General features: G+C 31.2%; 2 protein-coding genes and 1 long non-coding RNA gene across 8 annotated transcripts; all 3 read right to left on the reverse strand.

Moving 5' to 3' along the window:
- Positions 1-4,053: 4,053 nt before the first annotated feature.
- On the reverse strand, positions 4,054-7,062 carry LOC143062197 (uncharacterized). Its single transcript, XM_076233980.1, has 3 exons — positions 6,674-7,062; positions 6,234-6,296; positions 4,054-5,166 (listed from the first exon to the last, which is right to left on the reverse strand). The coding sequence occupies exons 1-3, from the start codon at positions 6,888-6,890 to the stop codon at positions 4,160-4,162; spliced, it is 1,287 nt and encodes a 428-aa protein (XP_076090095.1). The 5' UTR covers positions 6,891-7,062; the 3' UTR covers positions 4,054-4,159.
- An 11,653-nt stretch (positions 7,063-18,715) lies between these two features.
- On the reverse strand, positions 18,716-41,643 carry LOC143063327 (uncharacterized). 6 transcript variants are annotated; one of them, XM_076235409.1, is made up of 17 exons: positions 41,595-41,643; positions 34,370-34,696; positions 30,591-30,641; positions 29,821-29,879; positions 29,251-29,348; positions 26,852-26,920; positions 24,735-24,795; positions 24,165-24,265; positions 23,653-23,692; positions 22,983-23,170; positions 22,347-22,581; positions 21,778-21,948; positions 21,189-21,332; positions 20,682-20,789; positions 20,206-20,344; positions 19,369-19,684; positions 18,716-18,936 (listed from the first exon to the last, which is right to left on the reverse strand). In XM_076235409.1, exons 1-16 carry the CDS (start codon positions 41,623-41,625, stop codon positions 19,497-19,499), a joined length of 2,010 nt encoding a protein of 669 aa, XP_076091524.1. In that variant the 5' UTR covers positions 41,626-41,643; the 3' UTR covers positions 18,716-18,936; positions 19,369-19,496. The 6 variants fall into 6 exon arrangements, with proteins under 6 accessions (XP_076091524.1, XP_076091527.1, XP_076091525.1 ...); XM_076235412.1 differs by lacking the exon at positions 41,595-41,643 and adding an exon at positions 40,123-40,253; XM_076235410.1 differs by lacking the exon at positions 41,595-41,643 and adding an exon at positions 39,414-39,698.
- A 12,578-nt stretch (positions 41,644-54,221) lies between these two features.
- On the reverse strand, positions 54,222-59,920 carry LOC143062198 (uncharacterized). Its single transcript, XR_012974601.1, has 4 exons — positions 59,804-59,920; positions 56,712-56,855; positions 55,299-55,566; positions 54,222-54,912 (listed from the first exon to the last, which is right to left on the reverse strand). It is a non-coding gene; the product is annotated as an uncharacterized LOC143062198 (long non-coding RNA).
- Between the last annotated feature and the right edge of the window lie 1,028 nt (positions 59,921-60,948).

A 60,948-nucleotide genomic window follows, 5' to 3' on the forward strand; every position in this document is an offset into this window, starting at 1 on the left:
ATTTTTACGGTTATTGTGAGCTGCAAGGATTTAAAATCATGCTTTATGAATTGAAAACACACAAGTATTTTTATTCGCGACCGTTTAAAAATTTAAATATTTAATAAATTTATCTTACTTTCCGTTTTATGGATATATTACAATACACAAAATAAATAATACTTACTCATAAAACTTAAATACTAAAATGGTATGAAATAATTAACGTAGAAAAATAATGATTATTGTTTATAAACGTTTTTTTTTTTGTAGGATGCAAGAATTTATTTAGATTTAATGTTTATGTTTCCTTTACAAATGAATATTTAAAAATACCAAAGCAGACGATCTTGTCATATAAAATACTTATTTCTTAATTGCAACTCTGAAAATATTCTGATTTCAATCATTGTTAGTTTCTTCAGAAACATAGATACATTATTTATTTTATATATATATTTCTTTGATTCCGATTGAATTAAATACTTTTGATAATATTATCTTTCTGTTTTCCGATCTACTATTAATATTTTATCCAGAATGTTCTCTCCCGTAAGTCTATGATGAAATTCACAGTATCCCGTGGTTAAATCTTCAAAAATAATTAGTTTACATGTTATCTAAACAACAGAAAATACCACGTTATAATTGACCCAGATACACACAGTGTACAGTGGTCGTTTTAAGATAAATATAATTGCGTCGTCAAGGGCCACCAAGGGACTATATCCAAGACGTAGATAACAACCTGTTAAGACCTGTATAAATGACCGAAAACTTTCGAGACGTTCCGAGAATTTTATTCTGACTTCCGGCCGAGAGATATCGAGTGGCCCATAGACACATCCAAAACTCGCCAATATATAAGCATGAACCCCTCAGGGGGTTCATGCAAAAAAGTGGGGGAAGATATTTGTAGACCTAGAGATAAAAAGATCGTTTAGCCAGTCAAGGTCGTTAAAAACTTCCATCGTTCGGTTAGAGAAGATCTTCTTTGGCCAAATTGGTTAGAGCGCTGCCTTTAGATCCCGAGATTGAGGGTTAGAATCCCGCCGGTATCATCCATGGATTTTCACGACAATACCTTGGTATATAGATCTGCCTGTCTGAATTCGAGCGGTGCATGATGAAATCCTGGGCGTTAGTCAGTTTCATCTCTATTCGAAATTGCCCATGGAGAGATATTTCTATATCTCATACAAGGATCTGAATGTTACAGAAGTTACCACCTTAACACATTTGTTAATTTATGAGGTATTATTTTATATAATCATTAATGGAACTATCGGATGCAAATTTTCGACGAAAGGGACAGATATATAGGGTGTAAAATGACGTCTGACCCTATATGTAAGTTATGAGTGTATTATACAAAATTATATAGAAAGGTTATCAGGAATAACCCCATAATTTTTGACATTATACTGCATACCGCAACAAACATTTAGTTTATTTCCCTAGAAATGTGACTTGAACATTTAAAGGAATTACAGCTTTCCGTTTCCAATATGCTGCGTCATGAAGGTATATCAGCACTCTAAAGAATTGTTGTAACCTGATTCTCTAATTATAAAGTCTTGAAATTCATAGAGCCTAAAATAGACGCTTATTTTGCAGCACACCTTTTTGATTTATGGGTATCCACATATTAATTTAATAAAATTCTGAATTACAATTAAAAGAAGAATATTTTGATTGACGCAGATGGCCATCATGGTTAGATGCCATAAACTTTCATCTGATAAAGTTTATGTTTTAATGGATATTTAAATTATAACACAATAAATATATGACTTTACTATTGAATTCTGTCAAACATGATCATTTAATAAAATTCATTGTCCGAAATATTAATTAAAGTGTGTCCATCAGAGGATAATGATCGGTCACCCAACATCTGTACCATGACGGATAGATTAATGAAATGTCGTAAAACTGTTCCTCCTTTGTTACACAGTATTAATTGGCTGTTGCAATGTCTTTGTATAGATATTTTATCATTTTAATTTTGGTCATAAACCAAGGAACCATACTTCAAACATATTTTTTATACATTATGATGGGCTCTTCAATAGATAATTGTTCCTGACTTTTAACATGTTGAGCGATTTCACAGAGATAGAAGTGATATACCAAAAATGATCCAACTCCAAGGAAAATTCTAAACAGAAAGTCCCTTATCAAATCGCCCAATCAAAAGCTCAAACACATCAAACGAATGGAAAACATCTGTCATATTCCGGACTTGGTACTGGCATTTATTATGTAGAAAATGATGGATTAAACCTGGTTTTAATGTATTATGAACTAATGGATTAACTTTTGGGATAAATGAGGTATGAATACATGACTCAAAATCAGTACATACAGAACAACATAAACACAAAAAGAAAAGGAACAGCGCTTTTATTACAGTTCTGCATCTTTATAACAAAGATAATAAAAAGATGTGGTTTGAGTGCCAATGAGACCACTCTCCATCCAAGTCATTATTTATAAAGGTAAACCATTATAGTTCAAAGTACGGTCTTCAAACACAACAAGCTATTAAGGGACCCACAAGTTACTAGTGTGATACCATTCAAACGGGAAACCAACGGTCTAATCTATATAAAAAACGAGAAACACTTATGAACACATCAACAAACGACAACTATACTGAACATCAGATTCCTGCAATTAACATATCTATTTGATGGATATTTAAACCAAAGCCATCCAATGTTGTTTTTTTTTTCAACAGACAGACAGTCATATAAACCCTGTTGAATTTATTGTTTAAGGACTATATATATATATATATATATGGATATCAGAAGTACTGAGAATGGAATTGGTATCTACCGATACGTATATTTTTAAAATGCCAATATGATCTGAAGCTTTAAAGGTGTAAGGATGAACTACATCGTTGGGATGTTTATATTGTTTTTACGTTTGTGCAATTTTCTCTCTTCTTTATAATGTTTGGCTATTTTTCTATTCTTTGTTCATTTTTCTGTAAATTTGACTTTGTGTGACCCCATCCAGACTCACCTATGTGTCACTGTAAGACAATCTCGCGATCGAGCAACACCATCACAGAAGAAAGTTTAAAAAGGTCCCAAAATAACAAAATGTAGAAGTCAATCTAGAAAAATTGCGGTCAAATTGATGATAAAACAATAACCAAAATACAAATATGACAATCATTTAGACCACTTATACCATATGAAGAAAAAACCTTTATTAGTGTATACTTCTTGTTAGGTTATCATGAAATGTTGACAGTTTCTGTTACTGGAAAGACATTGCTTAGAAAATAAGTTATTTTCATATTTGACATAATTGGTTAGAGAAAGACAATAGATGTATAAACACAAGAGCTTCAATGATTCAAATGATAATAAGCAATGCATAATTCAAATGTGAGCGATAGGTTTAACCGGGATCCAATTTAGGAATTGATCCTTTCTGAGAGTAAGACAATTTCAACACAGAGCTGCACAACGCATCCTAAGCTGCAAGATACAAATGTTCTAACAACAACGTCAAGAGAAGACTGTTAGACCAGGCGAAAAGACAATTGAAACAAAATTGAGCACAAAGAAATATTAGAGATTGGTATATATTTTGATAAAGTGCTAAAGGCTTAACTCATTGGAACATTCGTATTTCATTTTATTTCATTAAACATTTTGAATAACATTATTCAATATTACAACAATACAACTGTACACGTTTTTTGTGATTGTTCAATTTACCTGGTCTTAATCTCTTTTCATTCTTTTCTGTGATGCTGGCGATCCTCGATTCTCCTGTTTTTTTCTCTATGTAATTGCATACGTTTGCAAATGCGTTTAATCTAATATTCATCCAACATTTGATCAATCTATTTAGGAGATATACTTCAATGGCATCACTCTCATCATCCTCATCATCCTTGTTCTTCATCAATTCCATATAAGGATAGTTAACGGACTGACTATCCTCAATCTTCTTGTGGAGCTGGTCCATTGTCACAAGCAAACTCGAAGATTCATCTAAATTGGACGGTATATATTTTGATAAAGTGCTAAAGGCTTAACTCATTGGAACATTCGTATTTCATTTTATTTCATTAAACATTTTGAATAACATTATTCAATATTACAACAATACAACTGTTCACGTTTTTTGTGATTGTTCAATTTACCTGGTCTTAATCTCTTTTCATTCTTTTCTGTGATGCTGGCGATCCTCGATTCTCCTGTTTTTTCTCTATGTAATTGCATACGTTTGCAAATGCGTTTAATCTAATATTCATCCAACATTTGATCAATCTATTTAGGAGATATACTTCAATGGCATCACTCTCATCATCCTCATCATCCTTGTTCTTCATCAATTCCATATAAGGATAGTTAACGGACTGACTATCCTCAATCTTCTTGTGGAGCTGGTCCATTGTCACAAGCAAACTCGAAGATTCATCTAAATTGGACCGAACAATAGTTTCCATTTCTCTAAACAATATATAGAAAGGATCACTAACAGAGAAATAACCACCCCTACGTATAATGTTAAGCCAGTCTTTTGTATAGGAGAGTACATTCTGAGTGTCGACTTCAGATTCAGAAACCCTGAAGTTTTTAAGAATGTTCAAACACAGTTTATTCATAGGATTTGTATGATGTTTTGCGAAACTTTGCGATAACTTGCTACATATATATCCTGCTGTAAATCGTAAGGCTTGTCTTTCAGTTGAAGTAAGGGTATACACCGGAGTTGTCGTTTCTCCTAACGTTGTAGAGACGTCGTACCGTCTCTTTAAAAGTTCTTGAAACAATTTTTGAATAAGAAATTGCAACAGAAAATTGCAAATCTGTGTTGGACAATTTTTAATTTCCAAGTTGGCCATAAGACTTTTAAATGTCAATTGTATATCGTCAGACAATCTGAGTTGATGGAATGATCCAGTCTTCCTTTCAAGTTTTGTTGACATCAACAGGTTGCTATCGTCTGCTTGAATAATAGAGGGCCAAAGAAGCTGAATTAACTTTTCACAGTTTCCATTTGCTGCATTACTGTGCCTCAATTTTCTTATTGTTAATGTCATCATATCGTCAAGTTTGACGTTAAGTTTATACAACCCCTCTGATTTCAGCTTTCGAAAAGTATCAAAAACTAGTTTCTTGGCATTTTCTGTAGCTATCTCTAATGTGAATGCTGGAAAAATGAAATTGTGATTAAAAATTATGTAATGTATTTCATTTTTTTTTTTGCAGATATAAGATGAGATAAAGACCTGTCTATTGTTCAATACTATGCTGCCACATATTTTTCAATTATTTTTTCTCTTTAGTACAGACTAATTGACATAAAATATCTCATTAATTATATAAATATAATTATATACATATATATATATTATATATCGGGTTATTTTAAAATTTGATGAGGTCCAGTGGCATGTTTTATATGCATGTACAGGACGAGAACAAATTAACAAGAATACATTCTAATCAATGTAATAATAGAAAACGAGCGGCGATAAATCTGATTTTTAATCAGATTGACAAAGAATATATACAATTGTATGATCTTCGTCATGAGTCAGTCGACTGGGATCGAGGGTTTGAAATTTAGACTGTCACCGAAAAATGAAGGTATGTTATAAAGCAACAGAAATTTTACCTTGTAACAGACTTAAGTTGAGAATGAAAATGAGGAAAATGTCATAGGGACAATACCCCGACCAAAGAGCAGAAAACAGCCGAAGGCCGCCAATGGGTCTACAACACAGCGAGAAAATCCCACAACCGGAGCCGTGCCTCAGCTGGACCCTAAACAAAAATCTGTACTAGTTCAATTTACGTCATACTCAACTCCGAAGCATATAACTAAACTAAAATTGAAAAACATACAAGACTTACAAAGGCCAGAGTCTCCTGACTTGGGACAGGCGCAAAATGTGAAGGGGTTAAACATGTACATATGGACACCTAAAAGAGTTGTTGAATGGATGCTTGAGCGTGCGATGAGCACGGGATTTTTTTCTACACAAGGCATCGTATTGAACGTCCCCATTCAGACACAACATTTCTGGGTATAAATACATCAAGGACAGCCACAACTGCAAGGGTTTTGGTGTCGGGATGACAGAAACCAAAAATCAAAGATAAAATCGAAATGAAGTAAAATTAAGAATTCGTTTCGAAAACTTCTCTTTCCCAGAACAAAAATACTACATACAGTATTTGAGATTCGTTTAACACTATAGTATAGGAGCTTACCATATTCTCTAGCAGTATTACGGGACATTGTTTTCATTGGTTTGGAAGATTTCTCTTCTTGTTCTGAAAATAAAAAAAACAAAATCAAAACTTTAGAATGAGTAACAAATGATTATTAAAATAAAATCTCCAGTACACTATTTTTCATTTTGTTGAATTAATGTATAAAAGAACAGAATGAGTTATTATTAATTTTGTTGTTGAAGGTTAAATTTATCATAAAATGATTTGGTTACGAGAATTTTCTATAAATATATATATAACCACTATCTATATGGCAGACCAATCAGTTTACAATACATTTTGTCTTTGATTTATTTCTTGTAGAGTTTTAATCAAATATATATATATATAAAAGGGAACGTATGACCTGATTGATATGTGCAGAATTACACAACAAATTTCAAAACTTTAAACTTAAATTATAAAAATAGACATACCCGATATCAAAATTGGTGTTTCTTGTCCAAGGCACTCATAACACACCCAATCCGAAGGTTTGTCGTCTACTGAAACATCCAATCCAACGCAGCGTATATGGTAAAACTTAATGTTACAGTTTGGACCCTCACATTCTATTAAATCAGCTACCAAATCTGATTTGCAATGGCAATACGTTTCAGAAACATCCATTATTTCAACGGCAACGCCCTCCATCTTAACAAACTATTGTGTTCTATCGTGTTTCAACTAAGAAGTTCAGATCACATGTGCATGCAAATTGTCAATTCCTTAGTATTTATTACAACATCCAGTTCGTATATTCGAGGGAACACTATTATGACCGGAAAGTGTCAGTGGTTTTCTAGATATCATGCCGAGAGTGAATTACCATGCCATATCAATAAGCAATTAAGAAGTTATTGGTAGATATGTGGTTAAATTCATATGCTCAATTTGCCTTTTTATCAAGTGAGTAATCAAAAACTTTGAAAATGGAAAAGTTTTATAAATTTTTTGAACAATATAAGGACAGACACAAAAAGTTGTTAATCAGATGCTTGCTTGTTTTTCTAAATAAACTGAAATTTATCGATTAATAAATAAGTTTAAAAGGTGGCTAATAAAGTGCCTTCTGTAAATTGAAAATAAGTACCCGTGCTCTCAAAAATTAAATCTAAATAAATTCTTGCATCCTACAAAAGAAATGTGTATAAACAATAATCATTATACGTCTACGTTAAATATTTCATACCATTTTAGTATTTAGGTTTTATGAGTAATTATTATTTATTTTTGTGTATTGTAATATATCCACAACGAATGTAGGACAGAAAGTCACAGGACAAAAAGTCACAGACAAAAAGTCACGGACAAAAAGTCACAGGACAAAAAGTCACAATTTATTTTTTCTGATTATTTTCTTTGAATAAAAATGCTTATTTTTACAAAAACATATTTTAAATTTTCTTGAAGTATTGTATATTAACCAACTTTGTAAGCAAAATTTATCAATAAAATATCAAAGATGATCAAATAATTGTTAAGAAAACAAAATGTCAATGTAGATTGGCACTTAAATGGCTTAATGGTGCCAAGAAATATGTCCTTTGCATGATTAAAATTAAATAAATTTTCATTTTTCAAGTAAAATGATAAATTTTATTAACTTTTATATGAATAAACATATTAAAAAGTATAAATTTCAAGATATTTCTCTTATATATTCAAACAGTTGTCGAAAAAATATTTGTGACTTTTTGTCCTGTGACTTTTTGTCCTATCAAATTTGTGACTTTATGTCCTGTGACTTTTTGTCCTGTGACTTTCTGTCCGTTTACCATCCACAACAACCGTTAAAATAATTTACTATAATCACAACTAAATTTAATTTCAACCATTATGTTGATTATTTTATACTGTTAGTATGGATTTAGAAGTCTTTGCTTATATTTTGTCTAGTAATATATTCACATAATAGTGGAATGTTAGAATTTAAAAATAGTCATTCGATAAATAAAATGTCAATCCGTAAACACTTGACGTTCGTGTTTATTGATATTATATATAATATTCAAAAGAATTTGAAAAAATATACTAACAGGAACGTTAATTTATTATAAAATTTTAATTCAATTTGTGTTTGTTTGTTTTAATAGTTTAACCTTATAGCATCAGGGGCGGATCCAGCCATTTTAAAAAGGGGGGTTCATAACCCAGGACAAAAGGGGGGATTCCAACTACATGTCCCCATTCAAATGCATTGATCGTCCAAAAAACAGGGGGTTCCAACCCCCGGACCCCCCCCCCCTTTTTCTGGATCCGCGCCTGAGCATCTACATATTTGTAATATCATGGTACAGTTTTGAAAATTGTATTCATTGTGTGTCCAACTATCCTACACGTCTTGATTCATTCACATTATAGATCACATTTCAAAAGCACACTATCGGTTTGCGTTCTCAAAAAATCCGGATAAATGTAAATGAATCCAGAATCAAAGCATTGAATGTAGGCCGTTTGACATTCGAATTCAGTATTAGATAAAGATATGTGATAACGCAAATGCGTATTCTTTTCTACTTGCATTTTCTTCGGCAAAACTTAGTTTCCCTGTAGAATGTTTGAATTGATTTAAGTAAAATCAGGAAATCCTTAAAATTTGAGATGATTTATGAATCCAAAATAAGTCTCTTCATAAGAGGTCCCAATCAATTGCATGCCAAGCCAGCTTCAAATACGAGTTGAGAATATAAAGGCATTCATGTATGAAACAAAATATAAAGATATTATAGATAAAATAAATGCATCCAGAATTCCAGATTATAAAGCAAACTGAGTGCATAAATTTATATTGCTATAGGTTTGTGCAATTTGCATAAGTCATCCGGTTAGTAGAAATTAGGATTTGCCAAAGGGTTATCATCGGAAAAATTATGTATATTCCCAAGTAATAAATAAAATAGTCGAGCTTTAAAATAATTATTCAAATAGAAGCTGTAAATATATACTTTCAACTGGCTTCTTCTATTCACAGTCAATTATTTCAATTCAAAAGCAAACACAAATCAGCAACAATCTTTTGGTGACCCGGAAGTCAGCGGTCTTAGGTTCATGTATTGCTTTTCTTTTTTTTTTTTAAAGAAAGCAACTTGTTTTCATATCAATCTAAATAACATATTCAATTTGATCTCTGATTGTTTTCCTATAAAAAGATCACATAAAAATGTTTAATGCATGGAAGTACGAATATTATATACGTAATTTGTTAGTTACTATAGTATACGTCCTTGATGCATGTAATGTCTATGGATGTGTATATTTTTGTCTTTCTTCTTCTCTTGTTTGTGCTCGATAAGGACGTGCTCTTTAATATGGAAATATAAACAGTTTTAAATCATAGAACTCCTAGTATTTTCTATATACATGATGAATTTAAGTTATGCAATAAACTTTGGTAAATAGTAAATTTCTAAAAAATCTGTAAAATTTTATAATAAATTTTATTTTGGGTTTCTAAGACCCCGTTTACACTGACAAAAACGATCGATCTTTACTAAGATCGATAAAGATCGATCTTTGGTCCAGTGTAAACGGGTTAGATCGATCTTCAATCGGACTTAAAAAGTCTACCTATAGAGTTGGTTTTCAAAAGATAGATCTTATTTGAATCGATCTTTTTTTTGGTGTAAACGCTTAGATCGATCGCGATCGATCTTTTTTTATGTGAATATTATATTTAAATAAGAAAATAAAGGTCACACTGGTTCTTTTTATGTTGTAGTGTAAACGCACTGGATTAAATAAGATCGATCTCGATCGATCTTGCTAGTGCAATGTAAACGCGGACTGGTCTTTTTAAGATCGATTCAAATAAAGATCGATTCAATTTCGTTGCCAGTGTAAACGAGGTCTAAGTATTTGTAAATTGTAAAACTACATGCTGAGCAGAAGTGATGACTGATCTGCATGCCATTAGCATATTTCTGACATTTTTTACAGACAAATCACATTCTATACAATCCAAGACTACATATGTGGTTACCAATTAAATTCAACTAAAATGTTGAGAACCGAGTTCAAATTTAAGAGGGTATGTTGATGATCATAAGTAGATAAGCATATGTGGGTTAGCGTCAATTAGACAACAACCAAACGACACTCACACAAAAAACACAATAAAACCAACAAAGTATATATATAAAGATGTCAAGCATGGCTGGTAATAAACGGTTGATACTGGAGACTGATCCTATACCACACAATCTTTAAGCTTTGAAACTTTGTATTTACATTGTATCATAGATCAAATTTATTCGTTCAGTTTATGGTATCTTGTGTTAATATGTCTTTTGATTGAGTTAAGCCATTTCAATTGATATTCTATAGTATGTCTTTCTATTTTGTGATGTTGCACTATTGTTTCAGATAAGGGTTAAGGTTTGCTACCATTAAAACGTTTAAACCCGCTACAATTGTTCGCACATGTCCAAAGTCAAGAATCTGATGTTTAGTATAGTTGTCGTTTGCTGATCGGGTTAATAAGTGTTTCTCGTTTCTCGTTATTTATATAGATTAGACCGTTTGAATGGTTTGACACTAGTTATTTTTGTGACCTTTTATTGTTTGCTGTTCGATGAGAGCCAATGCTCCGTGTTGAAGACAGTAATTTGTCCTTTAAGGGTTTTCGTTTATAACTTGTGACTTGGATGGAGAGTTGTCTCATTGGCACTCATACCATATCTTCTTATATCTACTAACGGTATTTCAAAAAGAAAAGAAAAACAACATGCTGAAAATACCATTCTCTTCAGCTAGAGTAACACAATCACGATTTTTACTGTCGTCTTTGACAGGACCATTCCCGATTAAAAAAAAGTCTTATCAAGATCCTATGAATCGTGGCTGGAAATTCAAACTTTAATGAAAATTTGTAAAAACATTTATTGAATCACGACAACAACCAGATATTGTTAAGTTCAGCCGTTTCCAACCGATTTTGTCCCGATTATCCCGTTCTTAATCCGATTCTAATCCGGTTTGTAACTGTCAATTTGTCAGCGTCCCGGTTCTATCGAATGTGATCCGACAGAGATCAGACAGTGAACCGACGCTGACGGAAGATATATCCGTTACAAAACTGTCGCCATTTTCGGGAAGTCAGGTACTGTCCGAACGTAACCCTATCACAGTTTGCTATACCGCATTGCACACTGCTTTGTCTGGAGTCGGTCGTATTGTGTTCTGTAATTGTCGAATTTCGTAATAAAAACGGGACTATCAAGGAACGGTTTCGGCAAATACGGTTCGCATTCGGCCAAATCTGGATGCAATCGGGAATCAATCGACCAAAAACAGCAATGACAAATTTCTCCATAGATAATGCACGTTCCAGAGGACAAAGTTCAGAAAACACAGAACATCATTACTATGTTAATATTATCAGAATCTGTCACGATATAGTCACGATTGTAATTTGACTAGAGAAAATCGGCTGAGTTTCCCGAATGTTTACAATTGTTGCTTCTCCGCTAAGCACGCTGCATTTAGAAATTAAAGAATCTTAGTGAGCACGCTCACATACCCCACGTCCCCACATTGTCATTGGAGAAATTAAATAAGTATAAGAAAAAATATTGAATAATAATTTCCTGTCAATATACATAGTATGTCCTTATTATCTACAAAATTTCATGAAATTCTGTTGTGTGTTTTCAGAGGAGTTGAGATGACAAACTGTTGCAGAAGTACATTGAAGCAAATAAGTTAAAAGGGGCATAACTCCTAGAAAAAAATTGAACCGTAATTTCCTGTCGATATGCACATCTACATAGTATGTCCTTATTATCTACAAAGTTTCATGAAATTCTGTTGTGTGGTTTGAGAGGAGTTGCGATGACAAACTGTTGCAGTAGTACATTAAAGTAAATAAGTTCAAAGGGGCGTAACTCCTAGAAAAAAATTGAATCGCAATTTCCCGTCGATATGCACAACAACATAGTATGTCCTTATTACCTGAAAAGGTTTCGTGAAATTCTGCTGTGTGGTTTGAGAGGAGTTGTGATGACAAACTGTTGCAGTAATACATTAAAGTAAATAAGTTCAAAGGGGCGTAACTCCTAGAAAAAAAATTGAATCGCAATTTCCCGTCGATATGCACAACTACATAGTATGTCCTTATTATCTGAAAAGGTTTCGTGAAATTCAGTTGTGTGGTTTGAGAGGAGTTGCGATGACAAACTGTTGCAGTAGTACATTAAAGTAAATAAGTTCAAAGGGGCGTAACTCCTAGAAAAAAAAATGAATCGCAATTTCCCGTCGATATGCACAACTACATAGTATGTCCTTATTATCTGAAAAGGTTTCGTGAAATTCTGTTGTGTGGTTTGAGAGGAGTTGCGATGACAAACTGTTGCAGTAATACATTAAAGTAAATAAGTTCAAAAGGGCGTAACTCCTAGAAAAAAAATTGAATCGCAATTTCCCGTCGATATGCACAACTACATAGTATGTCCTTATTATCTGAAAAGGTTTCGTGAAATTCTGCATGTTGTGTGGTTTGAGAGGAGTTGCGATGACAAGAAACAGGACTTACGGACTGACGGACGGACGGACGGGTCAAAAACATTATACCCTCCGCAACTTCGTTGCGTGGGGTATAATAAGAAAAAAAGTTACTGCTTACCTCAGTTTAGATCTTCTTTAAAACCTTTGTTTCGCACTTGGGTTTATAAATGCGTGAAAAAACGGACACTTAAAAACTGATGTATAGACTAGCATACTATATTATTATTGTCTACAATCTGTCGAAAGATCATATTTATGTTTTGTCATTGCACAATGTCATTTTTTCGCTGACTGTTAATGGCGTCTTTAAACTAAATCTATTGCAAGTTGGGTGTGTACTTATTGGTATTTAGTCTTTTCCTATTTAATTAAATGGTCGTTTGGTAAAGCTGAAGGCAAATATATTTGCTGCAACTCATTTAAAGCCTTCTTCTCTAATGAGAAAGGTAAATATGCTATAGATATACTTACTGGAGGTGTGATGAGATGATTGAAGCTGTTAATTTTCTCCTTGATAATATTTATGTACGTTTCGGCAACAAAGTTTATCGACAGGTTGTAGGTATCCCTATGGGCACTAATTGTGCCCCTTTAATAGCAGACTTGTTTTTGTACTGTTACGAATCACAGTTTATGACTAAACTCAGTATAGACCCGTCTAAATTGCATTTAATTGATAAATTCAACAACACTTATCGTTATATTGATGATGTTTTTTCGTTAAATAATCAAGAATTTTTTCAATATACTGCTGAAATTTACCCCCAAGGAACTTAATTCCAATAAATCCAATTTAAACGATAATAACTGTCCTTTCCTGGATTTAGATATTTCGGTTTTATACGGGAAACTCCACACTAAAATTTAGAACAAAAGGGACGATTTTTCGTTCCCTATTGTTAATTACAAAAAAATGTTTGTTATGAGGTTTTTGATTTTAACGAACGCAATCTATGTATTGCTGGTAAATTATTAAACCAGGGATATCGTTTCCATGAATTACTTAAAACCTTTACTAAATTTTTCCATAGATATACATATTTGGTTTTGAAGTTTGGTTGTACCTGTAGAAACTTATTTCAAACGGGATAGCACATTCACATTTTTACGGAAATGTTGTTAACCGTGCCCGGAAATTTAGAAATGATCCTTGTGAACTTGTCGCTCCTTTAAATAAACTTATTCTAAAAGGTTACCTATTTAAAACTGCATTAAGATCATTGAATATTTTTTTTATTGGTATAAATATTGATTTTGTTTTCAGTAGATTAAAAGCAAACTAAATATAACTAGTATGTTATATATACATATACACATTCATGGATCTACAATCTGTCGATACCTGTATCTTGGCATTGCGCAAGGTCATGTTTTTCTCTGACTGTTTATGACGTCTTTACACTAAATCCATTTGATATTGGATGTGTACGGATTGATAATTTAGTCTTAGATGCATGATTTTTTTATTAGTTGTCAGTGGCTTGGACTAGCTGTCAGATAACTGCTAGTACTCTCAATTCTGTTCCTAGTGTCTTTTTGTTGTCGGGATATACAAGTACCCGGCCACGTCCATTTGTATTTTTGTCCGTCTGATGAGTTAAGCCTTTTTCAACTGATTTTTATAGTTCGTTCTTATGTTGTACTGTTATACCACTGTCCCAGGTTAGGGGAGGGTTGGGATCCCACTAACATGTTTAACCCCGCCACATTATGTATGTATGTGCCTGTCCCAAGTCAGGCGCCTGTTATTCAGTGGTTGTCGTTTGTTTATGTGTTACATATTTGCTTTACGTTCATTTTTTTAAATTTAAATAAGGCCGTTCGTTTTCTCGTTTGAATTGTTTTACATTGTCATTTCGGGGCCTTTTAAAGCTGACTATGTGGTATGGGCTTTGCTCATTGTTGAAGGCCGTACGGTGACCTATAGTTGTTTTAAAAGTCTGTGTCATTTTGGTCTCTTGTGGACAGTTGTCTCATTGGCAATCATACCACATCTCCTTTTTTATATTAGATATATATGATGGTTTAAAAAGTTGTTATTAGCTTAAAACTAGGAGTTAGGAGTTCTAGCAGATATGTTATCTTATGATTTTATGAGTTGGTGGTTGTCGCTTGCTGCTGTGTGGCATGTATGAATTTCGTTTGTTGTGTTGTAAATACATGTAGGTAACTTTTTTTTATTTTCTCGTTTGAATTGTTTTACGTTCGCCATTTCGGAGACTTTTGTAGCTGACAATGTGGTAAGGGATTTGCTCATTGTTAAGGATCGTGCGGTGACCTATGGTTGTTAACTTCTTTGTCATTTATCTCTATGATGGAGATTGGTCTCATTGGCAATCATAACACATATTCTTCTTTTTTATAGAATATAATGCATGACTAAAATATCCCTATTATTGATTTTGTATTGCAGATCATTTTTTTTCTGTTTCCAGTTTCTCTCTTTCAAATGTATATTTACCTTTTAACATAGCCATAGGAAAATTATCATTGAATTCAATTTATTTTCATTTTTCTCTTTATAGTTTGTATATTATAATAGTTTCTAAAGAGACATTAATTGTCGAAATCCGGATATGGTGTAACACATTTAACACCTCATGTTGTGGTTTACCATCTTTGACGCAAGTTTATTGTTTTCTACTTGGTATTAAATTATGATAACTATCATTTTGTTACACCTTGTGTTTATGTTTTTTTTTGCAATCGGCGTTAATGGCAGTCAGTAGGTTTAAGAACATCAGGTGTTCAAATGCGTTTTGTTAAAATATATTTTTGGAAAAATGTAGTTCGTGCTGTATTTAGACCCCTCTACAACGAAATTTGTTACATGCACACGTATAAAATTTGCGGTTTTTATCAAAATTAATCATAGATTTGAACGTTGTTTTCAATTTAGACTTGTTTATATCATAATAGTTTCTATATATATATAGTTATTGCCAAAAACATAAAAAAGAGAGGCAATAACTCATGTAATGAGTCAACTAACAACTTCTACTATGTTGACTCTTTTATAGACCTTTTTTTAAATTACTCACCATGTTTTTTTTTCTCAGTTGCCCTGAGTTTTCTAGTTTCGCAAAAATTACGTAAAATAGTTAAGAACTTTATTAAAGGGCAATAACTCGTATAACAGTAAAAGCTTAGACAGCTTTTTATTGATCTTATCTTGTTCATCATTCTGACCTTTTTTTATGTTTCAAGATAATACGCAAAATAGAAATAAAAAATGGTAAATGAAGTGCTTAAATGGAAATAACTCATAATATAGGATTCGATGTTCAATAGCAAAACAATAGACTGTGATTTTGTAAAAAAATTTACATGGAAATGAAATGTTTAATGTTCATATAGTTATCAACCTACTCACTTTTGTCCGTACATATTGAATTTCGAGTACAAAACCACAAGAGTCCCATTCGGCGTCCCGTATTATCTGCTTAAGTTTTTGCAACTAAAAAAAACAAAAAAACCCACATAAATGTGTAAAAATCCAGAGGTAGTGTACCCTATAAAAGAAGATGGCTATTTTGGCTTTGTTGACCTGTTCGTTGATAGTTTCTTTCTGATCATTTTTATTGTTGACAGTTTCCATCGGTATTCTGTATATTGCTAAAAAATAAAGCGTAAAATGTAACTCCCTATATAGAACTTCGGCTATTGTTGACCCAGAGACATATATATATATGCCTCTGGTTGACCTATGTGTATAGATGTTACCTTCCTGGTTATATTTCACATTTAGAGGTTCTGTCTATCTGCCTTACTTTTCATGATAAAAGACAAAAGAGCAAACAATTGGTTAACAAGAGTGCACTCGCTGAAGAGTCTCGCCTGTTTTACAGACCATTGATGTCATGTTGAAAGTATCAAAGATAAAGGTTTTACTTCAAGTATCACACGAGCTAAGCAATCGGTAAGCTCATGACAATTAAATGGGATCTGTCACACATATACATGTTCACCTTACACTTATTCCAAACACAATTAATAGTGGACCCATTACTTATGGTAATTGAAAAACAACAAAGGCGAAAAAACGTAATGATAAAATGATAATCATGGACGTGAGGTCAAGGTCAGATGCTACTGGCTAGTCGGACATGTAATCGTACAATCATTCCATACGCCAATTACAGTTGACCTATTGCGTATAGTACTTGTAAACAGATCTAAACACAAAATTAACATGAACCATGGAAATGAGGTCATGTTCAGATGAAACCTGCCTGTCTAACACGTACCCTTACTATCATTCCAGACACCAAATATAGTTGACCTTCTGCTTGTATAGTATCAGATAAAACAGACATAAACACGTAATGTTAACTGTGATCACTGATCCATGAGTTGAGGTCAAGGTCAGCTTAACCCTGTCTGACTGACATGTAGATGTTGCAAGGAACCAATATACGAAATATAGTTTATCACATGAAAAATAAAAAACTGAACTATATAAAATGAGGTCAAGGACAATGGGCACATGACAGACGAAAACTTCGAAACACCAATGCGTACAAGGTACATGAGGTATCCAGTTTAGTCTGGTTACATTAGAATGTTTATTAGCAAAGTCAGGAGACTGTCAGTACTTGTGATATTTTTTGTAACTTGGAGAATTCGTTGTGAATCGCAAATCTTTGATTGAATCTGTTGTCTTTATTTACAACTTTTTTAAACATAAGGATGATTCTGTTGTTGACATATTCTATGAACATATGTCTGTAGCAAAATACATGTAAACTTCTAGATGTCTTTATATTCTTGTCGTCTTTGGATTGCTGGCTTATTGATGTATTCCCAACTTCTCCTTGATCATATATATTCAACACAAATTGCAAAATATACCCCTTAAAAATGATTGTAGCCGTATACCATACAGGAATTTTCCAGGTAGAAGACATTTCGATAAGTTTAAGACTTATGCCAGATGCTATTGTAAGTTGCTAAGTGATGCAATTAGCTTTAAGCATAGCTCAGATAAGACTTTGATTTTAGAGCTAGTTTTATTCTTTCCTGACCTCCTCAAATATCGTCGTGTATTTGTGCTTCAATAATTTTGTGTTGCTGAAGATCTTTGGTAGTCTCTATTAATTCAAGAAATTTAAAATAGTGCAGATTTTGAGTTTGACATATGGTAAAGACAAGTATCTGAGGACGGTACATTGTCCACAGTATGTATTTTAAAAATGTCAGCTTTTTCTAGGCGTGCTGTTGCTGTCTTCTTTATATATGTCATCAATTGCATATACTAAGGTTTTATTTAATTTTCGTGGGTACTTTTAATGGAGTGATGATAACTTGTATTTTCGTTTACATGTTTATTTGATAACATGTCTTGCTGTTCAGTGTGAGCCAAAGCTCTGTGTAGAAGACCGTACTTTGACCTATAGTGGTTTACTTTTACAAATTGTGACTTAGATGGAGAATTGACTCATTGGTACCCATACCACATCTCATTATAGCTATTTTTAAAACAATGTCTACATTACCACCAATAGGTAGTTTGTATATTTTGAACTTGAATAAGTGGCTAACCTTTATAAACAAAAATGCTATACCACAATATTAATCCACAGAAAACATCATTTCACCATGCACAAATGGAAGTAAAATGAGAAGAATACATAAATCCAGATTGAAACAACATACCCAGTGTCACTGAGCTTTTAAAATTTTGACCAAATAAAACATATATATTGTAACCAGGAAAACTTAATTTCAGACGAGACAAAAAGGATGCAATCACTTGATTCCAGAGATACAGGTATTTGCAAGTTTTAACAATTTCTTCAGGGTAAGATCAATGCATTACCTTGCATTTATGTTTCATGTCTGTCTAGTGTCTACCCTAATTTGTTAACAGACTTTCATTATTTAAAACAAATAATGTATGGATTTGTTCATAAGTTAATCGTGGAACTAGCTACCTGCTCAAAAGTACATTTGATAGAAAAAATAAACAAAAGTAAATCATTTCATATTTTCAATTTAATAACATAAAATTGATAACAATAAAAATAAAACAATATGTACAAATAAATTAGCACTTGTTGGCACTATTGTGGGATACAGAACTATTATATAGGTCCTATTAATACACACTATAAACAAATTAAAAGTTCATATACATCAATCTTCATTGTCATTGGATTCTTGTGAACTCTGAGAACCTGTAATTCTCTGCTTTGTCCTAGAATAGAAATAAGAAAAACTTTAAGTATGCTTTAAAAAAATGCCTTTTTTATCATTCCAATTCTTTATATACATTATCAATAGGTTTTATTCTACTAAGAAAATGGTTTGAAACTATAAAAATACAATATCAGCAATAGTTGTTTTTTTTTATTTTCCGAAACACCTCAATAACAAAGAGACTAGTACTGTAACAGAAATACTAAAGTATGGTTCAAAAGTAAAAGTAACAGTAATATAAGTATTTGCTCATTATTGTCAAATATTGCCAATTCAAGACTGTTGCCTATATATGCAAATAGGTATATTTTGTTTTTGCTTTTTTATATTTTTTATATTTCTATATCACAAGCATTCTTCTCATGAAGCTTAAGTCCAATCCTTATTAGTTCTAAGCAAAATATAAACCATAATATAAAACAATACATACCAGCAGCAGGTTTCTGCTAAGATGGCCGACATCTCTAGATGAAGTTTCCTCGGAACTTGGTGCTGAATCTCTGTTGTAACTCTCCAACAAAATAGTCAGTATCACAGTAATAAAAGGCTAAAAACAAGTCAATACTCCTGAAACGTTGGCAGAGATAGCTGACCATCACAGTGCCCCCTACTTCCTGTGCTAGTTGATGACCTTGACTTCTGACTGTCTGCTGCTGGTGTTGAGGAGATAGGTGAAAGTGAGGCTAGACAGAGGATCTGTGAAACACTAGGATAGCTGATCATGTTGTCAATACAGGATCTAAAGGCTGTAAAAGAGAAGTCACTTTTAGTAAATTGTTTTTTATGTATAAAAATCCTGTGAGGATTCAAATGGATATGTAAAGATATAACAGCCATTACGGTCATGCATTTGATATCATTTAGACTCAGTTTTTACTGGTTGTTCTAAATACATATAAACAGTGATCTGTTAGTTCAATTGTAATGATTCGCTATTTTCTTTTGTCAACATTACCTTTCATTTTCATGTTAAAAATGAACATAATTTTTGTTGTTGATTATGACGAGTGATTCAAGAATATGGTGATTTGGAGATTGGAAGTAACAAATATTCATCAATTGTTGAAAAACCTTATGTTGCACGCATTGTTTTAATTGACATTTATGGGTTGCTTACCTCCAAATATTCTTTTGACATATTCCCGATTTTCTTTATCAAATTATTTTAATCTTATAGACAACATTTGAGGACCATAGATAGTAAGAAGTAACTTTAAAAAGAGTTGATTTATTGAGTTGACCCTGATATAACCTATCAAATACTTACTGTGCATAGTAGATGAGAGACTGGCATCATCAATGAAGACTAGTATCTGTTGTAGAATGTTGTACACTCGGACTATGTGCTGTACTGGGAGGTAGATGTAGCTACTGATGGATGGCTCACCAGACTCTAACGTGGAATTCTGTAAAACAAAACAACAATAAGTATTGAAATACAAAATTTATAGTTAGTCACAATAAAAATAATGGTTGATTCTTTGTATTCTTTGGTTACAAATTAAACAAAATCATGTGTTGCTGTCTTGCTGCCTCATTGATGTTTCTACTGACATGGCAAAAGTACAAACTTATTTATAAGTTTACTTGTTTTATCATTTTCATTTATTCATGTACAGTAAAAGCACATTTTTTACACATGTTCTCAATAATGAGACCCATAAATAAACTTAGAGTATTCAGTGATACACCATTGATTTCCATTATCTCATTTCTTATTATTACAAATGAATGGACACTTACCCTTACAAACTTGATGAAGTCTTCTGAAGTACTGAGATCTGACAGAACTTTGTTGGCTGAGGTGATACCCTTGGCATACAAGTCATATGCTTGGCAGAACATAGCAATCTGAAATAAGAAAAAATACTTGTAAGTACATTTTTTGTACATTTATTTTACTATTTAAGTGCACTCAAGTAATTACACACTCAGGAAGCAGTTGATATGAACTACCATTGCTTACCACAAAAACGGTTTTTAGAATATATTACTATTGGAAATTCTTACTTCTTATTATAAAAGTTATTTTAAGTTATAAAAGCAACGTTAAAAGACTTTAATACTTTGGTGATTACTCTTTCCAAGAGATTTATTTGTACCATTGCTCTTCAAATTTATTGTAGAAAGAGCTGCAGGTAGATATTCTAGAACATATGGTTATTTTTTAGTACTTCAGAGTGATGGAATGTCATAAAAAATTGTTTGCCCCCTTTTTTTCAAGCATCATAAATATGGTATTATAATTACCTTAGACTGATAGATCTTGCCGATGTGTTGAGCTGTCTCTGTAGCAGATGATGATGTAGTGCTGGAGTCTGAGTCTGATGAGGACTCGGAGGCTGGGATGTTGTTCTGAATCTGTTTTACTTGGAACTGAGAGATCATAACCAACTGGAATGCAAAAAAAACATTCTTCATTAGATATTTGAAACTTAAACTAACATCGAAACATATTTCATTTCATTTCTGAAATGCAAAGATTGGAAATATTTTAAGTTAAAAGTCATTTAAAAATTTTGTGATCATATATGTAACTTCTAGTTTTTAAGTTAAATCTAAACACAATATATATATTATTCACAAATCATTTTAGTGGTTGTAATTAGTTGCTGTATACCATTATTTATTTATCATTGTACAATTCAGGTCTTCATATCATTTGTCATTTCTGGGCTTTTTATAGCTCAGTATGTGAAATAGATTTTACTTTATATTGTTAAAGGCCTATATTTTTATAATTTCTATATCATTTGGTCTCTGATGGAGAGGTTTCTCATAGGCAATCATACCACTACCACTACTATTATGTACAATATCAATTAAAAGGAAGGTTTACCTTTTCAATATTCTGGAAGAGGGATGAGTGTTGTTGTGGCGTCAGGATACTGTGTCGTAGTGGTAGTGAGTACAGCTGCATACCAGCATGCATGACATCAATGAAGTTGGACTCTGCAGTCAGGAGTTGGTGAATCAGTGTTGAGATTGTCTTCTCTGAGGCTGCTGAGGACTGTAATACAAACAAAAATACATTACTCAAAATTCATTACATATCTAAAGCATTGACATAGTCATTTATATCGTTTTCCAGTACTTCAAACCCTTTAAATTTCTTTATCAATTTCTTTTTTGAATTCCACTAAAAGTTTATTTTTCATAGGATATGTATTAGGATGTATATATACTAAGTTTGTTATTGCAATATATAGTTCAGGACACATCTTTCAGCTTTCTTAAATTTGTGTAACATAAAGATTCTATTCTTTTTTAAGCAATGACATATACTTGGATTTTTTAAGTTACATATTAGTTCACATGAATATATTCCATATATTTCCCTTGTATATAAATTAAACTGAATTACTTCTCCTTCAAATAACCTATAAATTTACAATATAAATGTCATACCTCTGATTTCTTGTCTTTCTTAACCGGTGTACTGGTGTTGTTGCTTGGCCAGGAGTAGATACCCTCATCTGTGTCGGACAGGTCGGACTCGGAGGTGTAACCCTTGTCGTGGCTGCAGCGTCTCATGTCTGTAGGGTCTATCAGCATGGTGGGTTCTGGTTGCCATAGGGACTGGTTCAGGAAGGATAACTGACTAGCACGTTGAATCTCGATGACAAGTGACTGACCACCATTCCTACAAAAATAAAAATCATGATTAAACATTGTCAGAATTCTTTTTTTTTTAAATGTACAATGGAAGTCTTATTACCATTCCTGGCTTTACAACACAAAATACTCTTTTTATGAAAATAGATATTGAAACAGATAAGTAATGGAACATTTGATCTGTAATCAAAATTTATACAACATATTGTCTTGTAATAAATGATGAGATATTTTAAGTTTAGTATTTCTGAAAATGATGACCCAACCTAGTAATACTATATCATTGTTCATTGTTTCAAACCTGATACATACACCTATAGTTGTTAATTTCAGTTTGACTGCGTTATTTGGTCTCTTGTGAAGCCTTGTCTCATTGGCAATCATACCACATCTTATTTTGATAGTATTCCTTATTTATTTTGTACTTACTTGACAATCTTTGCTACTCTGGATGACTGTGACCTTGACACGTTGTGACCGTTGACAGAGATGACATAGTCCCCTGGACATAGACCTGCTGATGCTGCTGGAGAACTATGGTCTACTTTACCAATCTTTACAGGGCAGGAGTCAACAACTGTGAAGCCATAACCACTGGAACTACGTGAGAGGCTGACCTAAAATAAACATAAATATATTATATTACAGTAAAACAAATATTACTGCAGCTACCTTAAATAGATCTAGATTATAAATATGTATCTGTTTCATTGGACCTAAGGAGTTCAGTGTTATACCAGATTTTTGGAAGGTTCCTGTAGAATTGATTTACAACTTGGTTGACCATTAAGACATTTAGTATGGACACCTTGCTATTGTATGTTGATCAAAATACATTTAAGTTTATCATATGTTGATTGGTGTCCCATACCCATACTTAATATCATTGAATATAAAATGACTATAAGCTTGAAATCTTTATATTATAATATAAACAAAAGTTATATCTGTTTTTATTGTTATAATATTAAAAGCCTAAAATTTGGAAATATGCATAATATTGAAACAAATATCAATCATCTGTGTACTATATCTATAGACTGTAAAAGGGAAGACAAATAAATCTTGAGTTGATGTTTTACAAAGGGAAGTAACTTACTGTAAGGATGTCATTGTCTGCTGTTTTCTTGTCTGATAGACTACCTACAAAATCAAAAACATTTTGTTAAACTTCTATATAATAAACATTTATAACTTTTCTGCATATTTTTTTTTAATTTATGTCACTTTCACAATGTTGATTTTTGTTATTCTGAATTCCACGATCTATTTGCCTATTAATATGGTTTACATTTCTATTTTTAACTGTTTAATATAATTCAACTTGTACCAAAAAGACATTTTCTGTGTTTTCTAATTATTAACATTTGAAATATTTGAAACAAAAATGTACCCATTTCTTATATAATTTTTTACACAATTAAAATCTTAATCTACTTAGAGTTATCTCCCATTTTCAAATACAGTCTACATCTTAAAAAATAGACTGAGACCAATAACTAATGACTAATTTCCAAGATTAACACAAGACATAATATTTAATAAAAGTTAATGTCATATTTTGTTTTAAATTATCCTTGAAATACTGAGTTGTATAATGGTTTGTTAAACCTACCTTTCTTGTATGGTGTCATTCTGGTCACTGTAGATACTTTTAGGTGCTTGTGATGACTGATTTCCTCTGTTAGTAGATGATACCAACCCATAACCTCCTATAAAACAATTATACATTATAACATAATAAACAAATCAATCCTTACACATCTCATTCAAAATTACAAGTTTATATATAAATACAAGTATAATATATGTTTAATCTCCCGAAGGCACAGGTATTATTTGGTTTAGGTTGTTTTTTCGCACTTTTGATTTTAGTTTTCTTGTTTGAAATTAAATACCTGAAACTAGTGACAAAGTCTAAACAATGACATATATGTGATGTTAGCATATGTATATTCATTTCTTAAAAGCAAGAAAGTCTTTATTTTTGTAATACTTTTACTTTATCAAATGGTCCAAAGGTTAATTTGGCAAAGGTTTACAATTTTCACATATCATACTTCAAGTTAAAACTTTTCTTCCAAATCTTTATATCTATGGTCTCATTTCTACAAAATTCTCTATTAAATATTTATTACCAATTAATGTAAAAAATAAAAACATATAAAACTAGAGGCTTACCTTCTGTGGATTAAGCAGATGTTGAATACCAAAAGACATGCCGCCAAGGAACTCACATGAACTACAAAGAACAATAATTAAAGTTAAATTTTCATTAATGACTACAAATTTCTCTTTTGAACTTAACCTTTAAAATTTCATAATCACAGGTGCTAAATGTGAATAAAATTATATTTTAATGATGTGGTAATAATTGTTCTTATTATTCTATGTCATCACATTTGTCATGGTCCAAACTTTTACTTTCTGTATGAAGTGACGAACCCCTTGAGTTGATTGAGTGGTTTATATTTAACAAATAGAAATGTTACACATCTTAAAGGGTTATCCCATCGTAAAATAGATTGATTTGTTCAAATGACTGTCAAGGTCAAATAAATCAAGTGGTCAACCAAATTGAAGTTCAATTTGTCATCTGGACAACTTCTTCTTATATACTTCTGTATAAGGTAACCTATTTATTTACACAAGGGATAATCAGTAAAAGAAGAAACAGCCCTTGTCTCCTTATATGACTACATTTGTTATTATTTCTACACAGAATTATATACCATTATTAAAATATGTTGTATTCAAAACAAGTGCTTTATCTCAAATAAGTTTAAATAAGTACAAACAATGATATTAACCTGGTCAACCAGGAATATTTTACTTTATTTTGAAAAGTGCAATTAAAATGTCAAATGAACAAATTCCTAGTTTTGTTTGAATACTTTAAAAATATAAAAATGTCAATTTCAAAATGACAGTAAGTTAAAATAACAAATGTTTAAACAGAATCGTGCAAAGTAACAGTAAATCTTATCAGATGAAACATAAAACTTTTAACTCCCTACCTTGTAAACTATCTTAATCCGATAACATGAAATATAATCCGAACTTGAAACTTACACCAATTTTATAACAAATGACCATGTTTGAAATTTACAAAGTTTATAAGAAATAACCATGTTGTTACAAATTTCTCACTCCAAATTTATTTTCTCAAATCAAGAGCATAGCTTGAACTCAGCTTGGGAAAAGGGCTACCATCTAACAAGATTTTAAAGAAGATGATACACAAACTAAACAAACTAAACAAACCTAATTTAAGAATTACATTGTGTACCCCAAGCTCTTGAATTAAACTCAGAATTATCCAATTACAACTTCAAAGGTTTTTACACCTTGATCTTCAAAGGTAAAAATTAACTGATTTGTTTTTCTAATAAAATTAGAAACTTTAAGGTGACAATTCATTTTAAAATAAAAAAGTTTCTTTTAGATATAAATCTTTTTCTGAAATATATAAAACTGATTTAAATGTTTCATTAAAATTTGAAATCTTTCAGCATAACAATCATTGTAAAAAAAATTTAAATTTCGAATAAATAACAAACTACTAAGCATTAACTTTTTCAAATGTGTCAAATTGTAAAAATATTTACAGTTAAACAGAACAAAGAAATCAAATATAAAAATGTAAATCACCAACCTTTTCATGAAAATTTAACAGCATTTTTACAACATAATTTGAAAATTTGTGTCCTATATGTAATCATTATATTTTCAACCATTCAGAGACAAAACAAGAGAGGCAGCTGGCTAACATAAATAAATTACAGCGGGGCCAGGTGATCGATACAAGAATTCCTATACACTCGGTACGCTACACCAATATTTGTAATCATATTTTTTGTTTCTTTGTCTGTTCAGTCGTATTATTGTTAAATTTTCAAATGTTAAAATTCCTATACACGCTCTTTATGTCAAACTTTTAAATTTATCAATCCATTAAGCATGGCAATTAACAGACTTGTATTTAGTCATCTGCCAGGGGAAGAAAAGATTTTTATGGACATTCATCCATCCTAGACCTTTCTCAGTGTTTTTGTTTACCTGACCCTTAGTTAGATAGGTCACTATTCTTTTGTCCCATCGCATTAAAGTTACAGATGAAAACATATGCTTTCAGGGGTTTTCATCTGAGTCGGATTAAAAAGAAAAGAAGATTAATGTTTCTTGAACTTTTCTTAAATATTAACATAATTTTTTTCCTCATAAGAAATAAAAATTAAACAAAGTGACATCACTTTGTCATATTTGTAAAATAAATTAATTTATATTCAAATACATACCTAGGTGCTTTACCACTGTCTAAAACAGAGATGTGCAGCCTCTTCTTTAAATCTTCTTCAGCAATCACACTAAAAAGTAGAAAGAAAATTATCAACAAGAAGTCACATTCATCAAATATTTATTTCTAATCTTTTTACTATATAAATCCTTGATTCTATGACCATATAATTCTTATTGTAAGTTGAGCATATTTTTGGAATAGCACTTTTAAATTTTTATTTTACCCTTTTTTTTTCTTTCAGACGTTTTTATGAAATGAAAGAGTGTAATTCAAGAAAACATAAAAGATAAGAAATAAGATTACACAGAATTTATAGGTTTCTGACATATTCCTACTTGTTTTATTTACTTCAATTGAAATTTGACTATCACAGATCAAGTCCTTCTATCTTTGAGAAACAAACTAACTATAACAAAATTTCAAAGTTACAACATGAGATATGCCAAAATGTAGGTTGTTAAGGAATTGACATATATTACTAAGTGCATTTACTGAGCACATGTCATTCTACAGTATATACTCGCTTGTGATCAATAATTAGGGATTAATGATTATAATTAGATAAGTTTGTATGATAACTGCATGTCCTATATCATTTGAGATATGTACAACTCAGATATGTGTCAATTTCTTATCAGAGAACCTGATACAACACTATCTATCTATATATCAATCCCATTCATATATATCTGTAAGCAATGAACTTGTTTGGGAGATTTGTTCATAATTAGATCATATTATTAATTGACAACCAAACATTACATTACACTTTCACCTGTACAATGATTATTTTTATGAAACAAAATAGTTACATAACTTTAAAAAAAAAATCAAAAGGTCAAACTAAAAAATTGAATTGACAACATTGATCCAGCTATAAGACAGTTTTTTTTTTTATTAAAAGTTTGTCATTTTATATCTAACTAAAAAGAGGGAAACAACAAATATAAATGAATGCAAATTTGTGTTATTATTTTAATTGACTCTACTCTTTAATCTAAAGCATATAAAAATGCAAAAATATCACCTGGACTACATTTACCCTACATTTCAGTATAAATTAAAATTACAATTATAAAATACTAACAATTCTTAAAAGCAGGATAAATTTGGTCAGAACACTATGGTCAGTTGTTCATTTGATTTGAAACAGGTGAGAACATAAATTTCAGGTGTATGTTTCTTGTCTATCAAACCTTCACCTGCCTAATTAAATGTCAAATTTCTGTACAATTAACACCAGGGATCCCCACTTAGCAGCCAATACAACCATATTGTACTCATTATAACAAAATATCTTATTTCTCAACTGATACTTATAACATGATAAAATTTTAATCTGTAAATGTTCAATTTTAAATATATAATCTATATCAATTATGACGCTTTTTAATTGTTATAATTTTAAATGTTGTTCAAAATTTTGTCATAATTTTGTCTTAATTTTGCAAAAGCACCTGCTCTTAATATTGTGGCAGATAAAGGGATCAGAATATGAAAAGACCAATATGCTAATATTACCAATTAAGAGTTTTCATATTCAATGAATAATTGATAATTTTTAAGAATTTTGCTTTCGCCTGATTATGCAAATGAATGTAACAGCTTTGATTTAATAATTTTTATGATCCTCTTTCAATAGATGCTTTGGAAAAACAATTTTCAAAAATTTCTTTTAAAATGTAACAGCTCTTAATATTCTAATTTCTTTGTAAATTTTTATAAAAAAATTCTTATAATTAAGGATGAAAGATAACAATAACAATTACTAATCTTCTTTAATTTCATTCATTTCCTTAAATTTTCAAAATTCATAATCTTTTAATTTTCCCATGAAATTTGTTATTATTAAAATAAACAAACAAGATTATGTTTATATGAAATAACTATAAATATTTTAGTACCCTGGGATAGGTATCTTATCCTAAGATAATAAACAAATCTATTATCAGATTAGCTGATAATTGAAAGGATTTATTGCTCATTATTATTATATATTAATTTTATTTTCATTTAGTTTATAATTAAAATGGGATAAAGTGTGGGAGAAAAATTAAACAACTGAGCCCCTTACTTCCCATCCCAAATGGTTTCAAATCTGGACCTTTCCACATATTGACATCTTTATCAGTTAAATGACCAAAACCACTTACCAATTCAATGTAATAATGTTATTACTGTGTTTCATTTAGAGATTTTTTTTAAATAATTTAACAGAAATAACAAAGATGAAATGGTATGTAGTCACTGGTTTAAAACGCAAAATCAGCAGAAGTTGCATATTGCTGTTACCATGATGAGGAGTTGCACAACCAATGATATTGCAAAGATTTCCATAAATTATTTGATGAATGTACATTATTGTTATTCTAAGTTGAATGAGTAATGTATACTTACAATGAGAACTGCTGGTCATAGAGAGGGTTGTTGGAGTCTGTTACAATGGATGTCTTACTGCTACACCTCCTGCTATCTCCGTCAGGAATTAGGGACACCTAAAAATATAAAAATAAAGTTAGATATATGTACAAATGACTTTTTATTATCATTTGGGAAAATATCTAATAAAACATATGAACAAAAATCAAGTTTTTTTCCAGTTTTAATTATATGTACTAAAAGTTGACACTCTTCATTGAACCATTATAAATTTTAAAGCAATATACTTGCCACTGAACATGAGGTTAGAAAACAATTAATTAATTAAAAGAATAAATTCTTCTATACATTCTATAATCTATTCTTAGGAAAAATGAAAATGATCAGAAGAAAGAATCCAAACAGATTAAGAACATAGTCTGGGGATGGATTATGTTGGCAAATAAAAACATATTAACTGAAATCAAATTGCACATGGTCTCATATTGTCTTTGGAAGAATTTTTATGATGAGTTGTCTAACATGGATTTACATTTAAGGAGAAAGACTTTTGAGATTATAAAGTTTTTGAAAAAATTGATACCATACCTTTACATAGGTAATAGAAGTTGTCTTCTGTCTGGTAGACAATTGGCGACCTTGTATAACTACAAATAAATACAATTATGATAAGTTTGAACAGTGGAAAACTATGTATCATTTAAATAGGATGCTGGCTTGCTGTTATAAAAGTCAGAGATTATACAGAAAAAGCAACATAGAAAGTATGAAAATCTGTTAAGCAGTTTAAAAAAAAATAAGAAACATGTTTAAAACAGTTGATTATCACTTTTTAGATATTTACATTTTTTTCTAAAGTTTGAATGAGTGAGTGTTTCAATTCCCATGGAAATAAAGATAATAAACATTCTACAAATTTATACTGGTGAAATTTTAATATATCACATTCTTAGTATTTTGTTTATGAAATGCAGCACATTCAAATTATCAATTATCCTCCAAAGTTTCACTTTGATATAGGTTGATTTAAAGATTCAGAAGAACTTTTATTAAAGATAAGAAATTAAAAGTCCAAACCATACTTATATATTCTAAAACAGCTAGCCTTACTGGCCCATGCTCTCTTAACAAGTAATAGTTGTCATTTCTTTGAACATTACTTATATACATGACTTCTTGACATATAGATCTCAACTTATCAAGGTGGCAAATTATAATTAATATTTACAAATCATAATTATTAATAATTAAATCTCCTAACAGTTGGGGGTATTCTGAGTTTTATTTATGTAAGATGTTTGACAAAATTGTGACAAGATGAAATCTAGAAATTCAAAGTACATATTATATAAACTTACCATTAACTTGTAGAACGCCTTGGTTGATGGAAGCTGACAACTTTAGTTGACCTGAAATACATAATAATAAATACATAAATATTTTAGTATGGAATATAAATGATCTATGTGACCCAGCTTGTAAAAATAAACTCAGCTTCATAATCTATTTAATTTTTTTAGGGATTTCTTTGAAATATTTTCCAACAATTTAAGGTTGATACCACTTAAAATTGCAACAGAAACAATAGAGAAAAAAGTGTTAAATAAGATCAAGCAATATAAAATATGATTTTATCCCCCCCTTAAATACTATAAAATAAAATAAGAAAAGTTTAGAAACTGCTTTTTTGAAATACAATAATAGAATTGTATTACTAATATGATTTATTTTAAAATTTTGTTATACATGTATCACTTATATCTTTTCTCAGAAAATAATAAAGTGAATAACTAAAATTAAAGTTTTGTTCTAATTATATTTTAAAAATCTATATTAAAATAAATTTAAAATTAAAACAATTATGTTTTGTCTCACCTCTTACAAAAGTTGGAACAGATGTACTAATAACCATGATGAAAATCCAAATAACATAACACAGAAAATAAACAATAAGTAGTGATGTTGATGCAGCAAACAAATTTTTAGTAATAAGTCAATAAATTAATTCAACATCATATTATTTTTATCAATTAGGTGCTACCTGATTAATCCAGACTTCTGATTGGTCAATGACAGAGATAATCTACCTGACACATTATTACCTGATTAAGGTGAAGTGGGTGTAGGGATTTGAATATACAAACATGTCTTAAGAAATATACAACAGGTAGCTATAGGTGTTAAATTTACCAAGTACTTTACAGTTAGCATAATACTGACACTTTGTTTTGACAATAATTTCCTCCCAAATAAACAGCTAATAATAGAATCCTATTCTTCATTAATAAATAATTGACAGGTATTTTATAGAAAAGGTGAGAAATCTTGAAGTATGTTTATTTAAAGACACATTTATGGTGTTATATTTAATTTTAGGTAGCACTTGTATATTGGAAACTGTAGACATTTGTCTGAGCTTTAGTTTTTGGAAATAATTTCCCCAATAAATGTCAACCTTGGCATTAATATGAAATTCCCTATTTCATTGAGTAGGGATAAAACATATTTTAAATAATTCATACATTTATAATTAATACTCTTATTTAAAAATTGATATAATTATCCTATTATGTATACTTTAAAATAAAACCTACAAAAGTTTATGTTTGTACATTCTTTTTAAAAAAAGTTAATTGGGTTTTGAAATTCAGAATAAAATATGTTACTGAGTTGAAATAGGAACAGTAATGTTGACATTGGTAAAATATGATACCACATATTTCAAGAACCGCTAAACAATTATACTTTCTTTTCAATATTTTTTAAAAACAATTTGCTATTTTGTTACCCTTATATCAGTAATGAGTTAAAAAAAATGCACTCAGCACTGATAGTATTAATATAAATTTTCAATGTAGTTTTGAAGGTTTTTTTTCTTGTTTTATACTTATTGGCTAATGTTTTTTGGTTTATGGGATAGATCAATGGACTTAAACTGGTCATCAAAATTAATTGTAATAATTTGTATAATTTATTATGACATTTGTCTTTAAACAATTAAATATACATATAAAAGAATTGAAGGCTAGTCTAAAGTAATTTTTCTATTATAAACCATCCCAGTGCCAATATAGGAGTCCAGATAGCAAGTCTGTGGTGCGATCTGGTAAAAGCATTACCATTGCTAGAAACATGAAGACCTGCCAATCACTAAATTAACAAGATAGAAATCATGATGCCAAGTGTTTCATGTTCAAACAATTTAGTAACCACAGGGGATCCATTGAAATCTCAAACCAGGAAGTTAAATACAGACCAATTAGACCAACAACTGATCCCTTACTTCAGTGATACATCACACAACCTTCATGGCTGCCACTCAAAACACTCATAAATAAGTTAGAACCTTGTTTAGTTACATAATAATTGGGGATTTCTATAGCTATCTCAACATTTTAACCAGATTCCCATCCCAAATTTGTCTTAATTTGTAAGAGAATAAAAGTAACAGCAGGATGTTGATTTCACAGTTGCATTTCAGTTTAATTTAATTGGCAACCATATAGTCTTTAATTGTATAGAAAAAGATTTGTCTGGTGCTGGTAAAAAAGGCCAGGAATATGGTAATGGGAGGTCAGCTCTCTCTTACTTCTCAGCTGGTCATATTAAATAGTGGTTAATATACTGCTGTGCTATATTTGGATTAACAAATAGCCCCCAATAAAATTATTATCCATTTATTATCATATATGATTAAGACTTTATGGATTTTTAATAAATTGACTATTTACTGAAGTTTATTACATAATGTAATTTCCTCATATATGGAAATTCACAGCAGTTCTATGATTTAAATATTTTCTAGATTTATGGTTAAGTGGATTTTAACAACAGGATCTAGAATTATGTAATCAAACTTTTATGTAATCTTTTATATTCAAAGTAATTTTTTTTTTTATTATTTCCCAATAAATCCTCTAAAATCATAAATGTTATAAAACTTAAAATATCATCTGGTAGAATAATAAAAAAAAACTTTTAAGGAGTATAATAAAATATGAAGATGACTTTGGCCTGTCCATGTTCCCCTTTTATTAAGTGATACTATCCTCTATAAAATTTGAGAGCCTAAAACCTGGGATTTGTATAGTGCTATACAAATCCTTGCTAAGACTGACATTACTATTATTTCAATTATTAATGATTTTGTATTATTATAAAGTGATGTATGATAGATTGATTGCTGTATTTTATCAAATTTCAGGAATATGAAAAAAAAATCTCACTCTTTTTAATGAACCTGTTATATAGAAAAAAAAACACATATACATGTCTGATGTACAAAAGGTTTCAATGTTTTTTGAATTGTAAACCTTTCTCAATTACTTTTCACTTAAAGATTTCAACAGTTCTCTTAAAATGCTAAAGGCAAATTTTGAATTGAAAACTCTTCCTCCAAATTCTCTCATGAAATATTATTTATTTCGACATGCTAATGAAATATTTACTTTCCAAAAATGATGGATAGTTAACAAATACCAAAATTATGGGAACTTAAATTTAACAAATGAACGTAAAATTATCCCACTATATTAAATATCAATAGATTTTCTCACAGAATGTCTAAATTTATAACATAAATAAATTGGTGACTCTATAATGCTGATTTAGGGGTTGATTTACTGCCTTGTACATGTATTGCTTTGGTTACACATTTATCCTTGTCAAATTAAATGTTTGCATGTTTTGGTTGTAATAATAATTTTGTGTACAAATGACAAATTTAATATTGGGACATAAATTAAATTTAACAAAGATCCATCAAACTTGACATATAGGTAGAAAATTGATATTGACTCTACTTCATACCTGTGTCAGGTGCACAGGTGAGATTTTCATGAATGAGGCCTATCATTTCCTATAGCCATGTCCATCATAACATATATCTAAACTGCAGGGGATTGTCTAGATGGTGTAATTCTCTATTTAGGCTTGTCACCATATGCCCAGAAGTTTAGACAATTTATTGGTTTTAGTCTAGACCTTTTACTTATTTTTCAATGATATATATTTTTTCATTGAAAATTTTACATGATAACCTGACATATTGCCAGAGTTTATAATAAATTTCCCTGAAAATACTGAACTCTTCCACAAAATATTAACTAAGCCATAAAATATATTATATTTTTCATACCCTGAGCTTTTAAATGTTTCACTGTAGTACTAGGAGCTGGACAGAGGTATGTGTCGTCATTCATCAAGCTGATTCTGTGATTGAGTACAGAGGTTGATGTAAAGGGCATCTTTTGTGTTGGGGTTCCAGAAACAGCATGACTATTAGAAGCACCCTTACATGGAGTATAAACCATGTTCTTGTTGCGTTTGCATGGAGTAGGCTTGCTTTCATCATTGTCTTTGGCGTGGCGAACAAATTTCATCTTTTTGCAGGACCCTGCAATAATCTCTTCATAAACATGATCCATTTTCTTTCGTATGCTGGTTCGATATATGTGACCCACATCTAAAAATAGATAATCATTAATTATCAAAAATGTGTGGAATAAAAAAGTCAATTGTTTAAAAATCAATTCATGAGATAAATACAATACTTTTTATCCAAAACCTAAAAGGACATGTACATGCAGTCTAGCTAATTAAGCCATTGTAGCGACATTTGTCCTTGTCCTTGTCTGAAATCATACTTGTACGTGCTTTAGTAATAATCTCTTTATGGATTCTGTGCAAGGATTGATCTTTTGATTTGGCTGCTCTCAGAATGGCTGCGATAAATTTGTTAGGGCATTTTATGGGGTTCTGTGGGCAGCCAAACAAATTTATCGCAGTTTAGAGTTAACAAGGATATTGACAATATCAAGACAGAAATGCTACTACTTATGACCACACAATATTTTTTTGTAGATATCCAGTGGTCAAAATAAGTTTTGTGGCTAATATTTTTCCTCATTTTGTTGGTATTCAAATTATTGATGGATTTGTCATTTTTAAAAATGAAACATTACTTGAAAACATTTTGTTTGTTTGCCTTAAGCACATTTACTTTAATAATTAGTTTGATTTCTAAAATTGATTAATGAACTTTCAACTTCAAGGAACATTCACTTAGGCGGGGTCATTTTTCAAGAAGTATGGTATTTACTAATGAAAGGATTGGGTTGAAATGTCAGAAATAAAATTAATGGCCCAACTGGTTAAACTTCAATTGAAATTGATATTGGTATTTAATAAAGTACAAAGTGTAATCATTTGCCTGCAAATCAGAAATAAATTTAGAATTATTGAGCATGAAATCTGGCAAATTTGTGATAAGTGTCTGAAGTATATAATTAAAGAATATGAATGGTGACTGTGAGGTCTAGGAGTTTAAGGAGTGAACAGAAGTGTATGGTCAAGGGTGTTAATTTTAATACTTTCATAATAACATATATACATTTCAAGGGTATTCATTCCAATGGCCAAAAATCATTTTGGAACAAGTTGGTATAATTGATCTAGACAAATATGTATGCCTTTGTGTAGAAATACAGAAGAGCCTTGAGGTCAAGCACTGTTAGACGAAGACATTAATACACATTCACAGAAATAGTGGTCCATTTTTATATTATCAAAATACAACTTTTATAGATGCAATACATTTTTGTCTTTTATTACACAATTTGACCATCCTGGTAGAATATATATTCAAAAGTTCATCTCAAGAAGGATACAATAATACATAAGTAACCCCAGTTATAAATGAGGATAGACTAATATATATATATATATACAGAGCTCCAGATAAGAATTCACAAATTGGGTTTTTTACCCACCATTTTCTTATATAAATTGGGTGATAAAGTTTTTTAATTGCATTATCAATTCCAATTCACCCCTCATGTTAATATCAAATTGGGTTTTTCACCACCAAGCTCCTGAATGTATTGGGTTTTTTCATCAACACAATATTGAATATTTAGGCAATATCAACCCCAGATTTTTTTCCATCTTAAATATGTTTCTTTCTTTGTTTAGCTGTTTTATTTGGTTTAGGGTTAGGGTAAGGGTTATTTGCTAGCTGTTTTATTTGGTTTATTCACTGAGGAGCAATTGTAGGTTTAATTTGTGTCCCGTTCCAAACCTTCTGCCAGTTTTGTATTTTCTCACAAAAACGGATATGTGTATTCACAGGCACTCGTCTTACACCTTTATATAATAAATTCTGAGACCAGTGCCTGTGTGTGTATTCATTAAAAATTTTAACCGTAAAATGAAAAAAAAAAAAAAAATAACATAAACTCTAATTATACTTGAATGATTTTTGTTTATTCAATTTATATAAATCTGGGTTTAGTTGTCTTTTATTAGAACTTTTGGTTTCTCATGCTTTATCATGTCATAATTGATTTGGCCTTTCACTTTATCCAACTGATTTCGTTTTTGACGAAACCCCGTGTTTATTAGGCAGCAACCATTTGATTTTCTGGGGGGGGGGGGGGGAGTGGGGGGGGTTTATGGTTTTTTTTTTTCTGGACAAATTTTTTTCGCGACAAGTTGAAAATAATTTTTTTCTTTCAATTTTAGCATTATTTTTACCGGACATTCACTTTCGTTTTTAATTCAATGTATGTTATGATAAATCTCGAGCAATGCAAAAAAAATATGACTAAATGACACACGCTAATTGGATAAACGCGGAGAAGACCGAAATGTTTTCAAAAACACGTGTACCTATTGAGCAACGGAAAACTCCAACAAGGACCTATTTCAGCTACTTGATGCTGGGATCTATTTTTAGAACGAAAGGAAATTTCCAATTATAAATATTATAAACATAGATTTACGCGACGACTGTAAACAGATAAGGGTAAATAACGCAAACAGTAGCCAATTAAAGGGTTGAGAACTCATGGTTTGGGCATATAATTGGGTTTTCCTTTGAAATAATTGGGTTATTGAACCCTGCAATGGGTAATTGCATTGGGTTTTTTATTATTTGTATTGCGTGATCACGCAAATACGCAGCTTATCTGGAGCTCTGTATATATTATTACTCATTATTACTAATATATATATATATATATATATATATATATATTATTACTCATTTAGAATGCATTATCCAAAATGTGATATAAATGAAACACCAGAAGTGCAGTCAGCAACATAATATATAACTACTGTATGAATATTTTATATTTTAGACTAAAATTTTATTTAGATGCAAAGTTTTACATGGTATTTTACAGGTTCAACCATGGTTTTGAGATCACTGTAAAATTGAAGAGGGTAAATGCCATCACTGACCATAAGAATATGAAGAAACACGGGATTACGTTCAGGAATGAAAAGAAACACTTCACAGGCCAGAATCTTATTGATATGTTTGTTATAACTCCACCTCTAGTGTGCAATAGTGTGCAAGATTACATTATTTTGACTTCTCTACATACAGTTACTCATGGGTATAACTTCCTTTTTTTCAATAAAAACAAGACTACATGTTCTACTTCTGTTTGATTTTAAAAGATCAAAGGATTTTTAAAAGTGTAAATGTTCACACTTATCAATCAAGTGCACCCCTCTGGCGGAAATGAATATATGATAAAATCGATGTCGGAACGCTAATTACATTCCGAAAAAAATAAACAATTCTTAGATATGAGTGCAGTGTATACACACGATTTGATGCAGCAATCTAAACTGATCTATACTAGGGACTTTTTGAGTTTTTCGTTGCTATTCAAATATCTTTGAAGATTAATAAATATTTATGCGAAGCATTTTTGGTCGTGTTCGCCTTTTGCTTAATTTGACCAGAATAAATGTAAATTATTCTGAAATATCAAATCAATAATCTGGTTTGGATACATTCATCTGCTATTTGTAATAAAAATGCAGAACAACGCTTAAACAACTCTTTGATCCATACGAAATCTTAACATAGGGGGTAAAACAGGACAAGCTTTTTATCACCAAATTCCTTTACGATAACAAAGATGGAAAGAAGAAACAAATATCCTTTTCTATAACTTATGGCGATAATGTGATTCTAAATGAGGTCAGGAGTGGCACACTTTTTGCAAAACTAAAGATTACAATTAAAAGTTTGAAGTTTATTTTTACCTACAGATTTGAATTTTGATCTTAGCCAAGTTTCTATTTATGTTTTCTGAAATAAATACTGACTTTGGATCGGCTGACATTTAAAAAAAAGTCTTTAGAAAAAGTACGGATTCAAAAGAAAATGAAAATAATAAAAAATATAGTGCATGACAACATTAATTAATATTTCATAAGAGTTTAGTAGTATATTCAGGCAAGAGTCAGGTGTAAATGTAGTTATCAATGGACACACAATATCTATTGTCCGTAGCCATATAACGTTTCTTCTGGTCATTTTATTACCATTCATAGTGTTCAGGTAATAAAATCAATGTTATCGGCAAACGTACAAACGATATTCTCAGCTAGAAGTGTCTGGACTCTGTCTACACCCTGAGACTACTATAGTTAGCCTCAGCTACACCGAACACGATATAAAACCTCCCTTGGGGAACGTGTGTGTAATTTTTTAGTTTATTAGAAAAAATATAATGATCCTTAATAATTTACGCTGATGTCATTGAATATTTTAATTTATTGGTCTTTCCAATATTAAATTTTACCCTGCAAGTTCCACAACAGCTGTGACCAAAAGTTTGTGTTTTTATCTTGCACTCAAATGATGTAAATTTTTCATCAGCTTTTAGATGAAGTCAACCATACACCACATGTTACGGTGTGTTCATGTAACCGAATATAACCGAGCAAGTGTAATTAAAACCCCTTTATACCAAATTGTTGGCAAAATTGTGTAGCGAACTTTTAATTTTGTAACGAACTTTTAACCTTTATAATTTTACCTTGCAGTTTGATTAGTTTCACTTTTTTCTAACCGTTTTCTGCAGATGTTTTGAAGTCGTTCACTCCGCCTGATGTTTACATCTCTCTATTAAATTTAACTGTTGTTTACTTGACAGGGGCGAACCTTTTGGTGATTTTACATATTATAATATATTGAAAAAAGATTGTAAAATTTAAAAGGTATAGTTAAAGAAAAAAAAGAGACACATATATTATACCAAATATATAGTTATATATATCTCTCTAAAAACTAAAGTTCATTCTTACAGAAAAAAAAAATCATGTTTGTAAATAAAATAAAAAAACCAAGCACACACACAAACACAGATATTACTTACCTATCTCCGCTGATAACATTTTCTAAGAAAATGTCATTACCACAAACTTATAAGTCAATTTATGAATAAATCAGTATGTTCACACAGTACTTTTAGAATAAATCACCCAACTATTAGTTTATCCAGATAATGATTCGGAAGGAGACACAGAAATGTTTCCATTATTTTCTGTATATCTTATTTTAGTTATTTTAGGATTTAATCCGCTTAAATATAAATCACTTAATGCAAAACAAAAACACGTGAGAATATTGTCACTAAATAGTTCTGGTTTATCCCTGTACGACTCCGATTTTACAACTGACGGTGGGCGTTATTTTGCCCGTTATCGGATTGACAGCGATTGATGTTTCTTTGGAGCACGTGAATACTCGCGTCCCTTTAATCTGCTATCATAGAGGCTATCGATACAACAGTGACCTCTTCAATATTCAGAATAAATAATAAAGAAACTTAGAATGTGACAAATTTTATGGGGGAAATAGAAAAGAAATTTGAATTAAATACTTTCAAAAGTCCATGGCTTTTTCGATATGGTTTTAATGTTCATTGATTGATACAGTTAATTTGAATTCATTTTATAATAAATTACTGAAAATGCAAAGAAAAACAAGGTCGAAAAAAAATTAATAATAATTAAAGTGAAGAATAAATTGCGCTTTCAATAAATAATATATATTTTATAAAATACAAATTTAATTTTGCTTACCTAAATGGTAGTTATGATGTTAATATTATTTTCCAGCAGACTCCGTATTCCCTCTTCGAAGCTGAACTTAATTAAATTTGTTGATAACTGTTTTAAATTTGAGCAGTAAATATGTCCTTCCACTTGAACAAAAGTTTCACAAATGAACTTCCCAGTAATTTTTTGTTAATTTTGATTTGCAAAACTGATAATAAAATTATCCCATAAAGCTATTAATGATAAAAATCAGGTTTTAATGGTTTTAACAATGCTATTGGAAATTATCATGTATCGATCGAAAGTCAATTGCGAACAGGTGAAATCGAGTGTACCCCGCGGGCAAACGAGCGAAAGCGAGTGGCTCTGGCACGCTTACAAACTATACTGGACATAGTCATTTGTAGGACTTACGGCATTTTGTGTCATTTTATTATCTAAATGAATTGACACAGAATGGATTATTAAATACAAACGTATCTAAACAAATCTAAATTAAATATTATGCATTTTAATTGAAATAGAGGTCGTTGGTGTCAGAATTAGAACCAGTAGTTTATTCAGATTATCGTTTTATCTGATAAGGAGAAAATAGAAGACAAAATACTAATAACTTATTTCACTTTAATCTGTTTGAGTAAAATATTCAATTTTATGAAACCTGGGTTGAGTCAATATATTATGCCCAATGTGAAACGGAAATTACAATAACATTATGTACCAATATTAATGTAGGGTACATGACAATTAATTCGGATTGGTTAGCGAAAGCGCAATCTTTAGAATCTTACCAAGCAGATGGAGGCTTTTGATGTTTTGATGAAAAAATATATATATATTTATAGTTCGATTTTATATTATATTGCACGCTGCACCCTTGAATCCAACGGAAAAAAATACCCACAAAAATATCATGTTTTGGAGAGTTCTTACGGCTAAGTTTTGAAAAAAAAGACATCATACATCGTCAGTGCTATAGATATACTTGAATAGAACCATACGAGCCATTTTTTGTTATTCTGCTATACTCTATCCTGATCGTTCCTTCATGCAAATGACGAAATGATGGTTTGGAGAAATGACATGAAAACGGTTAAGGATGAGAGAAGCTGTTTTGGATTCTCGTACTATTAGAAGATACCATTCTCACACCAGAGACTTAATATCATTTTTCAAGAAACAACATTTCTTGTTCTGACTCTTTCTCGATTGAGACCCATTAATTTACTCTGAAAATTCAGCATAAACTGAATGAAAAACAAATGATAAATGATTAAAAGATTTTTTTCAAAGCAGATTTTTTTCCCCTCTCTTATTTTGTTTCTTCGTTGCTTATCACAGTTTCTTCGTTGCTTTTCAGAGTTTTTTCGTTGCTTGTTAGATTTTCTACAACTTCGTAATACAGATAAAGCTAGGGACTTAAACAGGATGCACAGATTGAAACAATTCTGAGGATACCTATAGTATTTGGTAGAATTAGTTTTAAGCTATCTTACCGTTAAACACCAGGTAGCCATTACAAATCATCTACCTTAAGCTCAAAATATCACTAATAGAAATACAAAAACAATCGCCTTAGATTTTACTTAGAATTATTATCAGCCAAAAACAAACAACAGGGAACAGAGATAATGGAAATGGAAAGTGGAAGGTAAATAAGTATTGTTATCTATTGTTTTCATAGACTGAACCCAAAACCGGAAATTTTACTCCCGAAACTAAAATATGGAAATATTAACATTTCTTGACACATACGGATGCTGTCAAACTGTTGTTTTTTTCCCGTCTTTTGTCGTATTTTTAGAAAAGTTGACACCTAAGTGGTTTAAGCAGTCTGCTGATCTTCTTATGGAAATTATAAAACAAATATGATGAGAAGAAAATTCTTTGAACCTCGACATGTCATCCTAAAAAGTTTTTCAGTCTTGATTAAATTATATATATATATATATATATATATATATATAAAATTGAGAATATTTGCTTTCATTCTCTTAATTATTTCCAAAATCATTCTTCTAGGGGTAGTTTTGATAACAATCAATGTACTTGTATTACTAGCAAAATAGCAGTCTTTAAGTCTACTCTATATATATCAGCTAGTTGTTGTTCTTGTATTCCTGCCTCCAAATAGCCTTCCCAGTATTCATAATAATCGACGAAACGGTTGATTTGTATTGGCTTTAAATTATTGCAATTCTTTAGAGAGTGCAAGGATTTGTATAGTAAGATAGAAACTTAGGTCATTTCCTTTCCCTTTCTGTAAAGTCTTGTGTCACATTAATCTTACAGTGAGAAAAAGATACTGTTTTTTTGTAAGATTTTTCTAGTTGTTCGTGTATTTGCCTATCTTCAAATAGGCTTTGCACCATGCAAAAATAGCGATTTGCAATATTATGATTTGTATATTTTTTATAGTCGTAGTCCTATGATTAGAAATATAGAGAACAACCCTTATAATTTCGCACAGCGTAGCGAGACGAAATATATATATATATATACCAAAAAAAGATATCCGCTATTGTATTATAAAACAGTTATATGTACACATTCCTGTGCAAGATACAACTATTTGACTGGCATTAGTCTTTTTGTGACCCTGAAGACTTGACCGACCACTAAGTGTGTATTGAGCAAGAACAATGCAAGTTTAGAGGCCATGTTGTGTCAAAATTGAAATTTGACACGCGTAACAAGATCAAGATGAACTGATAAATAATTTCTGGATTTGTATTTTCTTCATGATCAATTCATAATTTAACCCAGTCAACAGGTTTGACAACTACATTGACCCTCTGATATTGTGTGAAGATGGGATCTCAATTGACCAGTCTTGCTTACTGACAAATATTTTTGAAAATACCGTATGTTTAACATTGAAAGTTTGAATATATTGAATATATTATAACATAAACAATGTCTTTCCACGACAGTCTTATATTTTTTAGAATAAGCATGTACAAAACGAAAGGTTACATGACCTTTTACCCTTTTTGTGAGATGCGTATTTAATTGATTGTTCAATGTCACAATTCAAAAGACTCGAAACTGATATATCATTGAAAATTTAAAGCAGACAATTGGTCTATAAAATATATCGCGTATAGATGAAAATACTATAAAAAAAAACCATTTACTTTCGACCATCATTTTAACATGCAAATCAGTTAATGTAACAAGTTAGTCACTTTTTGACATTGGCAAAAAACATATACCCTTTATAACTCCTAATTCAAATGATAATGTCATGGAATTTGCTTTCGGCTACTCGCTTGTTTATGCAAACGATGAACTTTTACATGTTTGAGTGTGGAATAAAACAGAAGCCAAATTTTTGCAGAATTCAGACAATACAAATTGCAAGAATTCATCATTGTTGATTCTGCTTTCAGGAATTTTGTTGACACACAAAGAGAATTCAAAACAAAGGATTTTATGTTATATAGTGTTAATCCTTTCTTTATTGGTTATTTCAAAGATAACGGAAAAGAAAAGTCCACATATCTTAGTTGACAAACATTACTTTCTCTGCCATGTTTACAAGTAATATCCTCTCATTTATAAACAATCGTGGCAACCTAAGAAAAATAACAAACAAATAAACACAATTACTTACATTCAAATATTTACACAGTCAACAAATCAAAATGTTCCAAAATTACAAAAAGCTTTTATTATGTAAGTTTCCATACCAATGTTTGCATATACGTCTTCAAATTACTACCGATTTTCTAATGTATAATTGAAGCCATATAATTTTGCCTTCTAAGAACCTTCTACCTTATTTTTTTTCTTCGATATTTTTTTTTATCTGCATGCTTTCTGTGCCAGGGAACATGGTAGCCTATGGCAGTAATCAAATTTTAATTTTATTGCTTGTTTAAAACCTAAATGGACATTAGAAAGCTATAAAATCGTTAACATTACACCATTAAAAGCATATTTGTAATTATAATCTTTAGGGGAAAAGTATGGCTTATCGTATCAAGATAATTTATCTCGAAATAAGTGTAAAACATACATTTTTATTATTATTATAAACTACATAATCGATATGGATGTTTATGGGAAGGGATTCGGATGACCGCATTAAATATACTATCTCTAAATAAAATGATCGCACCTAGAATTATATTCAGATTTAAAAAGAAAGCTTGTATAGAATCTAAATCAATATTTGTAAAACTGTGTATCTGACCCTTTATTACCAGAAAGAATGCCAGTATATTAAACTTGAAATACATTTTAGTCCTATATAGAGCTCTAGCAAATCATTCTGGTGTAAATTGTTTATACATATATACATATATATATATATATATATATATATATATATATATATATATATATATATATATATAGCTTAATTGGCTTTACTGCACCTCCACTAATGACGCGGCATACATTTAAGGAGTTAGGGCGCAGACTGGTCAAAGCAGGTGATTTTTGTCCTTTCTGCATTTAATTTCCAACTGCATGAACATTTAACACACATAAAAAGTTAAAACAGTAAATGAAAAATATGGAAGTTGATGTACTGACAAAAAGAGCTTATAATAAAGACCTTTAACATTTCGACCCATATAAACATGCGCCATAAGGCCTGCTCTCTATATAATTTTATATGCATGTAGTGTATGCACTTTAAATATATTTTTACAGTAAGGGTATTTTACTTGTGAGAGAGCGGTCTTTATGATATTCCATTATTTTAATGTTCTATATCTTGGTCTCTCGTGGAGAGTTGTCTCATTGGCAATTATGCCACATCTTTAATATACATACTGTATAATTCCATAAAGGTTGTATAATGAATATGCATATGAAACAGGTCTTGAGTTTTCTATATTACATTGCCAGTAGAGGAGAGTTGTAGCTATCAGTATCATATACGCTTTGCTTGAGCTCTTTCGTAAATTCAAATTTTGTAAATGGACCCAATATCAGGGAAGAAGGGACTTATAGGATGTCTACACATTACTAACAGAACAATCAGCATGCGTGAGATTTGACAGAAATGAAATATCCAAACCTAAACATTTGAACACTCGGTTTAATAATACGTACAAACGTTCAGAGCTATATCACAAAAAGGGGTATAAAAACCTTAGATTTAAGAAAAAAAAAAGATTCAGGAAAATGGATATCAATTTAAAAAATATAAGCTTTACAGGTTTATGCATTTTATGAAAATATAGCAACTGCTTTCTATATTCTTAAAATGACCAGTATGGAAAATGTTTTAAGTTAATGATGGACACCTAATTAAAGCTAATGAGGCGTCAGTAATAATAGGTTCGCATAGCATGACGCGTGTAAAACATATTTTCATCATCATTAAAATGTGATAAATATTTGTGATAAGAATAATAAGACATATATTTGACTGCCATTGACAAAAGAAAATGTAGCTTTACATTCAAACCTAGGGGTAGGATCAACAGATAGTAACAAGTAAAAGGACATTACCAAACCATGCTGTGTGATTCGCTCATTTAATTATAGTATATGTTTTATGAATAATAGTTCTTGAGTTATCAAATATTTGGGTGTGCTTGTGATTATGAAAGATACTAGTAGACATTCATTATATCCGGGTTTACATACTTTCGGACAAATAAAATGACTAAATATTATAACTGCTATTCACAAGTTGATACTATCAGTTTTATAAATCTCCCCCTTTATTCTATTCTTTAAACAGAATAATAAGCAACACTCATATTTTTTTTTATTTCTCGGATAAATCCTGCTCTCTTTCTCCTGCCTCCCGCTGGTTTCACACTTGTTTTATCGCGCCACATATGCATTGGTCAGTAGAAAAGCTTGTCTGTGGTTGTCGATATAATTATGAGGTCATTTGTCAATTTGAAATTGGTTTTGATGGCGTATTTTAAAAAAGTAAATTCGGATTTATTCTTAAATGGTTTAGACTGGGGACGATTTAGACGGCGTGCATAAATCTGAGTCCACAAACGTAACGTCTTCAAATAACTAAAAATCATTTACGACGTCGGCATTTTCCCCCCGAATACGTAAGCGTAACAAAAACACTGGACATTTAGTTTATAACATTACTTTAAACATAAATGTTCATTATACTCCTCTTTTTTTTAACACAAAGTGCAGCAAATGCACATTCTGGAAATATAAATAAATATACGATAAGAGCAGTGTAATCATGACTGTAAATGATTAGCGACTATGTCGGGGCACTATTTGGAAAGTAGCGTTATCAAAACGTCATTTCTTTTTATTGTAACGCGATAGTTGGACATTAAAAAGGTTCAGGTGTTTAGTCTTGACTATCGAATCATTCATATTTTGCAGATTTTTTTAAACCTCTTGATATGCACATTTGGAATATCAAGTTATTTTGTAATAAAAAAAATAGCAATTACATATTTTTTCTTGCCGATTCTTCCATTTTCGAATATTAATCCTCCCAAATTACTACTTCTTACACATAGCGAACTACGTTCCAAACTCATTCACTATGGCCGTTTTTGATTTTATGGGGGGTATCGTATAACGTCATTGTCCGAATTCGAAAAATTCTATTATACGAATATGCGGGTAAATATGTTGAATTTGTATAAATTTTAGGTAAAAAAATCTTTTTTTATACTTATTTAATGTTACAAGTTACACATATTTTTGCCGTTTTCTCTTAGTTCGTTTAATACTTTATATATTGAATTTTTATAACCTTGCTAATAATGTGGATTTTAATGGCTAGCATTTATTATTTTATCATTCAAAAACCCCTCCCTGTTTAAAAGATTTTTAAACAAGGTTGAATAAAACATCTTTTAAAAGTGCATTTTACAGTTGCCGTCAACTTTGTGCACGCCGTCTTAGTGCTCGACATATTTTGAGCTGTCTGTTTGTAATTTTTCAAGCTGATCTCTAGATTATTTTGTCAATAGATGTCTGGTATGCTGTACGATCATTACAAAATCGCCCGAACGAGAGCTTTCAGTGGTTCACTTTGTTGTTACAAAGGAGTAAAATATCTTATATAACCTTAAAATGTTGTTCTTGAATTAATCCTGGAATTAACTCTTGTTCATCTTTATCTTATAAGAATTTACTAAAAAAAAATTAAATGCGTGCGCTCAAAAAAGATGTTGGTTCTCATTAAATTTGATTTTTAAGATTATCGTTGTTTCTTGTTGTCAATTGTAGGTATTTATTAGATTTAAAGAAATCTTCAAACATCAAAAAATGTTGTGACAATATATGTTCGGTGACCAATTTTTGTGGAATGAATGTTGTTATGCGCATGGTATTCAAGACACTTCTAATATTCTATTTACACACTACTCGACTATATATATATATGAAATGCATAGATTGAAATGATGAATTTAAACGTCTGGAAGCATTCCCTTTTTCTATTCTCATTTTTACACTAACTGATTCCAGGCCAGAAGAGTAGAGGGATGACATAGTTAATTGATAAAGATACTTAAACAGTTGAAGAAAAAATATCTGTAATTGAATAGATAAAAGATACCAAAGCAAGGCCAAAGCGTCTAATGCAACTACATCAATCAGACTGAATCTCGGATATAACGTCCTTCTGATGAGACATTCATTTTTGTTTGAATATCTTCAGAACGCATCGAAAGTATCGCCCAGAGCGTATCAGATATTAATATTCATTGAAAAAAAACGCGTTTAACCATTTTTGTTCGTGCAAATTGTAAACAAAGGGAGATAAGTCTATGTTTTTTTAAATTGAATTTATTTGAGTGGAGTTGTCTTCCTTAATAAGTCCATTTTATACTTTTTTTGCTTAAATATATAAAATCGATTAAATAGATATTTGTTATAAATCAAAGTTTACATTCTTTTATATTTAATAAATCAAAGATAATAATACTTAATTTTAAAAGCGATTGAAAATAGATTTGTGAATATGAAATTATTTAGTAACCATGTCTGGAGTTTTTTAAAAATTGAACCCGTACCATTTCAACCCATTTATACGCTGGTACTCCGGTTTCCTCCGAAACCAACCGATCTTAATTGACTAATATTTGAAGTTCACTAGTTAAAATTAACTAGGTTCAATCTATCACCAACAACAAACGCTCCAATCAACAACAATAAGCGAAAGCCCATACCGCATAGTCAGCTATAAAGGCCCCGATAAGACAATGTAAAACAATTCAAACGAGAAAACTAACGGCCTTATTTATATATATAAAAAAAAAATGAACGAAAAACAAATATGTAACACATAAACAAACGGCAATCACTGAATTACAGGCTCCTGACTTAGGACAGGCACATACATAAATAATGTGGCGGGGTTAAACATGTAAGCGGGATCCCAACCCTCCCCTTAACCTGGGACAGTGGTATAACAGTACAACATAAGAACGAACTATAACTATAGGCTCTCAAGAGCCTGCATCGCTCACCTGACTCTACTTGGGTTTTTGAAATCATATAAAAACAAATAAAACAACACTTGGCCAGCACCTCATAAAGAAAGGACTATTCATGCTATGTTTGATTTCATTCAATTCCGTGGTTCTCTAGAAGAAGACTTTTGTATGCATTTCCCGTAGGGTCCTATGTTAAACTAAGTCCCCCGTTGGCAGCCATCTTGGATGATGGATCGGCTACAAAGTAACAACACTTGGTCAGTACCTCATAAGGAACATTCATGCCATGTTTGGTTTCATTCCATTCAGTGGTTCTCTAGAAGAAGTCATTTGTATGCATTTCCCATAGGTCCTATGTTAAACTAAGTCCCCCGCTGGCGGCCATCTTGGATTTTTGATGAAAATCAGTTGAAAAAGGCTTAACTCATCAGATGGACAAAAATACAAGTGGACGTGGCCGGGTACTTGTACATCCCGACACAAAAAGACACAATGAACAGATCTGAGAGTACTCGCAGTTATCTGACAGCTAGTTCAAAGCCACTAACAACTAATAAAAAAAAATCTTGCATCTAAGACTAAACTATCAATCCGTACACATCCAACATCCAATGGATTTAGTGTAAGTACGTCATAAACAACCAGAAAAAAACATGACCTTGTGCAATGCCAAGTTACAGGTATCGACAGATTGTAGATCCACGAATGTGTATCTGTATATAACATACTACATAAAATGTAGTACTATTTAGTTAGCTTTTAATTTACAACCAAACTTCAAAACTAAATCTTTATATCTATGGAAAAATTTAGTAAAGGTTTTCAAGTAATTTATGGTAACGATATCCCTGGTCTAATAATTTACCAGTAATACATAGATTGCGTTCGTTAAAAAACGTCACAACAGACACGGGCATAGCGAACGAGCTGTGAAATATAAACACCGTAAGATGGTGCCAAAGGAACATCACCATCTAAAAATGGAAAATTAACAAAAGGGAATGAAAAAGCGTCTCTTTTGTCGTAAATTTTAGTGTGGAGTTTTCCGTTTAAAACCGAAATATCTAAATCCAGGAAAGGACAGTTATTACCGAATAAATTTGATTTATTTAAAGTAAGTTCCTTGGGGTAAATTTCAGCAGTATATTGAGAAAATTCTTAATTATTTAACGAAAAAATATCATCAAGATAACGGTAATATAAAAAAGAAGCTGTGGTATGATTTTCAATGAGACAACTATCCACAAAAGACCAAAACGACACAGACATTAACAACTATAGGTCACCGTACGGCCTTCAACAATGAGTAAAGCCCATACCGCATATTCAGTTATAAAAGACCCCGAGAAGACAATGTAAAACAATTCAAACGAGAAAACTAACGGCCTTATTTATGTAAAAAAATGAACGAAAAACAAATATATAACACATAAACAAACGACAACCACTGAATTACAGGCTCCTGACTTGGGACAGGCGTAAGTATTGTTGAATTTATCAATTAAATACAATTTCGACGGGTCTTTACTGAGTTTAGTCATAAACTGTGATTCGTAACAATACAAAAAACAAGTCTGCTACTATACCTTTTCAACATCTCTCGACACCGACTAATGACACCTACAGTTTACCGGTAAAATGGAAGGGTCGTCTCAAAATATAAAAAAAAAATCCATAATGATTATCATAACGTATGCATATTCGATTTGGCAGTTTTATACTGTATTGACTATATAGCTTCAGAAGATATATTTATAGATTATTACATGGCATTTTTCATATTGCCCTGGTATCAGCCCTAGACTCCCATATCAAGCCAGAGGGCTTTAGCCCGAGGGCTTGATATGGGTCGTGGGCTGATACCAGGGACCATATGAAAAATGACATGTAATAATCTATTTATCACATATTTTTAAGCAAGAGAAAACAAATAGCTGACACCAAATTATGTTTGATATTTCATCAAAAAGATATTTAACGAAAATAAAATAAAAAATGTATCACTGTGAGTTTAAAAAAGTTCGTATCACAGTAGGTAAACAACGTTTTGTGAAAAGTTTCAGAAATGATTAACAATAAATATATTAATTCTAAGAATTGCAAATATTAAATGACTTTAAAATGTTACATTACAAATGTTAAAAATGCTTAAGAAGAATCCTATATCGCTACTCATTCCAGTGTGGCGTCATATATTTTATAAATTCTTTATGACGTCAAAATTTTACGGGAACTTTTGTGATTTTCACTGTTGATTTCTACTTTTTTCTTCTACAGCAGATTCGTAACTTTCTAAATTTCTTTTCATTGTGTTCAACTTGTATAGTCTTTGATTGACAGTTTAACGGAAGTTAAACTCGGGGGCTTGATATGGATTTCGAGGGCTGATATCGATATCGGCCCCGAGGGCTGATAACCAACCTTGACTTCCGGCTATTATTGGCCATGCAAAAACGTACATATCAGTACAAAATATGTGATAATACATATTACATAAATATATTTCACTATCATATAAAAGAGGGCCGAAATAATATGCTTATTACATGTATTTACACGACATTTCACGTTTAATTGATTAAAAAAATCTTTGTAATCATTCCGCATTCTGATCAGCGTTGATAAACTAAACAAATTTCGAAGAAATTTTCGAGAGAAAAAAATCTGACTGAGAGACCCCCACCCCTTATTTTTTTTTTTGAAGTGAAAGTTAAATGGTTGCTCCCTTATATTTTTTTTAAATTATGAAAGATAATTACTTGACAGTCTGCTATACACTTGTCAACACGACCAAATAGTGTTTTCAACCAATTTTTACCTAACTGATGAACGCATTCAATTCTAGGAGGGGGAAACTTGTTCCTGGACAGAGCTTTGTTTTTGAAAAAAAAATCTATTTTTCTTTCGAACTTGTGATTCTTTTTAAATTTTATCTCTGACAATACAAAAAAAATCTATTTTTCTTTCGAACTTATGATTCTTTTTAAATTTTATCTCTGACAATACATAAGAAAGTTTTTTTATCCAATAAGACTAGTAAATCTCTGCCGCATGTTTTGTGCGCCTGAAACAAGTCCTGAATATGTTGGTAGTTTGTTCGTCTTTAACACAGTAGAAGTTCTAGTTAATGATGTGATATTTAGACATTATGCTCAACGTATAAAAAGATGAAATGTGATTCAAAGCCTATCCTTTTCTACATACTAAATTTAAAATAAAAACTACGTGTTGTTTAGAATCTTTTAGAAAGTTGAATTATTGCCAATAAAATAAATTTCAAGCAATAAAATCAGTATAATTATTTTCAGTTTTTACTTTTGAGACGACCCTGTACATTTTACCTGTCGTTGTCGTTCTTAACTGTAGGTGTAGACAATTGTTGAAAAGGTCTATTAAAGGGACACACTTAGTGCCCATGGGGATACCTACAACCTGTGATAAACTTTGTTTCCGAAACGTACATAAATATTATCAAGGATAAAATTAACAGCTTCAATCATCTCATCACACCTCCAGTAAGTATATCTATAGCATATTTACCTTTCCCATTAGAGAAGAAGGCTTTAAATGAGTTGCAGCAAATATATTTGCATTCAGCTTTACCAAACGACCATTTAATTAAATAGGAAAACTTTTGTTTAATAAGATAGTGTAGAAGAGTAGTGTAAAGAGTAGAAAAATCAAAACTGTCAACAGAACCAAAAGGACCATCAAAAGAACATAATTTATATAAAACATCCAAAGAATTTACACTCCAAAAATGGTTTATACCACTATGTTCATATATTTTATTACAACAGTTTATGATAAGCTCTTTAATAGTAGTTAATGAACTAGTTAAGAGCACTGAAATATTAGTTGTAAAACACGTACTAGAGTCCGAGATGAAACGATATTTAAATGTTTTTTTGTGTAGTTTAGGTAGCCAATACATAGTAGGGACCTTCAAATGTTCAGAAGAAGCCTTAAGCTTTGATGTGGTTGTGATATGTTTGTTCACTATATGACTCTCTGTGGAGCGGATGGACTTGAATGTAGATGAATTTAAAATTTCATTCTGAAGAACGTCCGTGTAGTATTTACGGCATACCAACACCACATTGCTCAAGTTGGCTGCTTTGTCGGCCGGTACAAACACAAACCGCTTTGAAAGTTCTTGAAGTTTATTTCTTATTCTGGAAATAGGTGTATTATGTACTCTATTATTAACTTCTAAATTATTTTCAAAATGTGATATTCTCTTATCTACCACATTCATACATTCAAAATAAATTTCAAGCAATAAAATCATGGGCTTTGCTCATTGTTGAAGGCCGTACGGTGAACTATAGTTGTTAATGTCTGTGTCATTTTGGTCTTTTGTGGATAGTTGTCTCATTGGCAATCATACCACATCTTCTTTTTTATATTTATTTAAATAAGAATCAAGAGATTTTTTATCAGATTTTTCCCGTTTACACCACGTTTTACAAAACGAGGAAACATGAAAATAAAAACTGCAACATCTGAAGAATGCATTTTATTTTTCAATTCAAAAATACATACACAAGGGATTTAAACATTTTGGAAACAATATTTCTGACAATTATTTAGTCCTGATAGTATTTTGTAGCATATTGTAGAAGAGGCTGGTACCCATAGTTAGCGTTATATATGGTATTGCCGTCTTGACTTTAGGAAATGTATTATGTTAGACACAAGAAGAATACACGATCCAAGTAAAACAGCAATTCCACCAAAATAAAATGCGTAATCGTACTTGCCATTCAAATCTTTTAAAAGCCCTGGAAAAAATTTAGAATGAAAAAAGATATATAGATTGTGTACACTGTGTATATGCATTGTTCGATTAAAAGTCATTGCAGTATTGTGTACGAAAAAAAAAGAAACATATATTTACAGATTCGCAACACATACCCCGAATAACAACTGCAGCAGGAATCGAAATAATGTTTCGCTTTTTATAGATTGTGTACACTGTGTATATGCATTGTTCGATTAAAAGTCATTGCAGTATTGTGTACGAAAAAAAAAACGAAACATATATTAACAGATTCGCAACACATACCCCGAATAACAACTGCAACAGGAATCGAAATAATGTTTCGCTTTTCATAGACCTGGAAATACAGCAACAACAGGACAAACGGTCACCAATTAAGATAACTGGCGAATGTGATAGTCCTGATACGTCCAATAGTTGTTAATTTCTGTGTTATTTGGTCTCTTGTGAAGAGTTATTTCATTTTTTTATATATATATCTAATGGTATTTTACATCTAAACGCACAACAGTAATAAAAAAAACCTTGAGAACAAAACGTTAATATCCGTTAAATCCCCTATTTGTTGTCAGGCATAAACAAGTAGTTCTAGCAAACTATTCGTGTGGTTTATATGTATTGGGTTATTTGTGTTGTTGGGTTAGTGTCTTAATGACTCATACCAAATATATCATCTTGATCGTATTTAGTCTAAAAAGTTGGAAACTGCGGTTCAATAAACTTTCATCTAAGTGATGCGACCATGTACACATTATAGCGTTATAGAATTGTATTTAACTAAAAATATGATAACTAAGTCTTAATAGATTATTCGTTTTAGACTTATAAAATATGAGTAAAGGAAAGAGTAATTATGAAATGTTTGGATACATACCTGAAAGTGGAGGACCAATAAAATCACCAATGCCCTGAAAGAACAGAACTAAACCAAAAGATTTGGACAAATTCTCAATACCAAGAAGATCCACGATGATGACAGACTTCTGGGAGACGTACATCCCTATGATAAATCCATATATAGCACAAGCTACAGCTAGCTGTGGGAAAGTTGTTACTGACGGAATAGTCAATGATACAACGCCCATGAAAACTATTAGAACATTGTATATGTAAATGCGATATGGCTTCATAAACTTTCGGTCAAAGAGGAAACCTGCGAGTAGTCTACCAATTCCATCCGATACACCCGTTATTACTACTGTGTAAGCGGCTTCAAATTCACTTGTCCCAATTTGTAGAGCAAAAGCAGGCAGAAACACCATACCAGAAGAGAAGGCTAATGTAAATAGTAAAATTGCGACACAAAATGCGCTATATCTCAGATCTTTCAAAAGAGATAAGTCAAAGAACTTAGTTTTGGTCTTAGTTTTACTTAAATCATGCTGAAATAAGAATACAGATGATGCACGGCGAATCAGAGAAACGACGGATTTTCTTCTTGTCATTATACGCTTGTTTTCCGAAACTGAAATAACAATGTCGACGTCATTAAGAAGTTGTGGTTTTCTTGCAATTTGATGTTGTCGGCTATAATCTGTAGTAGGCTCTGTCTTTGTTGACTGATCTTTATCCGGCATGATTTGATTTTGATTTCCAGAGACACCATTGACAAAAACTCTACCTTGTCTTTTCCTGAAATAATAAAAAAAAATCTTATAACACTACGAGCTCGTTTTGACACAAAACATATACACTGGTCTAAATTACAGAAGACAATAATAAACAAAAAATACATGGACTTTGCATAAAGTTGCATATGCCAATCTTAGGCCGCCATGGTGACCCGGTATACAGACGGGCGAATACAGATATTGGGGAAGGTCTAATCAACCTAAGTCATATTTAACTACAACATACAACTGTATAAAAGTCAAAGTAAATTAATAAACTTATAAAGAATGTTGTCTTCTCAATTCATGATTATGCAGAGCAAATGTAACACACGGGACGTTCGACTTTAACATCTAAACACACCTTAATCGCGTGAAGTCAAGACTAAATTATAAAACATCTAATACCTATTGTTAAACTCTGTAATGCGTCGGTGGAGAGATATTGGTCTCATCAGAGCTCCACAAACAATGATTTCAACCGATGCTGCTGCTGCCATAATTAAAGCTCCTAAATATCCGTAGTACGTAAATGATGCCTCTAGTAAAAGTGGTATGGCAAAAGTTCCAAGACCAACACCTGATGTAGCTAGTCCAATAGCTGTACCAAGCTTTTTGTGGAAATATGCGCTTACAATAACAACAGCAGGAGAATATGCCATTGCCTGTCCTAATCCTATAGTAATAAGTAAGCCATTTATTACTACATGTACTATTAGTTACACAGTGTGTAATTGTCCTAATACGAGAATTTATCGGGTCAATAAAATTCATATCGGGTGAGGCGAAGCCAAACCCGATATGAATTTTATTGACCCGATAAATTCCGTATTAGGACAATTGAACACTGTGTAACGAATTTATCCTGATTTTGTTATATTGCATATTATTATATTTAAATTCAATGTAAGGACAATATCAACCAATTATATTTTAGATTTTTAATCTAAAACTGTGAAAAAATAAAATATTAGGACTATGAAGCAACTCATTTTTTATTAGGTCAATGGTATAAGGGAGATAATCCCAATTGACGTAATAAATAAGGGAGATAATTCCTATTGACGTAATAAAAAATTGTACTGAAATTTATTAGGACAATATCAGCCAATCAAATTGCGAGAAATTACTCTAAATCAGGATAAATGTATTTATAGATATATCATTGGCATGTTCATTTTCAGTAAATACACTGTTTATTTAGTATAACATTTTGAATTACTACTTATAAATGAAATCGTATGTTTTTCTGCCCCATGCATATATATATATATATATATATATATATATATATATATATATATATATATATATATATATATATATATATAATGCCTCAGCCGCACTTGGCACTGCATTTCGGATCTTAATGCTCTTCGACTTCGTATTTGATTTGGCTGTCTAACTGTTTTGTTTCGAGCGCCACTGTTGAGTCTTGTGTAGACAAACGCGCGTCTGGCGAATCAAATTATAAGCTTGGTCTCTTTTATGAATATTTACAACTGTTTTCTCAACATGTAAGTTATAGAATTGAGAATCGAAATGGGGCCGAATATGTCAAAGAGACAACAACCCGACCAAAGGGTAAACACAGCCGGAGGCCACCAATGGGTGCACATTCCAGCGTGAAAATCTTGCACCCGTAAGAATAGTTCTGATAAAGACTTATCATAATACAGACCAAGTCTAAAAAGATTTGAAAATCTAAAAAATGGTTACATAGGGCTAAATGCCGTATTCCATTTCAATTACAATGAAGTGGTGCAATTTTCATTTTTTTGGTCATCAATCAAGTCCAGTTTTATAAATATTAAATATTACCTCCAATCACTCCATAACTCAGAAATAGAACGTATATGTTTGGCGCAAATCCGGAAATTATTAAGGCAAAAGCCAGAATTAGTCCACTCCAAATAACCACGGATCGGAATGAGAATCTATGACACATAACACTTACGACAGGACCTACAACAGATATTGAGTGATTAGTATATATAGTTGATGAAAGAAGTAATACGTTTTAAAACAAGCATTGACAAGTAAATTATTGGTTTATGGGTCATAACAAGCATGAACAATAAACTCATAATAGATACAAGGATTGAAATTTTATAGTTACGCCAGACGCGCGTTTCGTGTACAAAAGACTCATCAGTGACGCTCGAATCAAATAATATTAAAGTCCAAATAAAGTATGAAGTTGAAGAGCATTGAGGATAAAAAATTCCTAAAAGTTTTGCCAAATACAGCTAAGGTAACCTATTCTTGAGGTAGAACAGTTTACAGTTATTTTATGAACAGTTACTTATATAATCCAAAACAAGCATTGACTTGTAAGTTATATGGACCAAAACATGCATTTACAAGTAAGTTATACCAGTCAAAACATGCATTGGCAAGTTAGTTATATGGTTCAAAACAAGCATTGACTAGTAAGTTATATGGGTCAAAACAAGCATTGACAATGTAGATATATGGATCAAAACAAGCGTTGACTTGTTTTATGGGCCAAAGTATATTTTGACTTGTTCGTTAAGTATCAAAACAAGCACTTCAAAATTAGTTATGTGGATCAAAACAAGTATTGACTTTTTAATTATATGCGTAAAACAAGCATTAATAAGTTAGTTATATGGGTCAAAACAAGCATTGTCACGTTAGTTACATGGAACAAAACAAACCTTAATTTGTTAGTTATATGTATAAAAAAAACTTTGACAATTAATTTATATGGGTCAAAACACGCATTAACAATTTAGATATATGGATCAAAACAAGCATTGACAAGTTAGTTATATGGTCAAAACAAACATCGACTGGTTAGTTATATGGGTGAAAAACATTGACAATAAGGTATATGAGTCAAAGCAAGCAGTGACTAGTAAGAGTCTAAGAAAAAAATGTCTTACTCTAGATATTCATATGAGTGAAAACCAGCATTGATAATTAGTCATGATATGGGTCAAATCATCATTAATAAGTTAGTAATGTTTGTCAAAACTAGGAGCGATTAGTTAGTCATATGGATCAAGACAAATTTGACTAGTTAGTTGTATGGTTCAAAACAAGTAGTGATTATGAAGTATTTAAGATCAAATTCAAAGCTAGCATTGACTAGTTAGAAATATTGGTTAACCAAAGCATTGAATATTTTCATATATAGTTAAAACAAGCATTTACTAGCTAGTTTTATAAGCCAAAACAAGTATTGAATGGTAACAAATAAGGAAAAAAACACACATTGACTAGTAAGTGTCATGGGTCAAACAAGCATTGACTACTTTGTAATATGTATCAAAACAAGCATTGAGAAGTTAAATATTCAGGTCAAAACAATCAAGCATTTGTTATTCATATTTATCAAAAAGTAAAACCAAACAATGACTATATAGTATGAGAAAATACAAGAACTGATTAGCAAGAAATAAGCGTCAAAACAAGCATTGACTAGAACGCAATTCGTGTAAAACAGGCTGTAACAAACTTCAGTTAATTATTTATATGATTTATTTTACACCTAGGACTATATTTTATGTTATCTCTTGTTTTCACTAACACCGGTAATCTAGTCAAGCAGACCTTGTTTATCACGTGATTACGCACCTATTGAAATTTAACAGGTGAGTCTCAAATCAGTCGGCACATGATCATTGAGAGTAGCACACGTTTGTGCAGTTGGGTTTGTGGTTTAGATAGCAATTTGGACATTATAATTGTCAGGACAGGACATGGATGTCCAAAGGCTAATTGAAACAACACTCAGGTAAGTTATTTTACTTATATTTTATGGTACATTGAGGTCAATTTGCTGTCGAGATGATATTTCTTGCTCGCGGTCCAAATGTACGGATAATTGCCATATTATTCATATTTATAGATAACGTAAGTAATTTTTGGGTTCAATTATTATTTTGCAGGGGTTTTTAGGCCCGGTTTTAGTGTGCGTTGGCACGTTGCTAATTGTCGACTGGTCGGAGATAATGGTGTCGATGAATTAATGGTGTCGGGGTTAAAAATGGTAACAACTCGGTGATATATTGGTTGGAGTTACAACGCATGGAGGCGGTGATAAATTTATAGTCCGTTTCTATTTATTTGGAGCAAAAAGTCCGTAAAATTATATACATTTTTAGTTGAGAAATCGAGAAGTCCGTGCAGTATTTATGCAGTTTAAAGCAGTTATAGTTTGTTATTCAGCATTATATTTATTCATACAAATTTAGTGTTCTCTTCAATCAATTTAGAAGCAACCAGATATATGTGAAAATTAGTTAATTCGTCCGTTTAATTATAAAGAGAAATTTAAAGGGGAACAACCCAGTTCATCATTTACATCTACAGTACGTACAACGAGGAACGTATCCGGGCAGTGTGCGGAAAGTGTGCAGGCCGAAATTTGTTTGATTTATGTTTATTTCATGACATTTTGTTTTGTTCCGTGTGTGTTTATTTAGTTACATTTATGTTCTCATTTCATATTACATTTTTGTTGAATTTACTTTATTTTGTTTTGTTAATTAAATTTATATTTTAATTTGGTTTTGTATGACATTGGCCACCTGACAATTCCCAAAGAACTTACTTCGTTACACAGGCATTGAATATAATGGCAGTAAGGATCAAAACAAGCATTAACTAGTAAGCACTAAAACTTTGAATTGACCGATTTGAAAAAAACGATGAAAAAGAAGGTCAACCAGAAACAGTTTGTCTGAAACTTGATTTAAAACGATTGGATTATACCAATTTGATACAAAATAAAAGTCATTTCACAAAAAAACAAAAGGATATGAGGTAGTGTAAAAACATACGCACATATGCATGTTGGAAGTGAAAATATGTAAAACATTGAAAAAGGAATCCACTTGATATAGATAGTACCCAGGTGTCTTGTTTGTAATAAATCTACTAACCTAAAGAAAGTCGTAATCCACCAGATATAGATGGTACCCAGGCTGTAACAGCAGCTGGTGTCTTGAACTTCTCCTCAAATTTTAGATACAGTATACCTCCCGATCTATCAAAGCCTCCTGCCAAACAGATATGGTATAGAACCCATTATTAGTGCTCAGAATAAGTCTAGTAATACTTCAAACAAAATAGTTCTGACGCATAGCTAAAGCTTTGCCAATAAATCAAATGTGTGTGTAATTTTGGTATCAAATGACTAAAAATATATCAAAGAAAAAAAGGAGGTCATATTTGTCAAGTTACTTTTATCAGAAGTTCCTGTTTTTGTACTACTCAACAACCTGGAACCATGCAGTCAGCAATTATAAGCAATCAAGGATATGTTATTTTTTTTTAGCACAGAAGTCAGGATACGATATATATAGGTCTGACACGAAACTACTGTCATTTTATCTGAACTGAAGACAAAATATCTATGAACTGTTGAAATTTCATAATTTACCATAGAAAACTAAGTTTGATGATTTAGTAGTTTTATTCCTTATACCAAAACAAAAATGTTAAACAATCAAAATGCACCTCGTTAAGAATTGTAAGTTACATGTATTATGATAGCGCTTCTGTAGACATATTAGTATACTAATAAGCTGTTATTTAACTACACCATCTCTTTTTCGTTTTTAAGTAGATGTGTCGATGTACTATAAAAACATTAATAATCACACATTTTAACTTTTTGAGTAGATGGTTGTCCCATGTAATCTCTTGTATTTCCTTTTCAAAAAGAAGAGGCAGTCTACTGCAATTATTGAAATATTACTTACCAATGATAAAATGAATCATCAAACTGCTCAAAACAATGAACCAACCCCAGCCCCCATCCTGAGCCCCATCTACATCTGTGATAGTCTCTTTAAGACCATCATCTGCAAATTTATCTGACTTTTCCCTTAATTCTTGTTCTCTTTTCATTTCTGTATTGAAGTATAAGTTGCATTCATCCGCTAGAAGTTGAATAACTATATCTTCTTCTTTCCTTTTTCGAACTACCTGTAAAACAGATTCGGTGTCTTCTTCTTTCCTTTCGGGAACAACCTGTAAAACAGATTCGATGTCTTCTTCTTTCCTTTCGGGAAAAACCTGTAAA

Source organism: Mytilus galloprovincialis, chromosome 2, assembly GCF_965363235.1.
Source record: "Mytilus galloprovincialis chromosome 2, xbMytGall1.hap1.1, whole genome shotgun sequence".
In the NCBI taxonomy this organism is placed as follows: Eukaryota; Metazoa; Mollusca; class Bivalvia; order Mytilida; family Mytilidae; genus Mytilus; species Mytilus galloprovincialis.

What these genes read in the sequence shown, in the direction of transcription:
- LOC143062197 (XM_076233980.1), bottom strand. Translation starts at nt 6,890, where the DNA reads ATGGAGGGCGTTGCCGTTGAAATAATGGATGTTTCTGAAACGTATTGC. An exon ending in AACACCAATTTTGATATCGG is followed by an intron (nt 6,297 to 6,673) that starts GTATGTCTATTT and finishes TTTTATTTTCAG; the next exon opens with AACAAGAAGAGAAATCTTCC. An exon ending in TAATACTGCTAGAGAATATG is followed by an intron (nt 5,167 to 6,233) that starts GTAAGCTCCTAT and finishes TCATTTTTCCAG; the next exon opens with CATTCACATTAGAGATAGCT.
- LOC143063327 (XM_076235409.1), bottom strand. Translation starts at nt 41,625, where the DNA reads ATGATTTGTAATGGCTACCTGGTGTTTAACG. An exon ending in GAAACATTTAAAAGCTCAGG is followed by an intron (nt 30,642 to 34,369) that starts GTATGAAAAATA and finishes TATGTATTTCAG; the next exon opens with GTCAACTAAAGTTGTCAGCT. An exon ending in ATCTGCTTAATCCACAGAAG is followed by an intron (nt 24,266 to 24,734) that starts GTAAGCCTCTAG and finishes ATTGTTTTATAG; the next exon opens with GAGGTTATGGGTTGGTATCA.